At 39.2% G+C, this 72,089-nt stretch overlaps 1 protein-coding gene and 1 pseudogene across 1 annotated transcript; one reads left to right on the top strand and one right to left on the bottom strand.

Annotated features, from left to right (window-relative positions):
- Positions 1-36,192: 36,192 nt before the first annotated feature.
- On the bottom strand, positions 36,193-36,865 carry LOC133766531 (MICOS complex subunit MIC26-like). Its single transcript, XM_062200208.1, has one exon. It carries the CDS (start codon positions 36,854-36,856, stop codon positions 36,260-36,262), a length of 597 nt encoding a protein of 198 aa, XP_062056192.1. The 5' UTR covers positions 36,857-36,865; the 3' UTR covers positions 36,193-36,259.
- A 10,607-nt stretch (positions 36,866-47,472) lies between these two features.
- On the top strand, positions 47,473-47,820 carry LOC133766530 (transcription elongation factor A protein-like 8; annotated as a pseudogene).
- The last annotated feature ends 24,269 nt before the right edge of the window (positions 47,821-72,089 follow it).

The following is a 72,089-nucleotide window of genomic DNA, read 5'->3' as shown; positions in this document are numbered from 1 at the left end:
TCCATTTCTGATAGATTTCCCTGTTTGCTGGCATACAAGTCCTTGTAGTAATTTCTGATGATTCTTTTTATTTCTGTGGCGTCTGTTGTTACGTTTCCCATTTCATCTCTGATCCTATTGATTTGGGTCTTTTCTCTTCTTTTTTTAGTTAGTTGGGCCAATGGGGTGTCAATTTTGTTTATTTTTTCAAAAAACCAGCTCCTCGTTTGGCTGATTTTTTGTAATGTTTTTTTGGATTCAATCCTGTTGATTTCTTCTCTGATTTTAATTATTTCTCTTCTCCTACTGGGTTTGGGTTTGGTTTGCTGCAGATTTTCTAGATCCTTGAGATGACTTGAAAGCTCATCTATTTGGTGCCTTTCCAATTTCTTGATGTAGGCACCTATTGATATAAACTTTCCTCTTAACACTGCTTTTGTTGTATCCCATAGGTTTTGGTATGTTGTGCTGTTATCCTCATTTACTTCCAGAAAATTTTTGATTTCTCTTTTAATTTCTTCTATGACCCGTTGTTCATTCAGGAGCATGTTGCTCAATCTCCATGTGTTTGCACGTGCTCTAGGGATTCCTGAGTTGCCAATTTCCAATTTCATTCCTTTGTGGTCTGAGAAGCTGCATGGTATGATTCTAATTCTTTTGAATTTGCTGAGACTTGCTTTATGGCCTAGTATGTGGTCAATCCTAGAGAGGGTTCCATGTACTGCTGAGAAGAATGTAAAGTCCTTAGATGTAGGATGAAATGTTCTGTAGATGTCTGTTAGATCCATTTGGGCTATAGTGTCATTTAAATCTACTGTCTCCTTGTTGATCTTCTGTCCTGTTGATCTGTCTATCTCTGAGAGTGGAGTATTGAAGTCCCCCAGTACTATTGTATTGGGGTCTAAGTCTCCCTTTAAGTCCCTTAACAAGTCTTTTAAATAAGCTGGTGCCCTGTAATTAGGTGCATATACATTGATAATCGTTATATCTTCTTGTTGAATGGATCCCTTAATCATTATATAGTGCCCCTCTTTGTCTCTCCTAACAGTTTTTGTGGTAAAGTTTATGTTGTCCGATATTAAGATGGCTACGCCCGCTCTCTTTTCATTTCTGTTGGCGTGGTATATCTTTTTCCAGCCTTTCACTCTCAGCTTGTATGGATCATTGTTGGATAGATGGGTTTCTTGTAAGCAGCAAAAGGATGGGTTTTGTTCCTTAATCCAATCAGCCAATCGGTGTCTTTTAACTGGACAATTCAAGCCATTAACATTCAATGTGACTATTGAGAAGGAGTAACTTTGCCCTGCCATTAGCCAAAGATATTTTCTAATATCTGGTTTGAGATTCCTGTGATCTTTTGGTGTGAGGTTTCCTACCTTTACCTTCTTTCATATTGGTGACCGTGTTTCTGTGTTTCTGTATGTAACACGTCTTTAAGCATCTTTTGCAGGGCTGGACGAGTGGCGACAAATTCTTTCAATTTCTGTTTGCTGTGAAAGGTCTTAATTTCACCTTCATTCACAAATGAGAGCTTTGCAGGATATAATATTCTGGGCTGGCAGTTTTTCTCTCTTAGTACCTGGGCTATATCTCGCCATTCTCTCCTGGCTTGTAGGGTTTCTGATGAGAAATCAGCTGTAAGTCTAATTGGAGATCCTCTGAGAGTAATCTGTCGTTTCTCTCTTGCACATTTTAGGATCTTTTCTTTGTGTTTCACTGTGGTGAGTTTGATTACGACGTGTCGTGGTGAGGATCTCTTTTGATCATGTTTATTAGGGGTTCTCTGAGCTTCCTGTACTAGGATGTCTCTGTCCTTCTCCAAACTTGGGAAATTTTCTGCTAGTATCTCACTAAAAAGGCCTTCTAATCCTTTCTCCCTTTCCATGCCTTCAGGAACTTCTAGAACCCGAATGTTGGGTTTTTTAAGAGTATCCTGTAGATTCCTGACCATATTTTTTAGATTTCTGATTTCTTCTTCTTTTCTTTGATTTGACTGTTTCCTTTCCTGTTCTCTGTCTTCTAATTCTGATATTCTCTCCTCTGCTTCATCCATTCTGTTTTTAAGGCTCTCTAATGTGTTTGCCATTTGATCTATTGAGTTCTTCATTTCATTGAGGTTTTTTTTCACTATCGCAGTTTCCTGTTCCACTAGTTGTTTCATTTCATTTTGATTCCTCCTTAATATTTCATTTTCACGGGAGAGATTTTCTATCTTGTCCATTAAGGATTTCTGTAGTTCAAGAATTTGTTTTTGAGAACTTCTTAATGTTCTTGTGAATTTTTTGAAATCTGCTTCTTGCATTTGCTCTATCTCTTCATCTTCATAATCTTGCATTGGCATGTCTTGTTCACTTGGGGGCGTCATAGTGCCTTCCTTGTTCTTGGTACCTCCGCTTCTATGTTTCTTGCTTGGCATGTTAGAGATAATTTGTGGTGTTTTTGTTATTGTTTTTTTTTCTCTCGTTATACTATGCCTCTAAGTGAGCTGTCTGTTTTGTTGGAGCCTTAGGGGCTGTGATGGGTGTGGTCAGAGAGCTATGCTTGTTTCTTGAGGTTTAAGGCTGTGTAAAGAGTGACTCTCCCAGATTATTTGCTCCTTGCTGGGACGCTCTCTCTCTCTCTCTCTCTTTTTTTTTTTTTTTGTTTTGACTTAGTTGGGAGTGGGGTTGAGGGTAGTTGGAATCTAGCCTCTGTGAGTATTCGTTTGATCTACCCCTGGGACCATACACAGAGTTTATGCAGCCCTCAATGTGTTCTCCAGTTTCGCTAAAGATACTGAGTTTGGCTGAGCTTTACATATGTAAAATCGCGGTGCTCTTTGTTTTGCTTGGTGAGTGAAGGGAGAGGCCTCTGTTCCCCCTCCCCCCAATGTCTCGGACTTCTCAGGTCTTTGTCTTTCTTACCCTCCTCCGTTCCCGCTTGGCAAGTTAGAGATAATTTGTGGTGTTTTTGTTTTTGTTTTTGTTTTTTTTTCTCTCGTTATACTATGCCTCTAAGTGAGCTGTCTGTTTTGTTGGAGCCTTAGGGGCTGTGATGGGTGTGGCCAGAGAGCTATGCTTGTTTCTTGAGTTTTAAGGCTGTGTAAAGAGCGACTCTCCCAGATTATTTGCTCCTTGCTGGGACGCTCTCTCTCTCTCTCTCTCTCTCTCTTTTTTTTTTTTTTTTGACTCAGTTGGGAGTGGAGTTGAGGGTAGTTGAAATCTAGCCTCTGTGGGTATTTGTTTGATCTATGCCTGGGAACATACACAGCGTTTATGCAGCCCTCAATGTGTTCTCCAGTTTTGCTAAAGATACTGAGTTTGGCTGAGCTTTACATATGTAAAATCGCGGTGCTCTTTGTTTTGCTTGGTGAGTGAAGGGAGAGGCCTCTGTTCCCCCTCCCCCCAATGTCTCGGACTTCTCAGGTCTTTGTCTTTCTTACCCTCCTCCGTTCCCGCGCTGGCGAGATTCTGTGGCTCTGCCTCCTCTCCCGCCGCTGCCGCTCGGCTCGTCTCGGTTGGTTTTCCACGCGGTGGGTTCCCTGTAAGTCCTCTGTGTCTCCTCCACAAGATCCGGAAGCGATTCCTCTGCAGTTTTTTTCTTGAGTCTTTTCCTGAGGCTACAGTAATTCCGCTTTTATGAAAGTTTATTTCCCAAACTAAGGCACACGTCCTCACTATCCGCCATCTTGGCTCCGCCCCTAACTTATAATTATTTTATTTGCTGAACAATATTCTATTGTATGTATATACCACACTTTTTGTTTATTGATGAGTTGATACTATTTGATTTGTTTCTACTTTTTTTCTAATATATATTATCATATAAATAATCATAATCATACAAATAATCATTATCATATAAATAATCATAAACCAATCAGGTATAATTTTTGTGTGTAAAATATGGTTCTATTTTGTATTATATTTAATTATTACCACTGTTAATTGACATTTAGCAATTGCACAGGTATATAGGATACAGTGTGACATTTCAACACATATATACAATGTGCACTGATCAGATCAAGGTTAATTGGCATATATATCACCTCAGATATTTATCAGTCTTTTATTACGGGGAACATTCAAAATCATCTGTATCAGCTATTTTGAAGCATTCAATCCATTATCATCATCCATAGTTACCTACTGTGCTGTGGAACACTAGGAGTTTATTCCTTTTATCCAACTGCACTCTTGTATCCATTAATCATCCTCTGTAGCCCTTCCTTCTAAAGACTACTCCCATTGGTAACCACTACGCTACTTTCTACCTCATTGAAATTAATGTTTTGGCTCTCACATAAAATTGAAAATATGCAATACTTGTCTTTCTATGCCTGACTCATTTCACATAACTCCCATCCATGTTGCTTCAAATGACAGAATTTCATTCATTATTTATGACTGAATAATAATTATTCTTTACATACACCACATTTGCTTTATCCATTCAGCCATCAATAGATATCTAGGTGAAACCATATCCTGGCTGTTGTGAATAGTGCTACAATAGACTTGCAAGATATCTCTTGGATGTGCTAATATCAATTCCTTTGTATAAATACCCAAGAGTGGGGTTGCTGCATCACATCATAGTCCCACTTGTATCTTTTTGACAAAGCTCTTTATGTTTGTCTTATGACTATATTGCCACCAAGAGCATATGAAAGTTCCCATTTCTTCTCATCCTCATGGGCATTTGTTTTTTGTGTTTTTGATAATCACCCTTCTAAGTGGGTGAGATAACATCTCATTGTGGGTTTGATTTGCATTTTCCTGATGATTAGTGACATTGAGCATTTTTTCATATACTTGTTGGCCATTTTCATAGCCTCTTTTGCGAAATGCATATTTAGCGCATGTGTTCATTTTTTGTCAGATTTTTATATTGAGTTAAGTTCATTATGTATTCTGAATATTAACCCATTGTAGGATATTGTAGAATGTCATTTACAATGATTTTCTCTCCTTATGTAGGTTATCCCATCACATTATTGATTTTATTCTTTGCAGCACAGAGCTTTTTACTTTGATATAATCTCATTTGTCAGTTTTTATTTTTGTTGCCTATGTCTGTAAGGGTTTGTTTTCAATAGCCTTAGCCCAGTCCAATTTCCTGTAGCATTTTCACTGTTTTCTCAAATAATTTCATTAATTAAACCTCACAATTAAGTCTTCGGTACATTTTGATTTTATTTTTGTATATGGGGAGAGAGAGGATCTAGTTTCTTTCTTCTGCATATGGAGATATCATTTTCCCCAGCACCATTTATTGAAGAGACTTTCCTTTTTCAATGTATGTTCTTGTTACCTTTGTGAAGACTCAGTTGACTATAAATATGTGTTTACTTATCAGTTTTCTGTTCTGTTGTACTCGTCTTTGTATCTGTTTTTATGTTAATACTAGGCTTTGTTGTTGTTATTACTTGGTAGTATGTTTTGACTTGCTATTTTGGGGTTGTAATTCTGCCAGGTTTGTTACCTTTGCTTAGGATTATTCTGGCTATTGGGAGTCTTTTGTGGTTCCATATGAATTTTGCGACTTTTTCTCTAGTTCTTTAAAGAACGTCATTGCTATTTTGACAGAAATTTCCTTGAATCTGTAGATTGCCATGAGTAATAAGGTTGTTTTAGCAATATTATGTTTTGCAACCTGTGATCATGGGGATATTTTTTATTTGTGATGGGTTTCTTCTTCAACTTACTTCATTAGTGTTTCGTACTTTCTATTATAAAGAACATTCACTTCTTTGGTTAAATTTATTCCTGGATATTTTACTTGATTTGTTTGGAGCTATTGTGAATGGTCTGCTTTCGTGCTTTCTTTTTTATTGTTATTGGTGTACAAAACAGTTACTGGCTTCTATATGTGACATTGTGTTCTGCAATCTTGCAAAATTCATTTATAAGTTCTAACAGTTTTTCTTAGAGTCTTAGTAATTACATAGATAATTTGATATTCTCTTCTACTATTTGGATTCCCTTTATTTTCTTTCTCTTGCCTTATTTTTCTGGTTAAGACGTCTAACATAATATTGAGTGGTGAAAGTGGCTATCTATCCCCATCTTGATCTCAAAGGAAATGATTTCAGCTTTTCCCCAATTTACATGATGTCATATATGTCCTTTATTGAATCAAGGTCTTTTCCTTCTATATGTGGAATATTCAGAAATTTCATGGAATATGTATACTATATAAAAATCATGAATGGATTTCAAAGTTTTTTCCTTGAAAATTAGCTTTGCTTTTGATTTCATTTTCTATGAACTTGTTGAAATTCCTTTGCATCTAATTTTTCAGTGTTTTTATCGTGAAGAGTGCTGAATTTTGTCAAATGCTTTTTCTTCATATGATGAGATGATCATTTGTTTTCTGTCCATTTTGTTGATGTGATGTGTTGCCTTTATTGATTTGCATATGTTGAACCATTTTTGAATTTATGGGATAAATTATCCTTGACACTATATAATCTTTTTATTAATGTGTTGTTGGATTCAATTTGCTGGGGTGATATTGAAAATTTTTGCATCTACATTCATTAAGAATATTGATCTGTTGTTTTGCTTTTTGGTCATGTCTTTCTATGGTTTTGGTATCAAAGTAATGCTGGCCTGATAGAATGAGATTGAAAGGGTTCCTTCCTTCAATTTCTTTTTTCTTTCTTCCTTTTTTTTTTTTTTTGAATTGTTTGAGAACAATTGGTGTTCATTCTTCCTTAAAATTTTGGTAAACTTCAACAGTGAAATCATCTGTTCCTGTTGCTATGAGACTTTTCTTTACTGATTAAATTGCATTACTTGTTATCGCTGCTTTTGGCTTTATACATCCTCTTTTTTCAATTTTTGCAAGTGTTGTTTTCAGAAAATTATCCTTTTCTTCTAAGTTTTTTTTGAGTTTTTATTTAATAAATATAAATTTCCAAAATACAACTTTTGGATTACAGCGGCTTTTTCCACCATAACCTGCCTCCCTCCTCAAGCATCCCATCTCCTACTCCCTCACCCATCCCATTCTTCATCAAGATTCATTTTCAATTATCTTTATACACAAAAGATCAACTTAGTATATACTAAGTAAAGATTTCAACAGACTGCACCCACACAGACACACAACGCGTAGAGTACTGTTTGAGTAGTAGTTTTACCATTAATTTGCATAGTACAACACATTAAGGACAGAGATCCTACATGGGGAGCAGGTGCACAGTGACTCCCATTGTTGATTTAACAACTGACACTCCTATATATGACATCAGTAATCACCCGAGGCTCTTGTCATGAGCTGCCAAGGCTATGGAAGCCTCTTGAGTTCACCAACTCCGATCTTATTTAGACAAGGTGGATGTTGTATGGTTGTTCATAATCATCTCTAATGATCTTTTGATTTCCTTTAATACCTGTTGTCCTGCCTCAGATTTGATTTTAGTTGAGTTTTCTGCATTTTTCATAGTTAGTCTAGCTAAATATTTGTCAATTTTGTGTGTATTTTCAAAAACACTTACTCTTCATTTCATTGATCTTTTTTGTCTCTATTTCATTTATTTCTGTATTGGTTTTTCTACTTCTTTCCTCCTATTAATTCTGGATTTGGTTTGTTCTACCTTTTGTAGTTCCTTGAATTGCTTTGATAGGCTGTAAGAAATATTCTCCTTTTCATATATAGTCATTAACTGGTAAAGCTTTCCTCTTAGTATTGTGTTTTGCTGTATCCTATAGGTTTTGGTATGTTCTATTTTCATTTTCATTGATTTCAATGCAATTTTTAAATTTATCTCTTGATTTCCTTATAGATCCATTAACCAAAAGAATATCATTTAATTTTCATATATTTACGTAATATCTATAGTTCCTTTTGCTGATTTCTAGTTTTTCAATCTCTTGTAGTCAGAGTAGATACAATTTCTAAAGCTACTCTTGTTGATTTCTAGTTTTATTCCATTGTTGTCAGAGTGGGTACATGTTACGTTTGCAATTTTTAAAAAAAGCTGTTACAACTTGTCTGTGACCTAAGGTATGATCTGTGTTGGAGAATGTACCATGTGTCAATGAGATGGATTTGTATTCTTCACCTCTTGCATGAAATATTCCGTAAATGTGTTTTGGGTCCATTTTGTCTATAACACAGATTAATTCCAATGTGATCTTGTTGATTTTTTTGTCAGGATGATCTGTGCATTTATGAAAGTGGGATATTGAAGTCCCCAACTATTACTGCATTAGAATCAATCTCTCTTTCTATATCTAATAATGTTTGCTTTATACAGTTGTGTGCTGCAGCATTGGGATAATATATATTTATTGTTACTTTCTCTTGTTGAATTGATCCCATTATCATTATATAGTGACCTTCTTGGTTTTACAATTTTTAACTCCAAGTATGTTTTATCTGAAATGAGTGTAGTTATTCCTGTTCACTTTTAGTTTCTATTTGCATGATAAATCTTCTATCCCATGCACATTCATTCTATGCATGTTTCTGCTGATAAAATGAACTTCCTGTAGGAAGCATATCACTGGGTCTTCTTTAAAAAGTCTGTCTAACTACTTTATGTCCTTTAATTGGATAATTGCAATCTATTTACATTCAAGGGTATTATTGATCAGACTTACTCTTGTCATTCTGTTATTTTTTCTGGTTGTTTTGTATATCCTTTGCTCATTTATCCTCTCTTGGTGCTCATCTTTGTGGTCTGATGGTTTTCTATAATGGAAGGGTATGATTATCTTTTTGAATTTTTTAAAAGATTTATTTTTATTATTTATTTGAATGGCAGAGTTACAGAGAGAGAGGGAGAGACAGACAGAAATCATCCATATGCTCATTCACTCCTCAAATGGCTACAATGGCCTGATCCAAAGCCAGGAACTAAGAGTTTCTTTTGTATCTCTCACATGATGTGCAGGGGTCTCAGAACTTGGACCATCCTCTTCTGCTTTTCTTGGCACATTGGCAGGGAGCTATATCAGAAATGGAGCAACTGGAATTCGAACAAGCGCCCATATGGGATGTCAGCATTGCAGGTAGTGGTTTTACCTGCTATGCCACAAATGTCAGCTCCGTGATTATCTTTTCTGTTTCGCGTAGCTGTTCTACTAGTGATTTCTGTACTTCTGTGTGTGTTGATAACAGTAGATTTTTTTCCCTTTACTATTTTAAGACTCATTAAAGCATTCCTTGTAGGACTGGTCTGGTACTGATGAGTGTCTTCAGTTTTGCTTGTTTGGGAAGACTTCATTTCTCCTTCATTCCAGAAAAAAAGGTCAGCTTTGCTAAGTATAACACTCTTTGTTAAATGTTTTTTTTTCTTTGTTTTGTTACGTTGTATTTTTATTTTTATTTTCAATACAATTCTTAAATTTACCTCTTGATTTCCTTATTGACCCATTGATCATTTAAAAGGATGTTGTTTAATTTTCATATATTTATGCAATTCCTCTAGTTCCTTTTGTTGTTTTAATTATATCAGGTCCTTCCCTTCTGGACTGCAAGGTTCCTGCTGAGAAGTCTGCTACTAGTCTAATGGGGATTCCCTTACATGCACCTAGATGTTTTTCTCTTGCTATTTCTAGAATCTTCTCTTTCTTTTGCAATCTTGACAGCTTGATGATAATAAGCCTCAGAGAAAATTTTTGGTCAAATCTATTAGGGGTCTTTGGGCCTCCTTGGGTGACTTTACAGGGCCTCCTGGGTCTGTTCTGTGCAAGGCAGTCTGCCCAGTGCTCTCTGTTGCCAAATGCAGTGGGGGCTGAGGCTGTCTGTGTGCTTTGCAGGGTATCTCTGTGCTGAGCTTCTGAGAATAGGCTGCCTGGCTACTTGTCGAGGCTGTAGAAGAATGGGAGACTCTGTTTCCAACTGAGCTCAGAGAGCCTAGCCATTCTGCAAAGTGGCTGGCTCGGCTATCTTGGCTAGTGCCTTGTGATGTGGGTATGTGGGCGGGCAAGACAGGGTAATATAAAAATTAAACGACATCCTTTTGAATGATCAATGGGTCAATAAGAAAATTAAGAGGTAATCTTAAAAATCGTATTAAAATAAATGAAAATGAAAATACAACATATCAAGACAAAGCAAAAAAAGCTTTCAACCAAGAGTATTATACTGAGCAAAGCTCAGTAGCCCCAAAGTGCCAAACAGTCCAGGTCCAGGTACCTGGACACTTCCTGGGGTTGAGCATTTGAGGTGAGTGGGGGTACTTCTCTGATTCCCAGAACCTCAGTAGACCAGGCCACTCAGGATGGCTACTTAACAGCTTTCTGAGTTTGGAGATGGATTGGCAGGGCTTCCTGGCCGCTTCCCAGGCATCAGGAGGGTGCTGGGGCTGCCTATGTGCTTCCCAGTGGTGGGTGGGACTGGGTGAATTTTGATTTCTAGGGGCTTCTGAGTGTTAGCCACAAAGGGTGGTCTGCCCAAGTTGGTTTAAGGGCCATGAGAGGGTGGATGAAGTGATTTGCTTAATTTGCAGAAACAGATCAGCCACATTTTTCGGGGATGTTGTTCAGCTGCTTCAGAGAGCCCCAAGTGGGCATAATTTCAAAATGGTACCACACAGCAAGAATCTGGGTGAAGCAGGCACAGAGTGAGTTGAGCTCTTGCTGGGGCAATGCAGCAGTGAGTAACCTGGGAGCTCCTCACACAGGGCTCAGGGACTTTAAGGGCTACAGACTTTTCAAGCAACAAACACTTACATGTCCATGCATAAGTGGGAGCTGCCTGGGGACTCCTACTTGTCCTTTTCATGCCTGGGGAAATCTCTCTTGGTTCAGGATTGATCTTGAGAGAGAACTTGGCAGATGCTGTGTGCTTAATACTCTCTTTTATGAGGCCAGTGCCTGTCTTTGTTCAGCAAGGTCTCGGCTAACTGCCCAGTGCACTCTAGAACTATGCTTCAAGTACTCTGATAAAATAGATGTGGTTTTTCCCTTGTTATGAAGGGAAGTGTGCCAGGCACCTCTCATCACTATGCTGCTTAATCCACTCTCTGGATATATGAGCATTTTTTGCTTTTTGTTTTGTTTTGTTTTTTCTTTGAGAGAAAAGTAAGATTGCTTTAAGTCAGAGAAGTCCTGGTGGAATGGCCAGGAGGGGGGCTCCAAGAGAGGCAAAACCCGAAAGGACTGGTGATAGTGGGGTTTTTAAGCACCATTTTGGGGAAAAAATACCTAATAATCAGTGGTTACAAGACAGGGACAAAAGCCATCAAAAGACCTGATTTGTAATCTGATTTGTCCTGTCTGGCTTGCTCATAATAAAACAAAAAGCCATCTGAAGAGTGGAATAGATAATTTGCTTTCACAATACATTGTGAGCTCAGGAGGATGGAGTCACCATTCTCCCTTGCTCTTCTCGGAAGCTACCAAGGAGTAGGGCAGGGACTTTTGACCTTGCTAAAGATTAATTTTAACCTACCTATTAACCCATTGACTGCACATTCTTTCCCCCAGAAGAATGGACCCTAAATTCTGTTAGTGAGTATGGGGGTATGGGATGATGACCTCTCTGACTTCTGCAAGATGAGTAAGGGTGGAGTAGGGAATAGTAGTCAAGTCAGGGTTCCAGCAGGAGGTGGCCTCTTGAGGGAGACACAGTGCCAGCTTGCAGAAACTGCTTCCATCCGAGGTTGCATGTGTGTGGCCATCTAGAATTTCACTGTTTCAAGTCTGGAAAAACCAAATCTAACAAGTAGATTAAATATACAGTGTCTAAAACAAATAACAAAGCCATTATTGGAGGACCTAAATAAGTTTTCCTGTTGATAGAAAAATAGAAACTGATAAGAGGGACTTGATAATAAGCAGGTGGGCTTTAAGGCCTTGCCAGCTATGAGGCCCAGGCCTATATATTTCTTCATGTGGGGTGCTGGAAGAGGTGTCACAAGAGATGTGTGGACTTCCTTAGAGAAGGCACCCTATTGACTTCCACTACCTAGCTGGCCTGGAAAGAGAGCTGGCCTTAATAGAAGGAAGGTGGCAACTATAAAATAAAATTCACACTTCTGCCTGCCTGTTACTGATGCTACTTGGTGACCCCTCAACAGCAATGGTTCCTGTGGAAGCTGAGTAGAGTCAAGGGCTTTTTCAGTTTAGAACCAACAAGGTCTGTGGCTCTGTCCTGGGAGTCCTTAGACTCCAGGGCAGTTCCATTCCCAGTGACCAAGCTCTTGGCTGGCAGAGCTGCCAGGGCTCTTCAGAAGCTGAACTTCTATGTCCATTCAAAGGCCTGGCTTTCTACATCGAAAGCCAATGCCACTTGCAATGGACTGGCTTGTTGGATCTCCTTGAAGGCAGATCACTGTTAAGTTGTTAAAGCTGCAACCTATCCTTACATTACTCCTGCTGTCTAGTTTGCTCTTTTTTCTCCTGGTTTCTGGTAAAGTATACCATGGAGGCTGCCTTGAATGTCAGCCAAGGCAGGAGTTGAGTGGTCAGTCCCATCCCTAATCTTTGGTGGCCTGAGCTAGAAATCTGTAGTCAAAAGCATGTTCTGATAGTGTTTTTTCTGTGAGGTAGGCAGTGCCCACGAGAAAAGCTATGTCCTCACTTTAAGATCAGAGATGGTGAGAACTTTATGCAAACTGTCTATAAGTTTTGAAGTTATTAGTAAAACTTTTTTTTATCTCTCCCTCAGTTTGGTTTGAAAAAGGGGGTTTTGCTTTTTTACTGTGCCCATGGCAAGGTAATCTAGATGTGAAATAATAACTTAAGCTAAGCTATTTGGTCCTTTCTATATGGCTGGGCTATTATTACAGAAAAAAAAGTAAGCCATTCCTTTTATAAGGTCTAAAGATCACACTGTACATCCTGATGGAGAGCTCCTCAGAAAAGAATCAGTTTTCCACCTTGAAGGGAATAGAGGAGAAATGAGGAACAAGTCAGGCCTTAGTAACTTAATATTAAGTAGAAGCCTAGCAATTTTAACTGTTTAATAATAACACCTTATGGAAACATTTATCAAAAGTCCAATACCTTCTATAAATTTGAAGACAAGCGTACATGTATTTGGAAACTTCCCTTAAATATCTAACATAACTCGTTTGACCAGCAAAACCAAGCAAGCATGTCAATGAAACATTTTTAGTTTCTTTCTACCAACAAATTTAAAACATCTGATACAAAGATTTATTTAGGTCATGTGAACGAAAAAGGTATTTTTGGTTAATTTAGTAATTTAAATTTATGAGTAATCTTCTATCTATAAGCCAATTAAAATAGAGTTCTTATAGCACATAATATACATTACAGGATAGAACAACAAAACAGTTTCAGTAATAGCTTATTAAAATATTTAACTTTTAAAAAAATTACCATAAATTTTTAGAATTACTTCATGCTCTTAGTAACCTGAATTAACCATACTTTTTCTCAGCTGGAACCTGTAGTCCATTATTGGCTTTATGTGCTTACAGTCCCAAAGTCCTGAATAAAGTAGAAGTCAAGGAAAGAGAAGTCCATTGGAACCTAAAAGAAGACATATTTAAACACAGAACCAACAATGTTTTAATTTCCATAAGCAGTAAACCAGATTTTTAGTGTTTGGAGAACACAAAACTGTGGATAACAAAAGATTTTAAACATCCATGTTTAAAATTATAAACTCATTAACTAACAAGCAGAAGCACTTGCTTATTCCACAGTATTTTGAAAGCCCCATAGAACATCTATCTCTTTTAGGACTCTGGGCATTTCTCATTAAGATAACCACCATGTCTGATAACAACACAACAAGATTATTAGACTTTTGTAACTTTTGAACATCTGTATCAGTAGCACTTTAAATTATCAAAACTTAAAAGTTAGCTCTACTTTTAATATAATGCAAATAGCCTTATTAGTTGGTATCTCTACAAGATGAGAGATATATCCTTTGATATTTCCAGGGGCCCAAGTTAAAATATCAAAAGTCCAAAGAATTTGGAATTTTGACTCTTTGAAGGTTTAAAATATCTTTTATAAACAGGATCCCTTAACATCATAACATAATGATAGACCAGATCTGATATGTTACAAAGGGATCACCCAAATCTATAGAATAATTTATGTTTAACAAACTGTAACTTTTGTAAAACTCAGCTGTTCTTAAACAATCAGAACTTAACACACAATAGAAAACACAATAGATTCAATAGAACACAAAATCTGTGTCTCTTTGGTCATCCCCAAAATCAGAAATAAAACCTTAAATGTAGGAGTTAGCAAATGGAATCATCCCATAATTTGGAACAATTATAACAGAGTCAGAGTAGGGAAGATAGCTTAGACCAGAGCTAGCTAGAAAGCTGACAGAAAGTTACCAATTAAACATAAGCTATTAAAAGGATTTTCTGCAGTTTTTAAACAGATTTCAAATAAAATCTTGTTAAAAAATTTATGGCTGTTTCCAAATGTTTCTGCTGACCTCCTTGATCTATATTTTGAAATAATCCTTTAAAAATCTCAAATTATCAACAGTTTCTAAATAAGATATCACATCAAATTTTAACCATAGTTACTTTTTAAAAAAATTATTTATTTATTTATTTATTTATTTTTGACAGGCAGGGTGGACAGTGAGAGAGAGAGAGAGAGACAGAGAGAAAGGTCTTCCTTTTGCCGTTGGTTCACCCTCCAATGGCCGCCGCAGCCAGCGCGCCACAGCCGGTGCATCGCACTGATCCAAAGCCAGGAGCCAGGTGCTTCTCCCGGTCTCTCATGGGTTACAGGGCCCAAGGACTTGGGCCATCCTCCACTGCACTCCCGGGCCATTGCAGAGAGCTGGACTGAAGAGGGGTAGCCGGGACAGAATCCTGTGCCCCGACCAGGACTAGAATCCGGTGTGCCGCTGCCGCAGGCGGAGGATTAGCCTATTGAGCTGTGGCACCAGCCCATAGTTACTTTCAAGCAGTTTTGAATTATTTTTAATATATGGACTGTTTATGAAATCATGTATTAATAAACCTGAATGGTTTTTCCATAGACTATAAGGTGCTAAGAGTACCAAAGTTTACATTTATACATTTATCTCATTTGCCATTACCTAATTTACATTTGGCAATTACACCTAGATGACTCATGATGCTGATATGATTTCATACCTTTGTCTGAATTAAGGTCAAAAGTACATTTACATGGACTTCTGCTTCCTTTTATAGAACTCTAGCAAGAAATCAGTGACATAAACCAGAGATTGCAAAGTCCATCTTAGGGGCTATAACAACCACTGGCTACCCATTGCTATTTCATCCAGATCTGTTAAACCAAGTCATAAAACAAGGTTGGCAAGTTACAAGGCAATTTTTTTTAAAATTAAACTTTTATTTAATGAATATAAATTTCCAAAGTACAACATATGGATTACAATGGCTTCCCCCCTCCCATAACTTCCCTCCCACCTGCAACCCTCCCCTTTCCCGCTCCCTCTCCCCTTCCAATCACATCATGATTCATTTTCAATTCTCTTTATATACAGAAGATCAGTTTAGTATATATTAAGTAAAGATTTCAACAGTTTGCCCCCATATAGCAACACAAAGTGAAAAAAAATACTGTTGGAATACTAGTTATAGCATTAAATAAGAGTGTACAGCACATTAAAGACAGAGATCCTACATAATATTTTTTTAAAAAAATAATTAATTTTCTATGCCATTTCCAATTTAACACCAGGTTCTTTTTTTTCATTTCCAATTATCTTTATATACAGAAGATCGATTCAGTATATAATTAGTAAAGATCACATCAGTTTGTACCCACGCAGAAACACAAAGTGTAAATATACTGTTTCAGTACTAGTTATAGCATCACTGCACATTAGACAACACATTAAGGACAGATCCCACATGGGATGTAAGTACACAGTGACTCCTGTTGCTGACTTAACAATTTGACACTCCTGTTCATGGCGTCAGTAATCTCCCTAGGCTCTAGTCATGAGTTGCCAGGGCTATGGAAGCCTTTAGAGTTCACCAACTTCGATCTTATTCTGATAGGGTCATAGTCAAAGTGGAAGTTCTCTCCTCCCTTCAGAGAAAGGTACCTCCTTCTTTGATGGCCCCGTTCTTTCCACTGGGATCTCACTCGCAGAGATCTTTCATTTAGGTCATCTTCTTTTTTTTTTTTTTCTTTTCCATGGTATCTTGGCTTTCTATGCCTACTATACTCTCATGGGCTCTTCAGCCAGATCCGAATGCCTTAAGGTCTGATTCTGAGGCCAGAGTGTTGTTTAGGACATCTGCCATTCTATGAGTCTGCTGTGTATCCCACTTCCCATGTTGGATCTTTCTCTCCCTTTTTGATTCTCTCAGTTAGTATTAGCAGACACTTGTCTGGTTTGTGTGATCCCTTTGATTCTTAGACCTATCAGAGCCATCAATTGTGAACTGAAATTGATCACTTGGACTAGTGAGATGGCATTGGTACATGCCACCTTGATGGGATTGTATTGGGATCCCCTGGTACATTTCTAACTCCATCATTTGGGGCAAGTCTGATTGTGCATGTCCCAAATTGTACATCTCCTCCCTCTCTTTTTCCACTCTGAAATTTAACAGGGATCACTTTTCAGTTAAAATTTAAACACCTAAGAATAATTGTGTGTTAATTACAGAGTTCAACCACTAGTACTAGAACAACAACAACAACAACAACAACAAATACTAAAAAGGATAAAGTATTACATTGTACATCTAGAGTCAGGACAAGAACTGATCAGGTCATTGTTTCTTATAGTGTCCATTTCACTTCAACAGGTTTCCCCTTTGGTGCTCAGTTAGTTGTCACCGATCAGGGAAAACAAATGATATTTGTCTCTTTGGGACTGGCTTAATTCACTCAGCATGATGTTTTCCAGATTCCTCCATCTTGTTGCAAATGACCGGGTTTCGTTGTTTCTTACTGCTGTATAGTATTCTATGGAGTACATGTCCCTTAATTTCTTTATCCAGTCTACAGTTGATGGGCATTTGGGTTGGTTCCAGGTCTTAGCTATTGTGAATTGAGCTGCAATAAACATTAATGTGCAGATGGCTTTTTTGTTTTGCCAAATTAATTTCCTTTGGGTAAATTCCAAGGAGTGGGATGGCTGGGTTGTATGGTAGGGTTATGTTCAGGTTTCTGAGGAATCTCCAGACTGACTTCCATAGTGGCTTAACCAGTTTGCATTCCCACCAACAGTGGGTTAGTGTCCCTTTTTGCCCACATCCTCTCCAGCATCTATTGTTGGTAGATTTCTGAATGTGAGCCATTCTCACCGGGGTGAGGTGAAACCTCATTGTTGTTTTGATTTGCATTTCTCTGATTGCTAGTGATCTTGAACATTTTTTCATGTGTCTGTTGGCCATTTGGATTTCCTCTTTTGAAAAATGTCTATTGAGGTCACAAGGCAATTTTTAAAAGCAGTGATCTTCCTGGATTCAAAAGAGAAAACTTCCTTTAAAGCTAATATAAAGGACCTGACTGAGAAGACCCAAAAGAGGGAACTTGAGAAGGAAGGTGAGGAATACCAGAGACATGCTGAGACTTGTCTGCACACGTTCAGGCCACATGGGGACTGGACTTAATGGGAGTCTAGATCAAAAAACTGCCTGTCTGCAAAAGGGATAATTAAACTTTAATCCGGAACTAATAAACAAAGTATCTAGGAGATGCCCACTAGTGGGACCAGGAGTTCAAGTTAGTAGGACTTGAAGATACCTGGCGAGGTAAGGAGAGAATTTAGAGAAGCAGAGAGATGGAACATTTGTCAGGATCTGGGGTAAAGGAAGGAGTCATTGAGGCATGGAGCCCAGAGCCCATGGCCTCGCTCCAAACTGCTCACCAACAAATTGACCTCTGAGAAAGAAAAAACAGAATGCAGTTTTTGGCCTGATACCTAACTGGCTGTTAGAGACTGGTTTCCAGTCAAAGAGTCCTTGAAAAATGCCAAAGAGTGTATTTTTTTTCTTTTCTTTTTTTTTAAAGGTTTATTTTATTTATTTGAAAGATAGAATTACAGAGAGAGGTAGAGACAGAGAGAGAGGTCTTCCATCCACTAGATCACTCCCCAGATGGCCGCAAAGATCTAAAGCAAGGAGCCAGGAGCTTCCTCCGGGTCTCCCATAAAAGTGCAGTGGCCCAAGGACTTGGGCCATCTTCCACTGCTTTCCCAGGCCATAGCAGAGAGCTGGATGGGAGGCGGAGCAGCCGGGAACTAGAACTGGCACCCATATGGGATGCCAGCTATTCAGGCCAAGGCTTTAACCCACTGCACCACAGTGCTGGCCCCCATGGCCTGTATTTCAAAGGTATCCCAAGCCCTTCTTCCAGTCCTGCAAGACAGGCCCATCCTCCAGGAATGAAAACTCGGAAAGACCAGACCAACATTCCCAGAGCTGAATCAAGAAGTGTGAAGACTGGAGCCTCTGGCTTTACAGCTTGTGAGGACGGTAAAAGAGCAGGAGACTTGCTCCCTGCAGGAAAGCACATTTCCTGGTCTAACACCATCCCAGCTGTCCGTGTCTGGTGTCCAGCCAAGAGACCTTCTGGAAGCACCAGAGTGTAGCCCCAGCCAGGATCCCTCGGTCGTCTCAAAGCTTTCTCCCAGTCCCAATCAAAGGGCTGATCCATACAAGAGGGAGGGGAGGTGCTTCACAGCCCATTGCCCACAAGGGCTTGTCAGGGACTGAGGTCCAGCCAAGAGATATTCAGAACACACCGGGAAGTGCCCTGGCCAGACTTCTTCTCAGGGCCTTGTCCGGTCCCTTACGGAGGAGAGGCTAGAACACAGTGTCAGCTCCAGGAGATTGCAGTATCCCAATCAGTAAGCCTAGTCCCTGAGTCTTAAGGCCAGCAGCCATGCTAGCCATTCTTAACTGGATGACAGGGACCCAGTGTTCTTGAGAAAGAGAGTTCCCTTGGAGGAGAGTGAAGCTCTCTGAAAAACAGAATTGAGAGCAGTCCACATGCTCACCCATCTGGGAGGACGATCCAACACTGGCTGGAGTAGAGTTCAAACCAGATCCGTATCACAATGGAGTTGCAGTCCGAGTCACAGAACCAAAATGTTATGGGTGAAATGGTGGCGGAGAAAAGATTACCTTGGCTCTTTGTCTCATATAGAAGAATTTCCAAGTGGACAAGGCAGAGAGAAAAGCAAAAATTATTATCATTTTTTTTTTGGCAGTCAGAGTTAGACAGTGAGAGAGAGAGACAGAGAGAAAGGTCTTCCTTCCTTTGGTTCACCCCCAAATGGCCGCTACGGCCGGCGCGAAGCCAGGAGCCAGATGCTTCCTCCTGGTCTCCCATGCCAGTGCAGGGCCCAAGCACTTGGGCCATCCTCCACTGCCTTCCTGGGCTACAGCAGAGCTGGACTGGAAGAGGAGCGACAGGGACAGAAATGGCGCCCCAACTAGCACTAGAATCCCCGGTGCCAGCGCCGCAGGCAGAGGATTAGCCAAGTGAGCCGCAGTGCTGGCCGCAAAAGTTATTTAAGTCAGAGAACTCCTGACAGAGGAGTGGGGGCAGGGAGCTCCAAGAGAGGTAAAAGTCTGGACATATGGTTTTAATTCTTGTATGTATATACCTAGGAATGGAATTTCTGAATCATATACACAATCTGCTTTAACATAACACTTCTTGGCAATTCTAATCCTATGCAGAAATTTTTGTTTTATATATATATATATATATATATATATATAGTAAAAATTTTAATCTAGTGTTTTGATATCATTTCACTTAGTCATTGAAATGCAATCATTCTTATTTCAATAGGGTTAGAGTGGATAATTCAGAACCATTAGAAAAGCTTTTGTTTAAATAAGAATTATTATTCATCAATAAAATCTCAGTTTTCCCTAATACATGGAATTTTATTTTAAAATCCTACATATTTAAAAAGTCATAACTTAATTTGAAAATCTAAAGAAATGCATTCATTTCCATGTAAATCATATTGGATCTTAATTTATGCTGGCTTATGTTACAGCATGTTCTGATGGACAAATTGAATAACTTGCCATGGATAAATCCCATCTTCCAGTAATGCAGTGTCCTTGGCACCCCTGCCTGTTACCCTCTTGGTTGTGCGATAGCATCTCCATGATCTCCTCCTGTAGAGCTCATAGTAAAGATGGAGATTGAGAGAGGAATAAGTGTACCTGTGTTTTGTTTTTTCCCAGATTTTAACGAATTCTCAGGAATACACAATTTCCAGGCATAGCATGAGATAATATAGGAAATAGAAACCAAAACAGCTCTTCACAACCAGACGCTGTCTTCAGATTGCAGAGCTCACCTGAAAAACCGAACAAAGGTGAAAGATTTAAATGCAGCAGAATTATTTTATGTTTTTCTAACTATTCAGTGCAGGATAGCTTTGTTCCATTGCCTTCCAGAACTGTTATTTTTCATCTATTCTGCATTATACTGATTGCGTGTTGGGTATAGGAAAAATGATGGCCTTCTAGTGCTAACAGGCAGGTAGCAAGAGAGCCTGTTTGAAACCGTCCAGGTGATCAGTATCTTACGAGGGTGATATAACATAAGGTTATTTTAATGCACTTTTTAATATGAAGATTTACATATGGAATGGGCTATATAGTATCTATGCAACAATCATAATTGGGCTGGAGACAAGAGGCACAGCTCCAAGAAATAGATAAATGATATTGTCAGAAAGAGGAGAGTTAACTTTACATATCTATTTCTGTCATAGAGTAGACACGTGACACTTCCTTTCTGACTGAGAAAGGAGATTGTCATAAAAGGCTGAATGGAGGAGAAATCGCAGACAGAAACTAACTTCTGATTAATGTGAACAGCCAGCCTAAACAGGTGTAAGCAATTATATTTGACATATTCCCAGAAGAATTTACCAACTCAGAGGATCTGGGGCAGAGGCCCTAAGACTGAAGAACAATGCGCATTCAACCTGCAAAATGGAGATTAAATGAAGATAACTCAATTTTATAGTAAGAAATAGTAAGAGGAATATAGGGGAAGGTATACACATACTTCAACATCAGAGATTTAAATTTTTCCCCTTATAATCTTGCTTTGAGATGGGACCTCTTCTACGCTAACATTTTAAAGAAAATATAAATTTACTGTTCATTCTGGTGATTTTAAAGACATTTCTTAAAAACCATTTCCTGGTCAAAGGCTTAAAAATTTGTTGATTAGCAAGAGTTTAAAAAAAACAGGTAGTAATTATATGAGTTAAAAATTTTCCTATATTAGAAATGTATATTAGAAAATGTATATTTTCCTATATTAGAAATGTATGTTGGCAAAATTATTTAGAAGTTACTATTACTGTTTTATTATTTGAACTCCGATCACATTAGTGTTATGTTGAAGAAGACTTCTTCCTCTTCTTCTTTCTCTCTTCTCTTACTTCTCCTTCTCCTTCTAGATTGCTCCTATACTTATTGCAATGCATAGGTTCAATACTAAGGAGTTATTTGCTTATAATCTTAGATCATGCCAGAATAATGCACATCTGGCTAGCTCTGCTACTAGTGATATTGGTGAGTAGAAGTATTGTTTAGCTACCTTAATAATAGTAAATTATTAAGGTAGAGTCATCTTCGCATCATCTGCTGCACTTAGACACCACTGGGGAAGCGTTATTTTATTGAGGCAAGTTCTAAAGTTAAGTTTCATATATTTCCTCAAGAACATGCTTTCTGAAGTATGTTTAATATTTTTTCCTTCTGTTTTTAAAAAGCTTTCCAATATTTTGGTAATAACTTACTGCTTCACATAGCCACTTAAGGGAAAAACTAATACAATCTTTAACTTTTGGATCTTGACATCTGACTCTAGCTCAATGTTATTGGGTTTCAAGACAAGCAAGTTGTTTATAAATTTTTATTGCCATTTAAAATTTCACACATGTGTATGAATTTCAGCATCCTCTCAGGAGTCAAATGTTAGCAGTTTATTAACAATTACCACAAAAACAATACCTGTACTCAGCCGGCGCTGCGGCTCAATAGGCTAATCCTCCGCCTGCGGCGCCGACACACCGGGTTCTAGTCCCAGTCGGGGCGCCGGATTCTGTCCCGGTTGCCCCTCTTCCAGTCCAGCTCTCTGCTGTGGCCCGGGAAGGCAGTGGAGGATGGCCCAAGTGCTTGGGCCCTGCATTGGCATGGGAGACCAGGAGAAGCACCTGGCTCCTCCCTTCGGATCAGCGTGGTGCGCTGCTCACAGCCGCCATTGGGGGGTGAACCAACAGCAAAGGAAGACCTTTCTCTCCGTCTCTCTTTCACTGTCCACTCTGCCTGTCAAAAAACAAAACAAAAAAACACAATACCTGTACTCTCAAAGCTCCTTAGTTTGATCACTGTGAATATACTAATGTTTTTCTCCTAGCAACTTGGAATGCTAATAAGATTTTTCTCTTGCCCAAAGCCACATTTGGTCTGTGTCTGTTGTTTAAAATAGTCTGTTGACAATTAGTGCTAATATCTTTAAAACAATTGTCCTCAGATTTTTGTCAGGATTTGAGAAGTTTGTTTTTAATATAAAAAAAACTTAAAGATCTCATTTCATTGTATTTTGATTATTCAACGAGAAAGAAATCTATGCAGACCAAGCACCACTTTGGTCAGCTCAGACTCACTGCAAGACCCACAGTTTTCCGATCACTGCTATGTAAGACACACTGTACCCAATTCTAAATTCTTGAGATATTTATCTAAAAGTGTTACTTGAGCATATCTAAAAGACAAACACTGTTCAGGCCCTGAGAATACTGCAGGGAATGAAACAAAATACCTGCCCTCAGATGCTTGCGTTCTGGTTTGGAAGGAGCGACAAGCATTCTGTGTTAAGTGTTGTGGAGATCATGAAATGGCAAAGATGGAGAAGAGGTACTTTCGACATGCAAAGTTGTTTCCTATAATTCAAAATAATCTTCAGCATTGCTCTGTGTGTCTTGGAGACTTTCCTCAAGAAGATTCCTTTCTCAACTCTGATTATTTTTTAATTTCACTCAAAGTGCCAACGAAATCAATTTTGGTCATTTTCTTGCCATAAAAATTGTGCAGAACAGATTGAAGACTGTGTATCTGTAATGCTTGAGACAATATTTTCTTTTGAAAATATGAAAACCTGTAATATAGGGACTATTCATTTTAATACTAGACAATGTGCTCAGACTATTTGAGATGTAATTGTAGGAAATACCTTTGAGAACATCCACTCCAATCTGCCCTTCTACTGTGAATAAAAGTAATAAGATTTCCTATGAACATTAAGTTCTCCAAAAATACATTATATGTAATCTAAAGTTGGCAACATATTAATCTAGTAGAAATATTTTATGTCATGAAATTAGTTATAATATGTGACAACATATGCCTAAAATCAAGAATTAAGAACAAGAACATTTGGGGGCCAGCACAGTGGTGTAGCTAGTAAAGCCACTGCCTGCAATGCCAGCATCCATACGGGTGCCAGTCTGAGACCCTGTGGCTCCACTTCCAATCCAGCTCTCTGCTATGTCCTGGGAAAGCACTAGAAAATGGCCCAAGTTCTTGGGCTCCTGCACCTGTGTGGGAGACTCAGAGGAGGCTCCTGGCTTCTGACTGTGGACCAACTCAGCTGTAGCCATTGTGGCCATTTGGGGAGTGAACCAGCAGATGCAAGATTCTTTCTCTCCCTCTCTCTGCCTCTGCCTCTCTGTAACTCTGCCTTTCAAATAAATAAATGAATCTTAAAAAAATAGAACAAGAACATCTGGAATATTGTCACAGTACACATAACACATTTCTAAACAAACTAAGCCTTTGTGTAATTTGTAAACCAGTTTTTATCATGGTCAAACATCATCCTAATGTAAGTTAATATATGACTCTAAACTTTGCCAGAGTTCATTCTTCCCCTTTATTAAAAGTTACCATTTAACTCAATCTCAGCCGATAAAGACTTTCTTTTATTTAAATAAATGGCTGCTGTTTCTTTCAAGTCTATTTTAAATCTCTGACCAAAATATTTCACTTTTGGTTTGGATGGAGTTTCTTCTTCTGTTGAAATATTTTGTTCATTCAATTTTATGATTACTTACCCAGTTGAAAATATGGAAGTAATCATAATGATAATGCTTAGCTTTTAAGTATAATCTTGAGTCCTCTATTTTGAAATTAGAACTGTTATTTAAATTTTTCTTAGGACTCTTAGGAATGAATCGTGGAATGGCATGCTTTAAAATAATGGTACCTGAAAGGATATTCAAATGAAATTATCATTCTAAGAATTGTGTCTAATAGCAGATGGTCTGGAACATGACTTTCTTTTATCCAATCTCATCTTTTCTAAATTTTTCCAAAGCTTAAAAAAGGATCATCTTAATATATAATGAGAAACCTGAACAGTAGACAGACAGAAATCACTATCATTCAATGCACCCTCAGATCAAATTCACATCACATGCAATATGCAAGGCAGCATAAGTACTCCAGTTTCAACTACAGAAGCCTGTTCACACGTATCATTATAACTGCAAAATACCTTGCTCTTCTGCCCATACACTATGTGTCTGGGCTACAAATATAGGAAAGAAAACCTACTTATTACCTCTGGATATGCTCAGAGCATAATAATCTTTACAAAAAGAATTGGTGTTGTCATGAATGAGTTACTGTGCAAACCAGGGTCTAAATGATTGGCTTTATTATAAGGAGTGTAATGATAATTACCATAAAAATATCAGTTACTATTCACTGAGTACTCACTGTGGGTCAAGGACTTTACTGGGCAGTTCACGCACATTATCTCACAATTGAAAACTCAAATAATTAGGCAGCAGTTGGCAGTGGTTCAAGTACTTCTCACGATTTAATGAAGTAGGTCCTATTATCTCCATTGCACAGATGAAGAAGTTGAGGCTCAGAAATAAGTAACTTGTAGAAGCCATGAACTTTGGATTTATTAAGTGGCACGGCCAGAGACAGAATTCATTTTTTGGAAACTAATGTTTCATTCTCATCCTGTATGTACACTATTTCCAGGTATTAACTTTCTGCTGCACTGTTGAATAATTTCTGTCTGAAAGTTGATCACCTTAAGCCTTGATTTCCACCATACATCTGAAGCATGACTGTGGGCTACTGGCTGTGCTTGACATTGCCTTCCCCCCAGCTTTGATGGACCACAACCTAACAGTTTAATGCAATAGCTGAGCGTCCCTCCTGTTCAGTACATACTACCACCTTACTTTAGACATGAAACCAAGGTTTGAAACTGTATGAACACTTGCCTTTCAAGGCATGCATACCAGCTTCAACTCATAGTAATCTTTGGACACTTTATATATTTTAAGTAGTTGAATAAAAATTTAATCATCATAATCATATTTTTAAGATGAAAAATAGCATAAGTGCCATGAAAAGACCTTCATTTTTCATTTTTAACTTATCCAAATAGATTCTGAATTCTGAAGATTAATGATTTTATATATGGCTATATAAATCAATTAATATATATTGAGCTTCATGTTCTCCTTCAAGCTTAAAAGATCAAAAGCTATCTTCCATTTAGGAATTTCTTTTCCATGTAGAATTATACTACATGTCTACTTGGAAAGAAAAATCCACCTATTTTTCCAAGACAGTTTCCTGGCAAGACAAAGAAGTTGGATTCATTCCTTTGGTTTGTCATCATATTTCTTCCTCAGTAGCTGTGTGCCTTGGTCAGAACACTTATTTGTACATGACAAAAATCCAAATTAAATTGGCTTAAACACAATAGGAATCTTGATGCCTACTAAGGAAAAGTTCTAAATGTTATCATGTTCTTGGTTTAGGGAATCAAATGATGGAATCGTCCCTCGATTTCCTCCTTTTCTTTTCTTGATTTTGTCTTGTTTTCTCTCCTGGCTTAATCCTAACCTCTACATGGTAGTTGCTAGCGCACCCAAATGTCTTTTATTAATACTGCTAACAGATCAAAACAGCTTTTAAAAGCTTCTTCCCTCAGAAGTTTCCCCAAATTCTTTAGAATCTTGTTTATATGATTAGGATCATGAGTACCTCTAAACTAATTCAGTGTCCAATAGAAGATGTACCTCTGTAGCTCAAGCCTGGATTGGGTAGCCCAGTGAGAGACAGAGATTGGATTGGTGACTCTCAGAAATCAAGGGCTTTGGATGGAGAAGAACTGAATCTGTGGAAGACAACTTGGAGACAACTTCCCCCAAAGTAAAGTAATGGCTTAGTAGGTATGTGTACCAAGGTAGTTCTGACTAAGCCAGGGGCAGGGGACTCTGACTAGGCTCCTGATACAATAGAATTATGTGCAAAGTTTTGTCTTGTGTGCATATGCAAATAATTTAGGGGAGATGACCCATAGAACTGAAACAACAATCCTCAAAATTTTCTGGATCCATGTTTGGTAGGGCCTGTGGAAGCTCTGGTGTACCTAACACTGAGGGGAGGAATAGTAACAATGGACTCCAGAGACATAAGACAGAGCTGTTTTATATGATTCACTCTGTGGGGACAGAAGAATTAACTATAAGATTACAGCATAAACGGACAAGTGTACTGCTATTCTGTGAGTTATTTTCCCTTCACCTTCTACATCCTAGGGATGATTCCTATATTTTTAACATGATACTGTATTATTTAAAAATATTCAGCCACCTTAAAAAGCAGGTATAGAACAGTTCAAAGGAGAGTCTGTCCACAGGCTTGCATACTAAACAGGCATTCCTTTATCCACAACTGCTGCTACAGAAACAAAAAATTCAGGACTGCAAACTCATACATAAATGTGGTTGTCAAAATGGTTGCTTTGTAATGCTAGTGCTGGTTGGGAGACCTGGATGGGGTGATGTGGAAATGTTGCTTTTTCTCTAAATGTTTGTGGAAGTGTGAATAATCTTAATCTGTTCATATTAGCACCAAAGCCAAAAACAAAATGACAAAAGAAAAATAATTTTAGAATAACAAGCCCAGGGTTACATTGTTAGTTTGTGACCATATGCCTCACAAAATTAGCAAAGATTATTGAAGTTATGGAATTTGAAACATGCATAATGTATTTCAATATATAATTTCCAAACGTTCAAACATGTTAACTATGTCACTGTTTACCTAAATCAGATTTATCTAAAGTACAAGTGACACCTGAATGAGATGTGATTAAAAACTTAACAGTCTATGGATATTTTTAAGCAGAAAATGAAAACCTGCTTTTACTTTGACATCTAATTTGGCATCAAACCAACATCTCATTTCCATTAAAGAAAAGTAGAATTCTAACAAGTTTATTTCTTAGATAGTAATATTGCTAGAATACCACAGTCTCATATTCAAACTGAATTACAAAGATATGAAAATATAGAAAGTTTACAGCCTAAACTTTGGAATCCATGAAGACAATGGTACCCTTCACATAGGACGCAGGGTGGAACGCCTGCCAGAAACGCTCTGTTCCCAAAGAGGTAACCACAGGAAAATTCTCAATCTCCATTCAATCAAATTCACCAGCCTCAAATGCCTGCAAAATCTGTCAAAAGTGTCCTTCAGGGTTTTGTTTTTTATTCACTTTTCTTTAACATTTGCCACCAATTACAAATATTATGCATATAATTGAAGTAGCAGAAAGCCCTGGAGACCTATAAAACAGGACACCACTTCCTTTCCTGCAGTGCTTATGCTTGATAGCAGGAAAACTTCCTAGTTTGGAGGACTGGGGAGAGTTACTGAGCATAAGGCAAGATGTAAGGAGGAAGGTCACTGGCAGTAGAACTTGTGGTCTGGGTTAGGGTCTAAAGATAGAAATAGCACTTGATCCCAATAAATGATTGTTTAAAATTGAACTGTAGTAGAGCAAGAACTCAATAATAACTGTGAGTGGAGAATAAAACAGATTATACATCAATACCCAATGGCTATTTAGGGACCAAAACCAGAATAACTCCAAACCACTGAAGGCAGCTTCTTTCTTTATTGATTCTAACAAAGAAGCCTGCTTTAGTTATAAGTGTTCAGAAAACACATGATTTGTAATGATATAATATGAGTTATATGAGTTATAAATATGAATGTTCAGAAAATACAACACAGAAGAAAAATACATATGATCGATACCCTATCCCAATTATTATGAGTTCTGCTGTCTTTTTCCTTTTTTCTTTTTTTTTCCTTTTCTGATACAGATACTCCTCAATTTATGAAGGGATTATGTTCCAATAAACAATTTGTAAGTGGAAAAAAATCATTGAATTGAAAAGGCATTGAGTCCGCCTACACTGCTGAACACCATTGTTCTGCCCTCCTGACAGTGGGGTTGATGGAGAGCTAGATTTGCTGCCACTACCCAGTGCTATGAGATGGCTCCACAGGGCCATTCCTAGAATCGAGAAAAAACTCAAATTCAAAATTCTAAGTACAGTTTCTAGTGAATGAGTATCTCCTTGGCATTATCTTAATGTTGAAAAAAATCTTAAAAATCTGAGTCATTATGTCGAGAATTCTGTATACACTATTTTTTCTTTAGCTCTTATGATAACGTGGATACAATGTTATAAAAATTTCTTACTTATTATAAATAAGGATGTTTGTAACATTGCAAAAATACCTTAAATTCTTTTTCCATGAGAATGAAATAGACAACTATGCTTTAGAAATGACAGAGCTCCACCCAGTGAATTAAGCTTATAGGTAAAGATTAGATGAAGAATGAGAGAATGAGAGGAAGAGATCCCTAAAGTTGCTTTTTCATTTTCTTTTATGTTTTGAGAAATTGGATGCCATTCTTTTTTTTTTTTTTGACAGGCAGAGTGGACAGTGTGAGAGAGAGACAGAGAGAAAGGTCTTCCTTTGCCGTTGGTTCACCCTCCAATGGCCGCTGCAGCTGGCGCGCTGTGCTGATCCGAAGGCAGGAGCCAGGTGCTTCTCCTGGTCTCCCATGCAGGTGCAGGGCGCAAGCACTTGGGTCATCCTCCACTGCACTCCTGGGCCACAGCAGAGAGCTAGCCTGGAAGAGGGGCAACAGGGACAGAATCCGGCGCCCCAACCGGGACTAGAACCCGGTGTGCCGGCGCTGCAAGGCAGAGGATTAGCCTATTGAGCCGCGGCGCTGGCTCTCACTTCAATTTTTATTTCTGTCTCCATAGCTACCTCATCCTTTTACTTCAGTTTATATAAATTGTTCTCAATTAAAATCTATAACCTTACATGAGAAAAGATTTTGTATTTTCCTCCCCTCTTAGAGACTCACTTTCTTAGTCCACTTTGTTTCACTATCACTGAATACAACAGACTGGGTCATTTATAAAGAGGTTATTTAGCTTGTGCTTTTGGAAGTCCAAGAGCAGGGCACTGGTATCTGCTGGGCATCTGGAGAGGGTCTCAGGCTGTGTCAGGACAGGGCATGGCCAGACAGAGTGAGTAAGCCAGTACGAACTCATGCTGATAACAAAGCTACTCTAGCTGTGGCACATTACTGTGCCAAAAAACCAACCCATGAGAGTAGAGCCCCTACACCCAATCACCTCTTAACAGACCCACTTCCTAGTACCTTTCACTGGGGATTAAGGTTTCAAAGGATTTTTGTGGGTCACTTGACCTGTGACACCCACCAGCCCCACCAGTGAGCAGACACATGCATTATCAAATTCCCAGGTATAATGGGATTGTGGATCATAGTCTTTCATGTTTTCACACAATTCATGTTTAATTATATGAAAATACAGTTTGTAACATTTTCTATGACAATACAATCATGCCCTCCAACCACTCATGAAGTTTTAATTACACCTGCACTTGGTTAGGGTTAATATCTGTGTTCTCAGCCCTAGTATTTCCCCCCCTTTTTTTTTTCACAACAATTTGAGCACAAAATTTGGCATGCAACAGAGTCTCATTTAATATGTGCAGACTTTGATGACTTCAACAATACATATAAATATGATATTTACATGCTCCCAGGCAAGATGTAGAACATTCTCCTCACTACAGAGAGCTCCTTCCTGCCACTTTGTAGTCAGTCCTCATAAGCAAAACAGAAAGTTACATATTTATAAAATATTTACATTTCATTTTAATTTACATAAACAGAAAGACACTAAACACAATAGTGTTGAATTCTTTCAGCAGTATTTCTGCAAAAGTTATTTATGGGGGCTGGGATCATGGTGCAGCAAGTTAATCCAACAGCTGCAGTGCTAGCATCCCATATGGGCAATGGTTCATGTCCTGCTGCTCCACTTCCGATCCAGCTCCCTGCTAATGTACCTGGGAAAGCAGCAGAAGATGGCTCAAATGCTTGGGCCCCTGCACTCACATGGGAGACCTGGAAGAAGTTCCTGGCTCCTGGTTGTAGTCATTTACGGAGTGAACCAGCAGATGGAAGATCTCTCTTTCTGTTTCTCTCTCTCTCTCTCTCTCTCTCTCTCTCTCTGTAACTCTGCTCTTAAATAAATAATTTTTAAAAAGGTTATTTTTGAACATTCACTTTTTAAAATCCATCTTTTCAAGGAAAAAATATTATGGGGCATTGATATGTAATTGAATGATTTTTTGTAAGATTTAATAAAAACAAAATTGGCTTCAAAATTTTTTTCTGTTTTGTTGACAGTGAGAGTAGGTAAGAAGACAGTAGGAGTTCAGAAAACATTCATTATTGTTCAATATGTAGAGCAGCAGGGAAGAGGAATTAAAGCAAAGGTGTGCAGAAGAGCTCTGAATGTGGTTAAGTCAGCGACAGTCCTCTGTGGGAGTGGATAAACTGAGGGTTCCCATCATCTCCATCTTACTGCACTCTGTGAGGAAACATAAATTGCCAAGGCAAATATGCAGTGAGAAACTGTAGGGAAGAGAGTAAATAAGTGATGGAAATAGGGCCACCCTGCTGTACTGAAAAAGGGGGTTTTCCTAACATCACTGTGACTTTCAGCCTATTTTATGGAATAATTTCCTTGCATACCATGATAAATGTCTTTAGTCAGGAGACAGTGAGATTTCCCAAAGAGTGCCAAATAGTTTAATAAGCAAAAAGGGCTATAAATGGAATGAAAGTCTCAATTGTCAGTGATCCTAGGTAGGCATTGTGCAAAACTCATTTTTTCAGCAATGAATATTTAAAACTGGGAGCCACATCACAGGAAAGCAACAAAGCAATCTGACAATTTGGCAAGCTCACCCACCTAAAGATCTAAGAAAACAGAACAATAGGATATTTGGTGACTATGGCTTGTGAATTGAAATATTATTTCCAAAGCAATAATTTCTCAAAAGACAAAGCGAGCAAACAACAAAAACCTATTGCGATTAATATGTAAATATAAGATAGTTTTGAACTAAAATGTAGGAACCATTATAGAAGGCAAATTCATACTGAATAATACAGGATTCCAAACCAATCTGAAGCAATGGAAACTAAAACATTCATTCTCCATTTTTAAACAAACATGAAATTCTTAGTTCCTGAGGGAACCAGAAATTGCATAGCTAAATCGGAATACAAGAAGAAAGAAAGATTTTGTGATTTACACACCTCAACTGCAAGTCGGAATAGGACTATTTTATAGAAATATATTCAGCAAACATTTCAGTCTCTCCTTATCAGCTGTACTACATTTAAAACTGCCAATTAGAAAATGAAAAATGCTAACTGTTTTTATTAAACAAATCACACCCAGCATAAATTACAAGTTATTCCATACAAACATTGACACCAAGAAGTAACATCATTCTGTTCCCTAGAACTTGGTAGTTTCGTTGCATCATTGTATTCCCAAAGTCTAATCTGAGCCAATTACATAACAGGTGAGCAGTAAGCTCATACTGAATGAATTAATGCCATGTAAAGACATTTGACCATACTGTTTTGCCTTACGTTGTAGCCACATTTCAATAACTGAAAGTTCTCCTTAGCAAAAGCCTGCTGTGATAATAAAAGTAGAAAGGAAAAGCATGCTAAAAAGTGTCATACAATATACATGGCTTCTATTTATTCTAAAGTGGGGAGCACGTGTTCTGTCCTTGTTTTCACAAGAATTCATTGAGTAATTGACAGTGTGATAGTCACTTCATTAAATTTCACCAAACAAAAATGTTCAAGATAAGCCCCTTGTTCCTGAGAAAACGATAGTCAACCAAGAAAAACAAATGCATGATTATCACTCAGTGTGGAAACCACTGAGTTAGAACCACCCAAAATGTTATGACAGCAGCAAGGAAGGCGATCCGAGATAGGAAGGAGAACCCCTTAGACAGAAAATAGAATAAATCTCTACAGCAAATGTAGTCAGACTAGGAAATAAAAGACATATTTCATAAAATATCCTTTTTCCCACACATATTTGTGTGTGTGCATGTGTTGTGTCATAGAGAGTTTTTAGCTGAAATAGAATGAAAAAGAATAGAAAGCAAAAAAATATTTTGAATGTCAGAAGTAACAAACAAGTTCCTTATGTTGATTAGTAACGGTGAAATAGACTTTGCAGCCATCTTAGAGACACATCATATGTTTGAAAAGACATCTAGGGCACTGGCAGCTCTAATAACTCCAAAACATTTATAGAGTAGTTATAAACTAACAAAGTAGTGAAAATCACATTTTATATATAAAACTAATACTTGCAATGTTCAAAAGTATGAATATACCCCATAGACCAAGAATTGAGTTAATAATTTATTGCTCATTGATTTTCTGGAGAAGCCCCCAGCTTATATGCTCCTTGTTCCAAAACAAGCATTTTTTTTAAAAGATCTATTTATTCATTTGAAAGAGTTAGAGAAGGAGAGGCAGGGAGAGAGAGAGGTCTTCCTTCTGATGGTTCACTCCCCAGTTGGCCGAAACGTCTGGAACTGCACTGATCCAAAGCCAGGAGCCAGGAGCTTCCTCCAGGTCTCCCACGTGGGTGCAGGGACCCAAGGACTTGGACAATCTTCTGATACTTTCACAGGCCATAGCGGAGAGATGGATCGGAAGTGGAGCAGCCGGGACTTGAACCGGCACTCATGTGGGATGCAAGCACTGCAGGTGGCGGTTTTACCCGCTATGCCACAATGCTGGCCTCTGTGAAACAAGTATTCTTTTTTTTTAATTTTAATTTTTATTTTTTGACAGGCAGAGTGGACAGTGAGAGACAGGGAGAAAGGTCTTCCTTTTTGCCGTTGGTTCACCTTCCAATGGCCGCTGCAGCCGGCGCATCTCGCTGATCCGAAGCCAAGAGCCAGGTGCTTCTCCTGGTCTCCCATGCCAATGCAGGGCCCAAGCACTTGGGCCATCCTCCACTGCCTTCCCGGGCCATAGCAGAGAGCTGGCCTGGAAGAGGGGCAACCGGGACAGAATCCGGCACCCCGACTGGGACTAGAACCCGGTGTGCCGGCGCTGCAGGCAGAGGATTAGCCTATTGAGCAGCGGTGCCAGCCAAAAACAAGTATTCTTTTAAGTTTATTATTCCAATGTGGGAGTTCAGTGAAATTTATCCTATACATGCTTAATTTTGCTTTGAATATGTTAGCAAGTCATCCAAGTTAATTTTTTTTTTTTGACAGGCAGAGTGGACAGTGAGAGAGAGAGACAGAGAGAAAGGTCTTCCTTTTCCATTGGTTCACCCCCCAAATGGCCGGGGAAGATTTTTTTTTTCTTTTCATTTTAAAAACATATAACTGAGGGTCAGCGCTGTGGGGTAGTAGGTTAAATTTCCACTCTAGCGCTGGCATGCCATACTGTCCCAGCTACTCCACTTCCAATCCAGCTCCCTGCTATGGCCTGGGAAAGCAGTATAAGATGGCGCAAGTCCTTGGGCCCCTGCACCTGCATGGGAGACCCAGAAGAAGCTCCTGACTCCTGATTCGGATTGGCCCTGCTCCAGCAGTTGCGTTCATTTGGGGAAGGAACCAGAAGATGGAAGACCTTTCTCTCTGACTCAGCCTCTCACTGTCTATAACTCTACCTCTCAAATGAATAAAAATCTTAACAAACAAACAAATAAAAAAGCCACAACATAAGTGGTCTTTCTACTTTGTACTTGTAGAACTTTTTATTGAGAGGAGAATTGAGCCTGTGATAATAAAGTAAAATCAAAGTATATCATCACAAAAAATTAAAAGATAATAAAGAAATAAAAAAGAAAGAAAGGAAAGAGGGGAGAGGGAGAAGAATATCATACATTTTACAATTGTATCTATGAAATACATGAAATCTGTTCTGTTTATATTAATAAATGAATGAGCAAAAATAAATAAGAAAACATTGATGCATACAGTAATTCTTAGCTAACTGTACTTCTCAGATCAGAGCTTTATTTGCCAGTAGTCTATTGTTTCTGAATCAGTTTCTTTTTTATTGTTTTGTTTATTTATTTGAAAGTCAGAGTTACACAGAGAAGGAGAGGCAAAAAGAGAGAGAGAGTGCAACAGAGAGAGAGGTCTTCCATCTGCTGGTTCATTCCCCAGCTGGCAGCAAAGGCCAGAGCTGCCCCTATCTGAAGCCAGTAACCAGGAGCTTCTTCCAGGACTCCCACATGGGTGCAGGGGCCCAAGGACTTGCCATCTTTCACTGCTTTCCCAGGCCATAGCAGAGAGCTGGATCAGATGTGGAGCAGCCAGGGTTCAAACCGGCACCCATATGGGATGCTAGCACTGCAGGCAGTGGCTATACCTGCTACACCACAGCACAGGCCCCATCTGAATCAGTTTCTTTCCAATATTTTCAACTAAAGAGGGAAAACGTACTTTGACAGTGCTAACAAGCTTTATTAGGAAAATATATTTAACAAGTCCATAAAACTGTTAGGATTTGCTTCAGAAAATTTTTTTATAAACATTTTCTTTGAAATTTCTAATACACATCATCTAATTAGAGAGAGAAAAAAAGAGAGAGAAAGAGAGAGAGAGGGCTTTCATACAGTGGGTTACTCCCCAAATGCCTGCACCCTCCAATAGTTGGATTGGGTCAGGCCAAATCCAAGAGATAAAATCAATCTGGGTCTCCTAGGTGGCTGGAAGGGAGCTAATTCTTTGAACCATCATCACCTGTTGTCTCCTGGGACTGGCTTTAGCAGTAGGTTGGAGTCAGAATTGGAGCCAGGAGTCTAACCCAGGCACTCTAACCATGGGGTGTAGGTGTCCCAAGTGGTGTGTTAACCAACATGCAAAACACCTGCCTAAGAAGGCCAGCACTATGGCACAATCATCCAAGAGCTGGAGCTGTGGTGTAAAGGGTAAAGCTGCCACTGCAGTGCATGTGGGCACTGGTTCTTGTCCTGGCTGCTCCACTTCTGATCCAGCTCTCTGCTATGGCCTGCTAAAGCAGAAGATAGCCCAAGTCCTTGGGCCCCTGCACCCATGATCACTATTGTATTGCTTATAATAATAATAAATCCCCTAAAGTGACCTAAGTGAGGCAATGAACTAATAGATTTATGCTCATTATATGAGAGTTATGCTACAGTTAAAATAAATGGAATAAGTCAACATGTAATAGCATGACTAAATCTCAAAGCCCAATATTGAGCTTCAAAAGCTGCAAAACAATATACACTACTTGATCTTCATTATATCTAGCATTGAATCATAAAAGACTAACTTGTTTTACTGAATTCTAATATGCAGCCATTTGGGGAGTGAACCAGCAGATGGAAGCCCTCTCTCTCTCTCTCTCTCTCTCCCGGCCTCTGCCTCTCTGTAATTCTGCCTTTCAAAGAAATAAATAAATCTTTTTTTTTTAAACTTAGATTTTAATTATGTACATAAATAGCAACATGAGAACGAGACATTCTAAGGCCCATACAGTATCTTTAGGTAAAGGGGGTTTGGATCAGTCTGCTTGTAGTATGGCATCCCCAAGATAAAAGAGTCCTAGGATAGCTTTTCCTGAAGAAGAAAGTCAGTTGACTACATTCAGTATTGACTCTTCTGCATTTGACTGTAGAAATACCGATTTCCTGGGCCGGCGCCCTGGCTCAACAGGCTAATCCTCCGCCTAGTGGCGCCGGCACACCGGGTTCTAGTCCTGGTCGGGGCGCCAGATTCTGTCCCCGTTGTCCCTCTTCCAAGCCAGCTCTCTGCTGTGGCCCGGGAAGGCAGTGGAGGATGGCCCAAGTGCTTGGGCCCTGCACCCCATGGGAGACCAGGAGAAGCACCTGGCTCTTGCCTTCGGATCAGCGTGGTGCGCAGGCCGCAGCACGCCAGCCGCCCCACCCATTGGAAGGTGAACCAATGGCAAAGGAAGACCTTTCTCTCTGTCTCTCTCTCACTGTCCACTCTGCCTGTCAAAATAAATAAATAAATAAATACAAATAAAAAAAAGAAATACCAATTTCCCATGTGGTGCTTTTTGTTTACCTACAACTCATTAAAATGAGCACATCATGGAGTTTTCTACTTATTTCCAGGTGAATTCTTCACATTTCCTGGCTTTTGAAAGTTCTCCTTGCACAAATCTTCTACAACGATGTATCCTCGTAAACCCCAGTCATACAATTTCTCCGCACTGACCTGGGCAAATGCGATGGTTTGTTGTGGGTAATAGATAGAGGCAGCTAATCCCATGAAACCAGGAGGATGCACCAGCTTCTTTATTTTTGAACCTCTAGCCAAAAGAAGTCCAACAAGGCCAGCCAAACCAATAACACCAAGTCTTGGGAAAAAACCAGGAGGTGCATTTTGGAGATATTCATAGCTGTCTAATCCCCATTGAGCCAAACTCTGCATCTTGGGCTTAGTTTGAGAGTACATTTCCTGACACCAGCTTGTATATGGCTCGAAATGATGTCGAAGCTGTGAGATGCTTTCTTCCAGTTGGGTCTTTGGCTCCTCCACATACTTGGACTGACCCTCAGGAACCAAGCAGAGTGAAAGCTCATCAACCTTCATGGAGCTTTTGTGAGGCGAGTCCTTTTTTGGTGCTGCGTAGACTCTGAAAGTGAGCAGGCTCAGGCTGGCTGGGCCCAGGGACCTCTGAATTACCTTGAACATGTTGCTGGCAGCGGCCAAAATAAATAAATCTTAACAACAAAACAAACAAACAAACAAAAACCTGCCTAAGTGCCACAGTATGTAAATAATTTCAAGAGCATCCTTTTTTTTTTTTTCCCAAACAAAAGACACTGGAAGATGCAACAGGTATTTTTTGAATACATTTAAAAGAATCAGAAGAAATTTAATTTAATTTATAAAAGAAGTACAAAAAAAGATTATATTGAGATACTGTCATTAAGATGAATTCCAGGCCGGCACCGCAGCTCAATAGGCTAATCCTCTGCCTGCGGCGTTGGCACACTGGGTTCTAGTCCTGGTCGGGGGCCGGATTCTGTCCCAGCTGCCCCTCTTCCAGGCCAGCTCTCTGCTGTGGCCCAGAGTGCAGTTGAGGATGGCCCAAGTCCTTGGGTCCTGCACCCCATGGGAGACCAGGAGAAGCACCTGGCTCCTGGCTTTGGCTCAGCACGTTGCACCAGTCGCAGCGTGGCAGCCATTGGAGGGTGAACCAACGGCAAAGGAAGACCTTTCTCTCTGTCTCTCTCTCTCACTGTCCACTCTGTCAAAAAAAAAAAAAAAGATGAATTCCAAAAATGGAACCCTTATGGAATAATATTTATAATATTATAAATTTTAAAAAGTCTAACTCTCTGGGGCTGGCGCCATGGCTCATTTGGTTAATCCTCTGCCTGGGGTGCCGGCATCCCACATGGGCGCCGGGTTCTAGTCCTGGTTGCTCCTCTTCCAGTCCAGCTCTCTGCTGTGGCCCAGGAAGGCAGTGCAGGATGGCCCATGTCCTTGGGCCCTACACCCCATGGGAGACCAGCAGGAAGCACCTGGCTCCTGGCTTCAGATCAGTGCAGTGCTGGCTGTAGCGGCCATTTGTGGGGTGAACCAGCGGAAGGAAGCCCTTTCTCTCTGTCTCTCTCTCTCTCACTGTCTAACCCTATCTGTCAAATAAAAAAAAAAAAAAAGGCTAAAAGTCCTACTCCCAACCTTTGCAAGAAGTGAGTAGTCTATGGAATTGTGTCTATTTCTTCTTTCTTGTTTTTTTTTTCTAAATTCTATATGTCAAACATTTACTTTAAGAGAAACTTTACCATAGTACCCCCAGTTTTCTTCTTATGAAATTAAACATCAAATATTGCATAAATACCTGAAACCCAAGGCAGCCAACTCACCAAAAATGACCAGTGTTCTGAATCTAGTATGTATGCATCAGATTGCTTTTTACATTATGTTGCATATTAAATTCATTAAAACAAGTTACTCTTTTATGATCCAGTGCTAGAAATAATGAAGATCAAGTAGTATATGTTGTTTTGTAACTTTTAAAGCTCAATATTGGGCTTTGAGATTTATTCATGTTATTACATGTTGATTTAGTTCATTTATTTTAACTGTAGCATAACTCTCTCATATAATGAACATAAATATATTAGTTCATTGCCTTATTTAGGTCATTTTAGAGGATTGTTATTATCATAAGCAATACAATAGTGATCATATTTGTAAATAAGTTTGTACAAAGAGTAATACTGAAAATATTTAACATTCAGAATAATTTGGGTACTGTCCAATCAGAATACATTCCCTACAACTCAGAATTAGCTAACCCTGAAAAAAAATGGCATCACGGAGTATACTGACTATAGGCAAGTGCATTTTTCCAGAACAGACATCTAGACACTAAACTGCATAATCAAATTAAACTTTTTAAAAGTTTATACATACACACATACAAATATATGTACATACAAAGTTTATACATCACATCTTTAAACTTCTATTTTGACACTGCAAAACTTTTATTTGAATTTCAATGTCCATGATAGTGAGACTCATTCTTATTGTCTAATTAAAGTTCCCTTCCTTCCTTCCTTTGTCTCTCTCTCCCTCCTTCCCTCCCTCCTTTCCTCCGTCCTTCTCCCCTCCTCTCCTGTCCCTTCCCCTCCCCTCCCCTTGGCAGAGAGATAGAACGACAGACACACAGAGAGAGATCTTTCAACTGCTGGTTCACTCCCCAAATGGCCACAATGGCAAGGGCCGTGCCAGGCTGAAGGCAGAAACTAGGTGCCTCATCTGGGTCTCTCATGCAGGTACAGGGGCACAAGCACTTGGGTCACCCTCTGCTGCTTTTCCAGGTGCATTATTAGCAGGGAGCTGAATCAGAAGAGGAGCAGCAGAACACTCGCTATCTCACACACACACACACACACACCAAAAAAAAAAAAAAAAAAAAAAGGAAAAGAAAATGGACTCAGAAGCAGCGCTAGGACTCAAACCTTGGCATTCCAATATAGGATGGCTGGTGTCCCAAGCAGTGCCAACCACTGCACCAGATGCAGGCCCTTACATATCTTTTTTCCTTTTAATGTTTATTTTATTTTGTTTGAAAGGCAGACTGACAGATAGACAGAGGGAGACAGAGAGAGAGAGAGAGAGAGAATGAGAATCTTCCATCCATTGATTCATTCTTCTAATGGCTGGAACAGCCAGATCTGCGCCAGGTCAAAGCCAGGAGTCAAGAACTCTCTCTGCTTCTCACATGAATGTTAGGGGCCCAAGTACCTGGGCCACCTTCTATGGCCTTGGCACACACATTAGCAGGAAGCTGGATTAGAAGCAGAGAAGCTGGAATTGAAACAGTGCTCCAAAACGGGCTGCTAATATAGAAAGCAGCAGCTATGCCACAATGCCAGCCCCTACATTTAATTCATAAGTTCTATCCATTTTTCTCTTTATTTGTATTTTTATATTGGTTTGTAGATCTCTTTTTGCCTTCTCAATATTAATATTTTACAGATATATTCTCAGATCATTAATTTTCTTTAAACTTTGTTGTGATGTCTTTTGTTATACAGATTTTCTTATATCTTCTTGTACCTTTTATTAAAATGAAATATTGATGTTTCTGATTTTATTATTCATTAATATTCTTAAAATGTTACTTTTAATATAGGATACACAGTGAAATTTAACATACATATAAACAATATTCTTATTTTTCAAAAGACTATTTATTTGAACGACACAGTTATAGAGAGGCAAAGGCAGAAAGATGGGCCGGCGCCGCAGCTCACTAGGCTAATTCTCTGCCTTGCGGCGCCGGCACACCGGGTTCTAGTCCTGGTTGGGGCACCGATCCTGTCCCGGTTGCCCCTCTTCCGGGCCAGCTCTCTGCTGTGGCCCGGAGTGCAGTGGAGGATGGCCCAAGTGCTTGGGCCCTGCACCCCATGGGAGACCAGGAGAAGCACCTGGCTCCGGCCATCGGATCAGCGCGGTGCGCCAGCCGCAGCGTGCCTATCGCGGCGGCCATTGGAGGGTGAACCAACGGCAAAAGGAAGACCTCTCTGTCTCTCTCTCACTGTCCACTCTGCCTGTCAAAAATTAAAAAAAAGCCGGCGCCGTGGCTCAACAGGCTAATCCTCCGCCTTGCAGCGCCGGCACACCGGGTTCTAGTCCCGGTCAGGGCACCGATCCTGTCCCAGTTGCCCCTCTTCCAGGCCAGCTCTCTGCTGTGGCCAGGGAGTGCAGTGGAGGATGGCCCAGGTCCTTGGGCCCTGCACCCCATGGGAGACCAGGATAAGCACCTGGCTCCTGCCATCAGAACAGCGCGGTGCGCCGGCCGCAGCGCGCTACCGCGGCGGCCATTGGAGGATGAACCAACAGCAAAAGGAAGACCTTTCTCTCTGTCTCTCTCTCACTGTCCACTCTGCCTGTCAAAAATTAAAAAAATAAATAAATAAATAAATAAAAATTTTAAAAAAAGGCAGAAAGAGACATCTTTCATCTGCTGGTTCACTTCTCAGATGACCACAATGGCTGGAGCTGGGTCAAAAGGAAGCCGGGAGCCAGAAGCTTCTTCTGGGTCTCCCACACAGGTGCAGGGGCCTAAGGACTTGGGCCATCATCTACTGCTTTCCCAGGCCATAGCAGAGAGCTGGATCAGAAGTGAAGTAGCTGGGACTTGAACCGGTGCCCATATGGGATGCCGGCACTGCAGGCAGTGACCTTACCTGCTACCCTACAGCACTAGTGCCTACAATATTCTTTTATTTTAAAAAGTATTATTCATTCCAACATTCTGTTAAATCTTTTGAGGCTATCAAATATAATTCCCACTCATAACTTTGCACAAACTTTTCTTAGATTGTGTCAGTTTGGTCTTTCCTAATTTAATTTCTCTCATTAACAAATTCCTCAGAATTTCCCAACTTTTTTTTCCCCACCAAAACTGTTACATACTTGTTTTATTTCCTTGGAATTTCAAAAATTGGGGTTGGGTTAGAAAATTGTGTGCTCAGTTGGGCATCTTACTCTACCAGGGGTGGAGAATCATTTTTCTGCCAAGGATTATTTGGATATTTATAACATCATTAAAGAGCCATAGAAAATTATCAACTTAAAATGTACCCTGCTATAAATCTATTGATTTTCGAGTCCTGTCTGCCTTTGCTACAGGCTTTATATGGCCCATGGGCCAGATGTTCCCCATCCCTGCTAAATTTTTCAAAAGCACTTTTAGGTCCAAGCATTTGGAGTAACAATTAAATTGCCGCTTGGGACACTCGCCTCCTGTATTGAAGCACCTGGTTCTAGTCCTGGGTCTTCCAGTTCCTATCTAATTGTTTGCTATTGCCAACTCTGAAGGCTGCAGATGATGGCTCAAATACTTGAGTCCCTGCCACACTCATGGCAAACTCCAGGTTCAGTTCCGGGTTCCTGGCTTCAACCTGGCCAAACCCAACTCTAGTTTCCAGGCTTATTATGAGCCTTTGGAGAGTGAACCAGCAGGTGGGAGATCTCTCTGTGTCTTTCTCTTTTAAAAAAAAATAAAATCAAAATAAATCAATAAAATTGTAAAAAGTCTTTTTGAAGGCTAATTACCAGAAATATTTTGTTGTTGTTGTTGTTTTGGCAAGCAGAGTTAGACAGTGAGAGAGAGAGAGACAGAGAGAAAGGTCTTCCTTTTTCCATTGGTTCACCCCCCAAGTGGCCACTACTGCCAGCACGTTGGGCCGGCGCACTGCACAGGCGTAGGATTAGCCTAGTGAGCCGTGGCGCAGGCCTAATTACCAGAAATATTCACTATACAACTGAGTGTTAGTTTAACTAACTTTAAGAATTACAAAGAAAAAATGGAATTTTACTAGTACAGGTTCTTCAAGAGACAGATACAAAGAGGGGATTGCATTTGCAAGGAATAAAGAAAACACTTAAAATGGAAATTATGGACAACACAAGGATAGCCTGGGAAAGCTGACAAACTGGAGGCAAGTCTTATCTTAAATAAAGGAAAGAAGGAGGTTGGCAGGACTCTTGAGTCCTTGAGACAAAGTCAGCCATACAAGACTCTTGTATCTCCTAAGAATGAGTCTGTCTTAGCAACCCAGAAATGCTGAGTCATTAGCTGGCAACCACTCATGTGACCTGAGGCTGATGGCTTTCTGAGGCACTCAAGCCCTCAGTCAATTGCAATCTCTGCAGCTGGAGATCTGAGAGGCTCATTCTTATAGCCGCCAGGGTGATGTATACATTGTCCCTGTGTCATTGAGACTTATGAGATTTGAACTTCATCAAGTTGTATTAAGTATGTTTTCGTTTATTATGTAACCTTCAGAGTGGCAGGCATTGCATCTCAGTATATCATCAACAGTACCTGCAGGATGGTGGTCACTGATTTTATTGCAAAGTATTTAAAATAACAATACTGTTATAATAACACCCATTCAATTCCTAGTATGATATTCAATGGGACTACTGATCATAGAAGAGTGCCAATTTTATTTGGTGTTTATAAATACTACAAGAACTAAAGGGTATTTTTAATCCCTTAATGTGCTGAACAGATTCATAATCTTTTCACTCAATTTAGTTCAATATATTAAAAATCAGTAAACAAATTATGATAGAAATATCATATTGAGCAATAGAACTCATGACCAGCAGGTTTTCCAAAATTTCTAAACACTAGATCATTATTGACATGAATTGTTCTGTTAAACATTTTGATCAGATTTTCTGTATTCTATAATTTTATCTTTCTTTGCTTCATCATTTGTGGTTCTTTTTCCTTCCTCAGTAGCTGAATTACTCTTTATTGCACGTGCCTAATTCACTTAATTTTTCATTCTCAACAAGGTTGCTTTTCTTCTTACATTTTTGTGTTCTTTTCTAAAACTTCTGTAATTCCAGGTTTTTAGTAGCTACTGAAATAAATGTGATATTCCAGGTACAGTCTGCTCAACTGTGGAGAGAAGCAGACAATTATCTCTCCTCTTGGTTCATGACAGGATGCCTTTTCAACCCCAAATAGCACAGCAATTCTTGACTGGCAGCATAGACTGCAAATCCACATCTAATTTGCCATCCAAAATCACTTTCCCTGTCACTCTTACTCCTTCAGATGTCTAGACAATGCAGAAAAATCTTACATACTTTTGTTATTTTTCACTGAGCATATCCCACTTAACAAATGCCACTCTTCATGCTGTTAACTACATGTGTCATGAATCTGTATTTATTTTCAACTGTTAACTCTTGTTTATAATTTAAAGTAATGTTAAAATATTTGTGAAAATATCATGGCTGGGTACATGGTAGATTCTGTTACTATTGAATAAATGTATGTTAAATTAAAAACATCAATGAGTGGATTTCTTTAATTTTTCATAAAAATGCTAAGGGGCATTTTACATGGCATAGACTATTCTGATTCCTTATTAAAATTTATTATATCTTAAATAGCATTTGTTCATGTAAAAAGTAATGTTCACTCATTAAACAAATGAGAAAATATGAGCACACTAATATATATATACAAGAGAAATGAAAAGAGCTATACTATAGATGTATATATTATGTGCATATACATAATGTATATATATTTATAACCGCAGTCATAAATTTGAACACATACACTACATATCAATTATGTAAATGCAGAATCATTCTTGTAAGTATTACACATTTTATATACTTTCATGTATGTATTTCAGCATTTTATATGTAGGTACCCACAAAGAGATAAACATAATAGCATTTCTAGTTGGATCATTTCCCATAGATTTAAGCCTATGGTGGGATTGCAGCTATAAACTAATGTAACCTGTCGATGCATGTTTACCTCCTCAGTAGGCATTTTAGACAACAAATTTTCCTTCCATTGTCCTTTTCTTTCATATGGCCAGTCTCAAGAATTCCAACCCAGAAGATTTCAAGGTATACACATTTTGCCCATGAACCTGCATATTTCTGCTTGATGTCCAGAAACAGTAAATAAGTACAAGATGCTTTTAAAATGACACCATCTTACTTTTGTTCTGGAAGTGTTCAGAGAGCAGTCTTTCCAACAAGCTGAAGGAATACTGAAAAGAGATCTCCTAAAATATTACTTACAACACAGAACAAAAACTTGAGAGGGGAGGCTGGCACGGTGCTGAAGTCGCTGCCTGCAGTGCTGGCATCCCTTATGGGTACTAGTTTGAGTCCCGCTGATCCACTTCCAATTCAGCTCCCTGATGGTGCACCTAGGGAAGCCTGGAGAATGGCTCAAGTGCTTGGGCTCCTGTACCCATGTGGGAAAGCTAAAATAAACTTCTGGCTCCTGGCTTCAGATCAGCCCAGGTCTGGCTGTCATGGCCATTTTGGGAAGTGAACCAATAGATGGAAGTTCTCTATCTATTGCTCTCTCTCTCTCTCGCTCGCTCGCTCTGTAACTCTGCCTTTCAAATGCATAAATAAATCTAAAAAAAAAAACAACAACAAACAAACAAGAGGGGCTGGGTTTGTGATGCATTACACAGCCACTTATATCCCTGACATCTGAGTGCTGTTTAGAGGCCTGGCTTGCTTGCTTCTGATCCACTTCTTGTTTTCGTTTGTTTGTTTGTTTGTTTGTTTTGACAGGCAGAGTGGACAGTGAGACAGAGAGAGACAGAGAGAAAGGTCTTCCTTTTGCCATTGGTTCACCCTCCAATGGCCGCTGCGGCCGGCACACCTCGCTGATCCAAAGCCAGGAGCCAGGTGCTTCTCCTGGTCTCCCATGCGGGTGCAGGGCCCAAGGACCTGGGCCATCCTCCACTGCACTCACGGGCCATAGCAGAGAGCTGGACAGGAAGAGGAGCGACCAGGACAGAATCCAGCACCCCGACTGGGACTAGAACCCTGTGTGCCGGTGCCGCAGGCGGAGGATTAGCCTATTGAGCCGCGGCACCAGCCCCACTTCTTAGTAATGCAGCTGGGAGGGCAGAAGAAGGACCAAGTACTTGGGCCCCTACCACTCATGTGGGAGACCAGGATGCAGTTCCTGGCTCCTGGAATCAGCCTGGCCCAGACCTGACTGTTGTGGATCTTTGGGGAGTGAACCATGAATGGAAGACTCTCTGTCTTGCCCTGTCTCTCTGTTGTTCTGCCTTTCAAACAACAGTGATGTACACACACACACACACAAAACAACTTGAGAAAAATCAGTATGTTTCCAGAAAGCCTCAGCCTAGAATATCAGGTATCTCAGAGTCATCATACTCAGGCACCTTGAAGGATGTCAGGTGATTAAAACATCTGTTTGATCATGAAGGAAACCAGGGATGGATTTCAATGTGTTAAAAGCCTGCATCAAAATCATGTAGATTTGAGGCTGGCGCCGTGGCTTAACAGGCTAATCCTCCACCTGCGGCGCCGGCACACCGGGTTCTAGTCCCGGTCAGGGCGCCGGATTCTGTCCCGGTTGCCCCTCTTCCAGGCCAGCTCTCTGCTATGGCCCGGGAAGGCAGTGGAGGATGGCCCAAGTGCTTGGGCCCTGCACCTCATGGGAGACCAGGAGAAGCTCCTGGCTCCTGGCTTTGGATCAGTGTGATGCGCCTGCCGCAGCGGCCATTGGAGGGTGAACCAACGGCAAAAAGGAAGACCTTTCTCTCTGTCTCTCTCTCTCACTATCCACTCTGCCTGTCAAAAAAAAAAAAAAATCATGTAGATTTGAGAGTGTAACCCCAAACCCTTACTTGAGACTCTGTCATCTTTCATGTTTGCTTACAAACCAGAGACCCTACCCCACATGCAGACAGGCTTATTTGGCCATCATTGTTGTCACTCTTGTTGTCATGTATTATTAATTGTATTATTTGATAAGATTTATATATTTAAAGGTAAAAGTATGGGGAATATGAGACAAACACATATGGAACCACAATTCTAAAACTTGCTTTGAACTGAGTGGTAGCTATGAAGATATAATCTTCGAGTGCATGACAATCTCCTCTGGACCCCTTGAATCAGTGTGTCACCTACACAGTCATTGCACACATTTGAATTTGTGACCATGTACTACTCCAAGTAGCTTCCCTATCATTAAAGTATATTAAAGTGAAGACAAACATCAGAAAGAAAATAATCTTCCTATAACATTACTCATAGCTTTCCCAAGATCTTAGATTATGAACTCTTTCATCAATTGCAAAACTATTACAGTGTATTTTGGCTTTGTGCCCCTTTACTATGATAATATTTCAGTGGTTACAATCTAAATTCTTGTTTTAAAAAAAGGAATATTTATTTGAAGGTCAGAGTTGCACAGAGAAAGGGAGATATCTTCCATTCGCTGGTATACTCCCATAATAGCTGAGGCCAGGCCAGGCCATGCCGAAGTCAGGAGCCAGGAGTTTCTTTCAGGTCTCCCACACAGGTAGCAGGGTCCTAAATACTTTTGTTGATTTTTCAAGGCCATTAGCAGGGAGCTGGATCAAAAGTGGAGCAACCAGGACTTGAACCAGTGACCATGTGGGATGCCAGCACCACAAGCAAGCAGTGGCTTAACCTGCTTAGCCACAATGCCAGCCCTCTAAATTTCTCTTAATACAGGGCCTTTCATGCTATGCTAAATCATGATTAAAATCATGATTCTTCCAGTACAGTGACTGAGGAACTTTCCTGCTGTGGCCCTATGGAGAGTCTATCTCTTTACTCTGACTCAGGAGTCTTTTTTTTACTTTTAATTTGATTACAAGATTGTAGCATTTTCATATATGATTATTTGTCCTTTCAAGAACCTTGTGCTTAAACTTTTTGATTCTCAATGTTTCTGTTAGGCAGCAAAGGTCCACTCTCTGACCAAGAGTGAGCAAGGGGAAACAAAGTCAGTACTTAGTGTTTCCATTGTTTAATGCTCCAACAATGATTCTGTGCTCCATTTCTCAGACACTTCTCCCTTGAGCAGCTCTGTGGATTGGCTAAAAGAAGTCATTCACATTCTTCTCAGCACTCTCTCATCACGGAGACAAAAATCTCAATGTCTCGCGTCACTGTAAGTCAGATTTTCCAGATGAGGTTTCCAAGAGATGGATTTCACAACTGTCCCATCTGAATGAAAAAGACTATTCATGGAAAATGTTGGAGAAGACATGAGCATTCTCAATCACTGTTAGTGGACATTTAAATTAGTAAAAAAAAATAAATAAAAAATAAAAAAACCTTCAAGCTCCCCATCGCAGAAGGAGGCAAGTGCTCCTTCAGGACTGTGGGTCTTTTGGGTGTGACAGAAATCCAGGAGAGGGAAACAAGAGGAAAACCTGCAGGATCAACTTATTCAAAAAGGAAATAATGCAAAAATACTCAACATGCAAAAGTCTTGTGAATAAAATGAAGGAAAACCACAGAGCATGCCAAAGGCCCAGAAAGACCGCTATACATGAGAAGTACCACTGGAGGCAGAAGGAAATCTTGAACCTTCCCAAGAAGCAAGCCAGGAGGCAGAAGGAACCCTTGGACAAGAATCAACTCACCTCCATCTAGGATTTAAAGAGGACACTCCCACTAGGCATTTGGAGCCTGAAAAAATGAGAAGAGGAGTAGATGAGTTGGAAAAGTTTAGGGAAGAGATAAGAGTAAGAAATAAGTTTGAGATGATGCACTGGAAGCAAAGACATTCATGCAGCCAACTTTATCCTGTGTGTTTTAGGCCTTGAATTCTTTTTTGTCTGATACTAAAATCTGGTCCTGCTTTCATTCTGTTAGCACTATCTGATGTGTCTTTGACCTTCATTTGACTTTTAGTCATCTGGGGGTATTTTATTTTAGGTAATTTCCCTGTTACCAGCATCTCATTGGATTTTGATCCATCTTCTAGTCTGTTTTCCAATTAGGAAGTTTCACACATATACATGGAAACACATTGCAAAGTAAAACATATCAGGTTACAAAGCAACATATTAAGTATCAGCCTACACATGTAGAATGAAATTCCAAACTGTGCATGTGTGTGTGTGTGTGTTTGTATGTGTATACATACAATCATATATCAAAAGCCTAACTGTTTCTGTGTAGTATTGTGAGGAGTCAGATGGGTGAATAGGCAGGTTGATCCTGGTGGAAAACGAGAAAAGGGGAGTCCCTCTAAGAGAGTACAAAATACTTGCCCTGCCTAAAGTTATCTTTAGCAAGATCAAAATTGCCTGTCCCACTCTTCGGGAGCTTCCAATCTCATCATGAAAACAGTAAAGGAGTGGTGATGGTTTTTTAGTCTTTTTTTTCTTTTTTTTTTTTTATTTGACAGGTAGAGATAGACATTGAGAGAGAGAGAAACAGAGAGAAAGGTCATCTTCTGTTGGTTCACCCCCAAAATGGCCACTATGGCCAGAGCTATGCAGATCCAAAACCAGGAGCCAAGTGCTTCTTCCTGGTCTCCCATGCGGGTGCAGGAGCCCAAGCACTTGGGCCATCCTCCACTGCCTTCCCGGGCCACAGCAGAGAGCTGGACTGGAGAGCAACCGGTACTAGAACTCGGTGCCCATATAGGATGCTGGCGCTGCAGGCGGATGATTAACCAATTGAGCCACAGCACCAGCCCTTTTTTTTCTTTTTTCTTTTTCTTTTCTTTTTTCCTTTGTTTTTTGTTTTTTTTAGTCTTATAATGCAAGCTTGAAAGGACAGACGAGATTCCCAACGTGGACCCTTGATGGGTTTTGTCCCACCTTGTGACTGACTGTTAGCTGATTTTTCCCAAAAATTGTGCTTCAAAAACCGCACTACCACCAGCCCCTCAGGTTTGCCTCTCTTGGAACATCCCTCTAGGCAGCTTCAGCAGGAGGTCTCTGATTTAAATAAATCTCGTTTTTCTCTCTGCCTCGTCCATGTGGAAATTCTTCTTCCATGTGAGACAAAGAACTGAGGTAACCTTCCTCCACCACCATGTCACCTGTAACAGTGTGAAGTGTTGTTTGCTTTGCTTTTTGCTTATGTGTATTTTTTTATGAAATTCTGTGTCTCTCACACACAAAAAGTGATAGAAATTTTTTTAATGCATAAGTTAAACAATTTTGTAACCAGCTTATGTGGGCAATGGGTGCAAACTAAACTCTTGAAAGAGCTATACCAAAAAAAAAAAAAATGTAAACCTCAAATTAATTCTAGAATAAAAGTGGCAGGTATTGTAGATTAAAGAAAAGCTTTTTTGGGAAACTTTTTGGTAACATCTTCTACTCAATGAATTAAGCATTTTACTTCAAGTGATGTTCTCAAAAGAAATGAATACATGTTATTTACCAAAAAATAAACTAAAAAACACAAAAAGACTTAAAGAACAATTCTTAGTCCAATAAAAACAGCCCAAATATCAATGAATGGTGAAATAAATTATTGATAATTATAAAATAAAATATATATACAGAAAGAACAAACATAACTATATTCAACCAAAATCTAGAAAAGTATAATTGTAATATTTAATAAAACAAGTCAAACACAAGAGTGCCTACTCCATAATTCCACTTCACTAAGGTTAAAAACTAGAAAAAAACTAACCTTTGGTGTTAGAAGTCAAGATCTGGTTTCCAGAATCTGGAGCGGCAGGGGAGGATCCTTAGGTGCTGCTCTTGTTTCAGCTCCTAATCTGGATATTGGTTCCACATGTGTTCAATCCATGGGCATTCAATTATGGTGCACTTGTGACTGGAAATTATGCCATAGTTTAAATAAAAGTTTACTGAGAGAGAGAGAGAGATGGAGAGACATGTCTGGCAAAGCCCCTTTGGCTCTTGTTTCTGGCAGAAACACAGGTGTGAGTTGTTTCTGGGCAAAAGGCTTATTGAGATCTTGAGGATGAACCTATAAATGAAGATAGCAGTGTGAAAAGACAGCAAGTGCCTGGGTAGCAGATGATGTCCTTGAACAACAACTGTGCTTACTTTGGGTGCTTATTTCCAGACTTCTGGTCTGAGACAAATTCACTCTTTAACTATTTTAAATACTATTTGTTGATTGTATCCTGCTCCCTATCAAGTTCAATTTCCCTTCATGTAAATTCAATCCAAACCCATAAACTTGGCAGTTTTTGGTAGTCCAAGAGAACATAATGGTGGAAAATCTTTACACTAAAGTTAAAAATAAGGTATAGATTTTCTTTCTTTTTTAAAAAATTTTTATAACACAGGCTATATTAACTGTCAAAGTGTCTGGTGTGTTTGGTATAAACACAAATGTTCTTGTTTGCTGAAAGAATATGTTCAGTTTTACATTCTCCTGACATCTTCCATGTGCCCTTTGAGCCTTCTCTGCTAACCTTAATAGCATTAATTACGATCAGTTGTCTTTATCTATTCCACACGGCAGTATGTAAGTTGTTCAGTGAAAAGATCTGACTATACCCTCAGCATTTACTACAAACTTTTGTAAAGAAAGGACTTGTTCAATACAGACTTGATAAGTGTTGGGTGAATGCATTAAAACCAGTTTCAGAGCCATGGCGCAGCAGGGGGTGCAGGAGATACATGCTCTTTCTGGCTACCATGTAGTAATCATTCTTTTCTTTTTCAGAGGCTGCAAAGATTCTCTCTAAAAAATATTAAGTTATAAATATTTTCAGATTTTCAGGCCAAATGGTCTTAGCATAGAAAATTGCTAACTTTTGTGTTTGTGAGCTTAAAGTAAGGTGAAATTCCAATTGCCCACTCCTACTAATGAATATAGAGGAATTCGAAGTTTCCATTCTTTATGGTAAATCAAAAGGATAAAAGTTAGAGAATGTTGCCAAATTCAGTCTGGTTGGTCCCTTCTCTCCCTTCTCTCTAGAACTTTGAATTCAGGGCAAATAACACAAAGAATAAAAGACAGCAGGAAGCCATTAATTGAGGCCATGGGAAACTGTTGATGACACTTTTCCTGTTCTAACACTATCCTGGTACTTTTGGCTTCTCACATTTCAATAGCTCTGATTTTATTATTTTAATGATTTGTCAACTTTAAAATGCAGGTTTTACTTAAAATATAAATTTGCATACATTTTTGAAAAATTGGGAAAATCATACAGACCATAGCACTGGTTAATCTATTTAAACTAAACATGTTTGTCACATTCCCATCACTTCCAATCACTTTCCCTCCTGTGAGGCTAAGTATCAGTTGTCATTTTCTATCACACAGGTGTTGTTTTTCTTAGCTTAGCTTCACTCAGTTATGGTCCCTAACCAGTATGTGTAGAGATCTGAAGATTTCAGCTATTGATATAAGTCATCATAATATGCTTTTATTTGGGGCAGCCATTTGGCATGGTGGTTAATAAGATGCCATTTGGGACATCAGAGTACTTGAGTTTCAGTCCCAGCTTTGTTCCTAATCTGGCTTCCTGCTAATACACACTCTGGGAGATAGTAAGTGATGGCTCAAATGATTGGATCCTTACCATCTATGTGGGAGTTGCAGATTGAGTTCCTGGCTCCTGGCTTTGGTCTGGCACAACCTGGCCCTTTGAAAGCATTTGGCAGTGAATCAATAAATGGGGAGTTCTGTCTGCCTGTCTCCCTCTCTTTCTCTCTCTCTCACTCTCTTAAAAATATAAATAAATTTTAAATATGTATATATATATAGTTTATCTTTAGTATGACCCTTAAATGTAAACCATTCTTCTTTAGAATGTTCTAAAAGTATTATTTTAAACCCAGATTAGACAATAATCCAGAAATGAAGGTGAATCATTATTCCATAGACTCTGAGATAAACAATGACTTTTCTTTTAACCATAAATGAATGGGCTCTCCCCTTTCCATTTCACCTTCTCCCAAACTGTCTCAAAAATCTGGGTACACAATCACATTCCCTAATTTTTATTTGCATCTGTGATTTCTGGACTCAGGTTCAGCAATTGTACCTGTTTCCCTGTCTGGAATATCCCAATAGTGTTAGGCAAGCCCGTCACCAAGGGGACTGCTGCTTTCCTACACTCTGTGTTTCTTTGAGGAGGGAACTCCATTTATGGAAGGCAGAGAGCCCTTCTCTTCCTTTTCACACACTAATCCTAAAGAATTCATTTAGTTTCCTGTGGGAAGGTGCACACAGTCCCATTTGTGTGTGTGTGTGGGGGGGGGGGGGAAGCAGGACTTCCTTTATAAAGAAGGACCAAGCTATCTCTTCTGCTGTGCTCTGCTGTGCTAGAACTTGACAAGCAAAAGCAGAGGGTGGTCCAACTTCTGTTCTTGCACAAGTGAAGTAGTTTAATGAAAATTCTGTTAGAAATCTCATTTTCCCTCAAATTTAATATAAAGTTTCTATTATAAACTTCTAAACAAAGGAGATATTTTGAACCCCATCTGCCCAGCACCTTTACCATATCTTACAACATATCTGGGAGAAGGCTGAGGGATGCCAGCAGGCTCCGTCAGGAACTTCAGCATACATAACAAATTATTACCTAAACGGTTACTTGGAAGCAATAGTGCTCAAAAGTTTAGTCAGTCTGTTTGTTTGTTTTATTTTGTTCTTTGTTTCATTCTAACATTAATCAATTTAGTCAATACAACATCTGATTCTAATTCTGACCCAACTGATCAATACAAATATCTCTCCTCGTGGGGAAGATGCTGCCATGCAAAACCGAGTCCCAGATCCATTTCAGCTCCCTGATGATTGCTATTTGTTTAGGAGACTTTGGGTTCTGATTGAAGAACCATTAATATTCTCAGAAAACAAAAATTGAGCCATGTTTTGATTCGTGTCTAATCCCATTGCATTTAGCATGTAAGGAGCTACATGTGATTTCTAGTCATTTGAGAGGTGTTTTAAAAGCACTTCTTTCATTAAATACGGATGGGGGCAATCCAGTTAAACACATCCTCAAAACTGACTTTCTATTCGACATATTTCAAAGCATTCTGGGAGCCCCAATCAGAAATTCGTTTCTGCCCAGCTAATAGGCTTTGATACTGCTTTTCTTGCTGGTAGAAGTGCTCTCGTCTCTTTCTCAGATTACACTTCTTTCAATTGGTTTTCTAAACATTGCCCTCTGGAACTAGATTTTAGTGATTTAATATGAGTACACCAAGAACCAGCAGTCAATATATATTTTATTCACAATCACTAAAATTCATAATTATGTGATACATGACATAGAATACATTTCAGTGAGCCAGGCTATTATTAAGATTGCTTGGTTGTCACAGATTTCAATATAATTATATTTTAGTTCTAGAAGCATACATTTGTGTTTTAAATATTATTTAAGGAAAAATAGGACTGAGATATGGTGTTACTTAACAGAAAAGTAGAATGCACTTTTTACTTTATTACTGTTTAAGTGATTATTGAGGAAGTCATCAAGTTGCTTGCACATCAAGAAAATGCACACAGTAAGACAAACTGCCGTGGAAGGGAGGAGAAATGCATACCTCAATGTGATACTCCAAAATAGTAACCCTGGGACAGGTGTTTGATTTAGTGGTTAAGATGCTGGTTAAAGTGCCCATGCCTGCATCCCATATCAGAATACCTGGGTTTGGTTCCCATCTCCAGCTCCTTGTTCCCGATTCCAGAAAGGAAGACCCTGGGAAGTAACAGGTAATGTCTCAAGTGGTTTGGTTCCTGCTACTCACATGGGATATCTAGATTGAGTTCTTGCTCCTATTTCTGGCCCTGGCCAATGTGAGCATTTGGGGAGTGGACCAGTGAATGACAGCCCCCCCGCCCCGTTTCCCCACCTCTCAAATAAAGAAATAATAAAAAAATTTAAATAGTAACCTGTTTAGTGTTTCTCACTTTATATTCATGTGAAAAATAATATAAGTGATTTCAAGACACTCCATATGTACTAGCAATTAAAAATCCAATTCAGAATAATGTTCTTAAATTTTATATTTTCCAGCATTCCTTAAAACATGTAATTAGTTAACATTACTAAACTAGGTGTTTGGGCAAAAAAGTAGTGTCCAGTCAATCCCATTGAATCTTGTCCTTGTAAATTATTAAAATAGCTCATAAAGAGCTAATTCTCAAAATTGTATCTTCCACTCTTCATAGAAAATCTATCGTGCATATCTTATTCCAGAGTTAAGTGCAAAACTCTAATGATACATGAAAATTGTTTGAAAGCATAAACTGAAAGCCTGACACTTGAGTAGGGTTTTAAAGACTATTAGAAGACTGATCGAAATAATTGTTAGAGCTCTCTTGACACAAATTATCTTGATTCATGAACTTTTGTTCAGAATTCTTTGCATGAAGATTTTTGTTAGTAGCTTGATAGAGAACATTTTGCAAAGAAAACAAAAATGGCTGCCCTGGAACTGCTACCCACAGTAAATATTTACAAACCTGCCATCCTGGCATTGATTTTTATAGAGTGAATGCAAACAAGAAACTCATAGCCTATCTTCTTACTCTGCACAAAAATATTTGCAATAAGGGCTTTCAGCAGGGAAGTTGGCTGGTATATCCAAGTAAAATGAAATGTGTGCACAGTGTTTTACTGCACTATGAGGTAATCCCTCCACAAAAATAATAAAAAAAAATCTACAATAGAAGAAATCAGTTTTTGAAAGTTTTTTTAATTATATGCCTTATGTCATTTTTATGTATACCAAATTATAAACCAGTCCATATATTAGAGAAAATGTATACTTCAAACCTATGAATAAATACAGTCAGTTCTACAAATTCCATTTTACATTAGTAATAAATGCCTACATGATTTATAGCATATATATACAAAGTAAGTAAACCCCAAAGAAGTCACTTAAAATCTTCTACTCAAACCTATATTTTTAAAAGACTGCAGCTATGTATTAACATTCTTATCTTAATTTGATTTTTGCTTTAGGAAATTGAATGAAAGAGTAGATGGTTATGAGCTTTTTCTTCTTGGCCACAACTACCATCATACACAACACATATACAAAAATCAACTCCCAGTACCATCTGTAAGAAAATAGCTTAGGGAGAGCTAAAAAGTTTTAATTTCCCAATGCCACTATCAAGCTACAGCTGCAGGAGCAACCCCGAGCCTCTCTAAAGCTACTCAGCTTGCTTTTGTTTCCAGGCGTTGGCAGAGCTCTCTCTTCAAGGGAAGTGAACTTTGGATCATAAATGTGAAGTTGTGTTTTATGACTCTTCCCTGCCTTTAAGCAAGATTAAGAAATAAGGAACTTCTCCGTATGCTAAGAGATATAATAGACTGGTATAACCACATGGTGCTTCATCACAGACTTTTCATACTTACTCTAAAAATTATCAGCCCAACAATATGGGACAGTTTGTTTTGTAATTTAATTTTAAAGTATATTAAACAGAGGGTTGTTCGTACTCTCCCTTATGCCTAGCACCCAATCTGCTACCATGACTGATAGATTTAACCTCTAAAATAACTTCTCCCTTCTTCCTGTACAATAATACCAGAAATTTTGAAAGTATTCCCTCTATTAGTTTGCTCAGGCTGCCAATGGCTTGGTGGTTTAAACATTAGTTATTTATTCTCTGTAGTTCTGGAAGCTGCAAATCTAAGATCAAAGTGTCCATTTGTTTTTGTTTTGTTTTGTTTTGTTTTTCCCACTCTCAGAAGACAGCTGCCTTCCTGTTGTGTCCTCACATCATCTTTCCTCTATGCACTTTGTATACATTTTCTAAAAAGCTCTATTTCATTTATTTGAAAGAGTGACACTGAGAGAGAGAGAGAGAGAGAGAGAGAGAGAGAGAGAGCTTCCATCCACTTGTTCATTTCCTAAATGACTAAATGACTGCAATAGGTGGGGTGGAGCTAGGCTGGAACTAGGAGCCGGGAGCCCCATGTGGTCCCCACACACGGGTGACAGGGGCCCAATTACCTGAGCCATACTCCGCTGCTTTTCCAGGTGTGTTAGCAGAAAGATGAGTCAGAAGCTGAGCCCCTGGGACTCGAGCCAATGCTTGGATAAGGTATGCTGGCATAATAAACAGCAGCTTAACACACTGTGCCACAATGCTGGCTTCACTTTATGTGCATTTTTATGTGTCTAAATTTCCTCTTTTTATGAGGACATCAGTTGCAGTGTACTGGGGTTCACTCTAACAATTAGCTCATTTAACTTAATCACCTGTTTAAAGGGCTTATCGTCAAATAAATCAGATTTTGAGATACTTGGGATTAGAACTTCAATATATGAATTTTTGGAGGACACAATTCAGCCCATAACACTCTCTAATCTTCTCTTTATTTCAAATCATTTTCAACTGACTTTTCTACTTCTGTCAAGTATGCCACTTACTGTATCATTCTTTCACTGAATATCTTGCCATGACTCCATTATCTCCAAAGAGAAATCTAAATTTAGGGCCTAGAACCCATGCTCTTTTCATTCCAACCCACCTCGTTTACTTTATGTTCTGCCAAACAACTACAAGTATGAGTTTCCCCTCTCTCCAGGCAGATGCATTCACAAACCATCATTTGCTATCAGTCGCCCATACCGTGATTCCATTCCAAATCCCACGAGGGGAGCAAACGTTTAGCCTCCCAGTTAAAATGTCTGCGTTCCACATTGCAGTACCTGCGTTCAATGCCTGCTTCCAGTTCCTGCCTCTAGCTTCTTGTAGATCCAGGTATGTAGGAGTGATGGCTCAAGTAATTGTATATCCGTCCTCCATGTGGGAGATCTGGATTGAATACCTGCCTCCTGACTTTGGGCTGGCACAGACCTGACAGGCGTTTGGAGAGTGAATCAGTGGATAAGTTCTCCCCCTCTCGCTCCCTCCCTCTCTCTCTCTCTCTCTCTCTGCATGTCAAATAAATGATTTCCTTAATTCTAAGAGGGTCTGTGGAATTTCTCTGCCCTAGGCGGATTGCTTATTCCAACTCCCAGGTTGTAGGTATTATTTAAAGAACAAACGTTAATAATTTCTGGGATTTCTGCTAGGATGCTAGAAAAAAATAAGCCTTTTTAGATAATGTGGTTAAATTAATAACAATAAACCTGAGACTACCCACACTTTGTCACTCAGAGCAGAATAAATAAAAACAAATCAAATCCTGGGAATCATTTTTTTAAACTACCAAAGAACAGTGATTCAGGATAATTTTCAGTGCTACTAACACAAATATATGATTTATAAAGCTATGCCTAACAGCGGATTTCTTAGCAGAACAACTGAGACAATGGAGATATGACTTTAATGTATTAAGAAATTGAGGTAGGCATTGTAGTGCAGGGGCTTAAGACACTGTTTGTGATGCCAGTATCACATATCAGAGTGCCAGTTCAGTTCTGGGCTACTCTGCCTCTGATTCAGCTTCTCGCTAATTCACCTGGAAAGACAACAGAAGATGGCCCATTTTCTTAGGCCCCTGCTACCCACATGGGAGACCCAGGTAGAGTTCCTGAGTCCTGGATTTTTCCTGACCCAGCCCTGACCATTTCAACCACTCAGGGAGTGAACCAGCAGATGAAAGATTCTCTCTCTCTCTCTCTCTCTCTCTCTCTCTTTTTCTTGGGCACTGTTGCTGTTGGTTGACAGGTAGAAACATCAAAGGTACACGAAGTAGCCTCTGGAGTCCTGGTAATTTTCAGTTTCTTCATTTGGATACTGGCTATGTAGATATGTTCACTTTATGAAATTCAGCTGATTTTTCAATTATGCTAGATGCATGTTATACATGGATGTGTTTTATATTAAGACTATCAAAAATATAGAAATAATCATTGAAAATATAATCAAATATGAAACCCCAAGTTAGGTAAGGAATATATCAGATAAATAAACAAATAAGATGTTTTGCTAAAAATGATGATAATTTATTCATTTAGACAGAATATGTTTGCAGAGCACTCCTTAGGTTCCTGGCACTCCTCTAAATGCTGAGGACATAGAATGGAACACAGAACTCCCCACCTCTGAGTAGCACATGTCTAGGGCAGGGAGGACAAAGTCAATATCGGCTACAGAAGCTACATCAGATAATGAAATTGCTGTGGGAAATTTATAAATTTCAAGTTAACTATCAGCAAATGTTAGACAATGGTATTGCTTTTATTATTTGTAGGTATAGTAGTTGAATATTCTCACACATGTCAAAATGGCAAGGTCTTGCCTTTCTATTGCACTGAAACCTAGTATTATATTTCAAATAACCATGCCCAGATGCTTTGTATACCAACAGCAGATCCAGTCACATCAGATTTGCCAAGGTGAACAGAATACAGAAAGGGGTTTTGAAACAATGGAACTAAAAGCTTTAGGTTTTTTTTTTTTTTTTTCCTTTTTGGGGACACCAGAGAAGATATTTTTAATGTTTTCCATTCTGCTTTAGAATTAACTACTTTAATCTATACAAGAATTTCCTTGATTATGTTTTCCAGTTCATGGCACAATATCAAGTATCCTTGAAAAACCTTCTATTTTACATTTTCTACTCTCATGCACATTCCTTCTCCTTAGGTAACCACTTTGTAATTTATGTCTCACTTTTGTCTGTTTTCTTGTGAAGCTTGTATTATTTTGGGGTTTTGTTTTGTTTCTGCATATATTTTTATTTTACCTAAATGAGATTTTCCATGGATTTCATTCTGTTTGGTATATTCTCATTCATAGCTCTTTTTTGAAAATAAAATTTGTTTGTTTGAAAGGCAGAATGTCAGAGAGAGCTAGGAGAGAGAGCGAGAGAGAGAGCGATATCAATCTTCTATCCACTGACTCACTTCATATTGGTCTCAACAGCCAGGAGCCAGGAACTCTATTCTAGTCTCCCTCATGGGTGGCAGGAATCAAAGTACTTGGGCCATCTTCTGCTGCCTTCCAGGGACATTAGCAAGAGGTTGAATTGGAAGGGGCGTAGTTGGACGCCAACCGGCATTCCAGTATCAGACACTGGCATTGCCAATGGCAGTTTAACATGCTTTGCCCCCATGCCAGCCCCAGTTCATAATTCTTTTTAAGATCTTCCCATGTCTGTGTGTCTGTGTACATCACTGCCTTTAACTTCTGCATGGAATGTACTGTTGAGACAGGGTACCAAACTTGTTCTCTGTCCTTCCTATATCAATGCACATCCATTAACTTCCTCAGCTTTAGATCCTTATTTAATTATCTGAGGACACTCCCTGACCTCCAGACACAATAGTGGTACCTACAACATGACCAAAGAGTTAAGGTCTGTGTGCATCTTCATGGAGATTTTCAGTCAATGACTGACCAGTGTTGGTGCAGAAATTCTCCTCATCCGTGTCCTCTTGTTTGTATTTGACTCTAGGTCTGCTCCAGATTTTCCCTACACAGTTCAGCTCTAGCACCTGTTGTTGAATGAACAATACATTCTCTAGAGGCCTTCTCTTTCCCTTGACACTTCCCAAACTTCTACATGTTTCCTGCGCATGCCAAATAAAGTATCTTTGTCACATGGTCTATTTATAGGTGACCTCAAACTAAGAAAGTATTCTATCCACCTGGTTAAGCTGACTTAATATTGTGTTATGATTTCCAGTGGTGGACTGCAGATTACCTCCTACACACTATATGGTAATAAATACCCTCATCTGTGTCCTTTTATAAACTGATGAGACAATTTCTCTAGGTGAGGTACACAGTGCCAAGATGGTTAGGCCACAGGGCTCATATGTAATTTGATTAAGTGTTGCTAGATTCCTCTCTAAAACAATGCACATTATTTTCTATGTCATCGTATCTTGGTTATCCCTATGTTATCCATTTAAAAAGTGTTGGAGGCATAACAATGATTTAGTTTGAATTTCTCTAACTAGTAATGAATTTAGGTTCTGTTCATAAGCTTTGAGCCTCCTGTTACGTGAATTTCCTGTACATACCCTTTGCCTATTTTCAAATTATATTCCAAATGATTTTTCTTATTAGATGGTTATCAAATTTAGATGTGGCAAATATCATCTTCTTCTTCTTCTTTTTTTTTTTTTTTTGACAGGCAGAGTGGATAGTGAGAGAGAGAGAGACAGAGAGAAAGGTCTTCCTTTTTGCCATTGGTTCACCCTCCAATGGCTGCTGTGGCAGGCGCACTGCAGCCGGCGCACCGCGCTGATCCGAAGCCAGGAGCCAGGTGCTTCTCCTGGTCTCCCATGCAGGTGCAGGGCCCAGGGACTTGGGCCATCCTCCACTGCACTTCCAGGCCATAGCAGAGAGCTGGCCTGGAAGAGGGGCAACCGGGACAGAATCCGGCTCCCAAAACGGGACTAGAACTCGGTGTGTCGGCGCCGCAGGCCAAATATCATCTTCTAATCTGTTACCTGTTCACTTTGTGGATGGTGTCATGCTTTGAATAGATATCCTTAACGTGTGCCAATTATTCAATTACTCTAAATTAGAGAGTATATGTTTTGAAGTGTGTTGTTTAAGCAGTACCTTGCCACTCCTACGATGTAAAGATACTCTATGAAATTATTCTCTGTTACTTTTAGAGTTTTACCCTTCGCATTTATCTCTTCAGCTTTTTTTTCTGGAAAATCACCGTTGGTAGTAACTAATAGATTCATGAATATTTGTTAATTTTATCTGCACAGATGAGTCAACAGCACATTGTTAAAAGATAAATGCAAAAGAAGGAAACTAACAGTAGCAGTAGCAGCATTATTTGCTCTCAATATTTCCATGAATTCAATCTTAAATTACTCTGCTTCTCTGAAGGTCATAGTTCTGAGCTTAAATTATGTTACAACTACTAGATGACAGTCTGATTTTACTGATTTTTATTTCTGTTGCTGGATCAATTACTCCCATGAGAAGAACAATTTTCATTTGAAAATAGTGTGTATATTTGAAAGGCAGAGAGAGAGAGAGAGGGAGAGAGAGAGAGAGAGAAAGAGAATCTTCCATCCATTGATTCACTCCACAAAGGCCTGCAACAAATAACTAGGACTGGAAGAAGCCAGAAGCCAAAAGCTACATTTTGGTCTCCTACCTGGGTAGCAGAGATCAAAGTTCTTGAGTCGTCATCTGCTGCCTCCCACCACCTTTATTTTTTCTTTTTTGTTAAATGTTGGCATCCTGGACTCTATGTTTTAGCTATTGTCATATGAAGGAACCAGTTATCTTTCTGCTATTCCTCTGAACTGAAGGAGAAAAAATGTCCAAAAATAGAAAATGAGCTTTGTTTGCTATTGCTGAAATTCAGTTATTCCAGCAGACCAGCTGGACTCTGGAGATATATCAGAGAGCGCAGGACTCCCACTGTGCTTATGCTGCTACATCTCACTGGGATCCTTAAGTCCCCTCCACTTTCAAACCCTAGATCCAAAAGCATGAAAAATACACCCAGCTTCCTGAGCTATCTGTTCAGCTGGATGTCATGAAGCTTGCCTGAATCTGTTACTCTTTTTAGGAGAGATAAAATACTTTTCTGACATTGGTTGTAAAGAGTTAGAATTTTCTTGTAGAGGCCAACATTGTGGCACAGTGGGTTAAGCTGTCTCATGCAATTGCCAGCATCTTATACAGGAGCTTCTGTTCCATTCCAGCAGATTCACTTTCAACCAGCTCCTTGCTAATGTGCCTGGGAAAGCAGCAGAGGGTGCCCCAAGTCCTTGGCCCCCTGCCATCTACGTGGAGGGCCGAGATGGAGTTTCTGGCTCCTGGATTTGGCCTTTCAGAGCCCTGGCCATTGTGGCCCTATGGAGAATAAACCAGGGGGTGAAAAATCTTTCCCTATGTCTATCTCACCATCTCTGCCTGTCACTTTTCCCTTCAAATAAATAAAATAAATCTTTTATAAAAAAGGAATTTCCTTTTAAATATCACTAGATTTAAAGATAGATCAGCCAAGGTATAGCCACTATTATTATACAGAGGAGTGATAAAACCTCGGAATTGTGGAAGAGTTTGCACGATTTTATTCTTTTCATAACATAAATATCTATAAAACATGACAATAACAAGCCATAAAGTTAAAATTTCAGTATTTACTATTTAGTTCTTGATGGATACTTAGAACTCATCCACTCCAATCCATTAAATTGGGGTTATCAGTGAGAATTACCTTTAAAGCTTACTGGTGGCCGGCGCTGTGGCTCAATAGGCTAATCCTCCGCCTTGCAGTGCCGGCACACTGGGTTCTAGTCCCAGTCGGGACACTGAATTCAGTCCCGGTTACCCCTCTTCCAGGCCAGCTCTCTGCTGTGGCCCAGGAGGGCAGTGGAGGATGGCCCAAGTCCTTGGGCCCTGTACCCCATAGGAGACCAGGAGAAGCACCTGGCTCCTGGCTGCGCTCCGGCTGCGGTGGCCATTGGAGGGTGAACCAATGGCAAAAAGGAAGACCTTTCTCTCTGTCTCTCTCTCTTACTGTCCACTCTGCCTGTCAAAAAAAAGGGGGGGGGGGGAGGGAGAGCAGCAAGATGGCGGAATAGGAAGGGAGCACACTATAAGTCTGGGGGAGAGACAGGTTAATAAAAGTGGAGATACTGCAGGGTCAAGGAAGAGTAGGGGAAGAAACAGCAGAGGAAACTCTTCCGGAACTAGTGATTCACAGTGGACCTGCGTGGAGAGCATGGGAGCCCAAGTTCGGGACACCAGCGGCAGACTCAACACACCAGCGCTGGAACGCAAGGTGAGCCGAACCTCAATAGCCCAAGACACCCGCGGGCAAGCGGAAAGAGGAGACTAGAGGGAACGAGGCTTGAAACTCCATGGGGAAAAGTTCACCAGGCTAACTAGAAGAGAGAGAGGAAAAAAAAAAAAAGTGACCGATACGGACATGTGTTTCTCTCTCTCCACTCACCCCTCAAAGGCGAGCAAGACAAAGAGCAGGCGCCATTTTGGACATATGTCATAAGCAGGGCGACCTCAGGTCTGCACCGGCCCTGAGCCTAGCAGAAAAACCTGACTCTGGGGGGAGGGGTGAAATAACAGGAGATTAGCATCTAACTTGGCAACCCAGTGGGAGACTGCAGGAGAATTGGAGCCCACACCGAGGGCAGCACAGATTCCCTGTGTGGTCCTTGGGAAAGAGCTTCCAATCTCTGGCTCCTGTGGGTATATCATTTGCCTGCTACCTACCTCCAATTACGTTCAGCTGTGTGGAATTACTTCCCTTTTGAATCAAAAAAAAAAAAAGAAAGAAAGAAAGAAAGAAAGAAAGAAAAGAAAGAGAGATTTACCACGCCTAACCTGGGAGTTTCATCTTTGACACACCTTCAACCCTGAGGAACCAAACACAGCTCTCAGTCCACACTCATCTCAAGCCTCTAAGGCTCCACCGAAAGCAGACAGTCCACTTAATATAGAGCCATAGTGTAACAAGAAAAAACACCACAGTGAAGAAACCAAATATCTCCAACATGCCATACAACAAACGCAAAAACCGAGGTAACAAGAGCAAGGAAGACACTATGACGTCCCCAAATGAAAAAGACACCCCAATTCAAGATTATGAAGATGATGAGATAGAAGAAATGCAAGAAGCTGATCTCAAAAAATTGATAAGAACATTAAGAAGTTCTCAAAAACAAATTTTTGAACTACAGAAATCCTTACTGCACAAGATAGAAAATCTCTCTCGTGAAAATGAAATATTAAGGAGGAATCAAAATGAAATGAAACAACTACTAGAACATGAAACTGTGATAGTGACAAAAAACCACAATGAAATGAAGAAGTCAATAGATCAAATGACAAACACATTAGAGAGCCTTAAAAACAGAATGGGCAAAGCAGAAGAGAGAATATCAGCCTTAGAAGACAGAGAACAAGAAAGGAAACAGGCAAATCAAAGAAAAGAAGAAGAAATTAGAAATCTAAAAAATATTGTCGGGAATCTACAGGATACTATTAAAAAACCTAATATTCGGATTCTAGGAGTTCCTGAAGGCATTTTCAGTGAGATACTAGCAGAAAATTTCCCAGGTTTGGAGAAGGACAGAGGCATCTTAGTACAGGAAGCTTATAGAACCCCTAATAAACATGACCAAAAGAGATCCTCACCACGACACGTCGTAATTAAACTCACCACAGTGAAACATAAAGAAAAGATTCTAAAAGGTGCAAGAGAGAAACGTCAGATTACTCTCAGAGGATATCCAGTTAGACTCACAGCAGGCTTCTCATCAGAAACCCTACAAGCTAGAAGGGAATGGCAAGATATAGCCCAGGTACTAAAGAGAAAAACTGCCAGCCCAGAATATTATATCCTGCAAAGCTCTCATTTGTGAATGAAGGTGAAATTAAGACTTTTCATAGCAAACAGAAACTGAAAGAATTTGTTGCCACTCATCCTGCCATGCAAAAGATGCTTAAAGATGTGTTACACACAGAAACACAGAAACATGGTCACCAATATGAAAGAAGGTAAAGGAAGGAAACCTCACAGCAAAGGATCACAGGAAGCTCAATTTCTCTTTGACATAGAATTAAACTCTGATGCTCTGTTAAAGCAATGTGTTAAAGTAATCTAAAAACAAAAAGCAATGCAAATCAATTGGCAATCTACAAAAGAGTTAAAGATTTTAAAAGCTATTATTAAAATTGCTATGTTGGTCTATTATGCTATGTTATATGTGTGTACATATTGTATGTCCACATAGGAAATTTTATTAAGAGTTTTATTTTAAATGGCTTATAGATAAGATTGTCCATAAATTTAAGCTGCTAAAATCAATCAAAGATACATTTTAATTTGTGTAACCTCAATCAGTGTATCATATGTTTTAAACTTGTTGGTAGAAAGAAACTAAAAACATTTTATATGGTTGTGCTTAAGTTTACTATTTAAACAAACTACACCATGTTAGATATTTAAGAGGTGTTTTCAAATACATGACTCTTAAAATTTATAGAAGGCATTGGACCTTCTGGTAAATGTTTTCTTAAGTTGTTATCTAATGGTTGAAACGGTTTGCTAAGTATTCATGTGATATTGCTAATGTCAGCAAGCGATCTAGGACTTGCTCCCTCATTTCTCTATTCTCTTCAAGGTAGGAAACTAATTCTATTATGAAGGAATCTGTAGGACGCACAATTTAATCTTTAGACCTTATAAAACAGATGGCTAGCATTTTTCTGTAATAGCACAGCCAAAATAAGAACTTAAATAATAATCTCATAGCTAGATTCTCTTCGCCATCAGCGAAGTATACAGTAAGTAGAAGAAACCTCCCTTTCAGACCAAAGGGAAAGAAAGTTTTAAAGTGAGAATATAATTTTCCTCATGGGCATTGTCTACCTTAGAAAAACTACTACAGAACATGCCTGTGACTATAGACTTGTAGTTCAGGCCACTGAAGATTAGAGATGGGACACGGGCACTCCCTTGACTTGCATCCTCTGGTCTGTTTTAACACAAACCAGGAGGAAAAGAAAGCTAGGCATCAGAAGCAATGGGTGGCAGGCCTATTAATGGCTGATCTGGACAGTGATCTGCCCTCAAGGAGACCCAACAGGCCAGTCCACTGCAGTGGCTTTCAATGTGGTAAGCCTGGGCTTCAGCAGAAGTCAACTTGTGAAGAGCCCTGGCAGCTCTGCCAAGAGTTGGATCACTGGAAATGGACCTGCCCTGGAGTCGAAGGATGCCCATGTCAGAGCCACAGATCTTATTGGCTCTAAGCTGAAAAGCCCTTCACTCAGCCCAGCTACCAAAGTGACCACTGCAGCTGAGGGGATGATCAAGTATGGTCAGCAACGTTGCAGGCAGAACTGTAAATTTCTTGTTAGAGATGCCACCTGCCTTTACATGGCCAGCTCTCCTCCCAGGCTAGCCAAGTAATGAAAGTCAACAGAGTACCTTCCCCTAGGAGGTTCACACCTCCCTTAGGATGTACCCCATGTGAAGAGATAGATAGGTCCGGGCCTCTTAACTTACAAGGCCTAAAGCCCACCAGATTATTATCAAGCCCCTTCTATCAGGTTCTATTTGCCTCTCAATCAGAAAACTTAATTGTAACGGAGACAGCACCTTTCTTAGTTCCTCTAATAATGACTCTGTCCTTTGTTCTAGACCCTGTCTAGCGCACTTGGGCCTCATTCCTTCGTAATCATAACCTCTACTCTACCACCAATGGCTCTGCTCCCAACCTGTGTGTACTGATGGTCCTCTTCCCCACTTAATGCTGTATAATTGTTCAAACCTGGTAAATGCCACTCTTAGGATCATTGGTTACTATCCTCACTCTGTCTTTTATGACCTTGTCTAAATATGATCAGAGTCGGCAAACTTGGAAGGCTTCCATAGCCTTGGCAACTCATGACGACAGCCTAGGGTGGTTACTGGCGCCATAAACTAGAGTGTCAATTTGTTGGGTCAACAACAGGAGCCACTGTGCACTTGCTCCTCATGTGGGATCTCTGTCCTTAATGTGCTGTACATTGTGATTTAATGCTATAACTAGTACTCAAACAGTATGTTTCACTTTGTGTGTCTATGTGGGTGCAAACTGTTGAATCTTTATACTAAATTGATCTTCTGTATATAAAGAGAGTTGAAAATGAATCTTGATGCAAATGGAAGGGGAGAGGGAGCGGGAGGGGGGAGGGTTGTGGGTGGGAGGGAAGTTATGGGAGGGGGAAACCATTGTAATCCATAAGCTGTACACTGGAAATTTATATTTATTAAATAAAAGTTTAAAAAAAAGAAAAAAGAAACTTTGCTGGGGAATATATCTGTAAGCCATGCCGGTTTATTCATCTATTTAGCACAAACCCCCTTTTGTAAAAATCATAAAATGCTAGTATTAAAATGGAATCTATGGCAAGACTGAACAGTGGTGCCTCAATACCCATTTCCTCTTTTATCTACACATACATAAAACATTTTTTATCTCAGCCGTTCGCATGTAAGGGCATCATGTGACAATTCTAGACAATGGGATGAAAAGGAGAATGGGTGGATTGGAAGTTACTGATAAGCTTTCTGGGGAAAAACATTATAGAAACATGAAAAATTGCTCTTTTAAAGATAATTCATTTTGCCCCCCTATGTTTTTGTTTTCTTTTCCCTTATTTCTTTCCTGCTTTTCCTGGTTGCAACACAAATATGATGGCAGTTAATCTAAAAGCCATTAAACAAACATAAGACCAGTCTTCCAGAAGATCTTGTTCTGTGAGAACAATAAGCAATTATAAATTTTGATAAGGATACATAAAATTTCCTTTGTGCAATTATACGTAAATCTATATGGGCATTTGTGTATATGTGATACCTTTATATATGAACAATGAATCAGTACACTACTAGTAGACCACAGCAAGTATAAAAGGCACCACCAAACACAACACATACTGAAAGTGTGTAAGGGGGCCGGTGCTGTGGTGTAGTGAGTAAAGCCGCCACCTGCAGTGCCCGCATCCCATATGGGTGCTGATTCAAGTCCCAGCTATTCCACTTCTGATCCAGCTCTCTGCTGTGGCTTGTGAAAGCAGTAGAAGATGGCCCAAATGCTTGGGCTCCTGCACCCATGTGGGAGACTCAGAAGAAGCTCCTGGCTCCTGGCTTCTGATCGGCACAGCTCTGGCCATTGTGGCCAACCGGTGAGTGAACCAGCAGATGGAAGACCTCTCTCTCTTTCTCTGCCTCTCCTTCTCTCTCTGTATAACTCTGACTTTCAAGTAAATAAATAAATCTTAAAAAAAAAAGAAAGTGTGTATGGAGTTATCTCACAAACAAATATACAAGATTGTTATTATTTAGGGGGTACAGTGTGGTGTGTTGACATTAGGAAGATTAAAAAAAGAAGTCTACCACATCATTATGATGTTTTCATAATCTCAAAATTAATAAAATGAGAAGACCACAGGCAATTCTGTTCATCAAAATTCTATCTAGATTCTCTTCTCACAGCATACAAGCTCTTAGAATTCTTTCACCCTAGGTCTAGTTTACTGCAGGAATGGTAGACCATACATTCCAGAAGGGAGCTCTGATTTATTTTCCTTAAGGTACATTTCAAGGTGGTGATTGTATATACTTCCAAGATGACTTAAGGTAAAAGGGCAGTGTAAGACTCTAAAATATTGTGTGAAAAGTACATATGCATGTGCACATGAGTGTGTATCCAAATGTAATAAAATTTCATGCCAACTGACATACACATGTATGGATGTGTATAAATTCTTTGATAATATAATGTAATATATGTGTATGAGAAAACTTCTAAAAGTTCATGGATAAATGGAAGTTTAAAGTAAGTTTGCTTTGTGCAAAAATTTTAAAGTCCATGCATATTTTTTGCTTATACTCATTTTCCATGATCTTTCTGAATTCTCTTCAGGAGTCTTCCACAAGTTGAATGGAAAGGCATATTATCTTTTAATTCCGTATTTCTGTAAACTTTTAGAAGTACCCTCTTATATACCACTCTATTCTTAGCACCTGACACAAAGCCTGAAAAATGATAGCAAATAAATATTTCAGGAATCTGTGAATGAAAGAATGCGAGAAACTGAGAGTGAATGTCTTTGAATGATATTTCCAGGTCATGTAGGTACTGCAAGTAGTAGGAAGACAAACTGTGAAGTTTACTGTGGCAGTTTACTGAGCTCTTCGTATTCCTAACTCAAACTCTGATTTAGCTGACATGATATTGTAAATAAATCAACATAAAGCTTTTCTCTTTTTTTCCACTTAGGGAACACAGCAGTAAACAAAAACATTTATCAAACACAGAGTCATAAATATCTAGGTAGCTATATTCTGCACTAATAACTAAATCCAACCTTATCATTATAATGCTTGAATAAGTTCAATGGGAGCATAGAATTCACGAAAAGTCAAAAAAGAAATAGCAAAGCAAGGCATTATAAATATAGATGAATAGAGTGTTCTTTTATAATTATGTTTCTTACCAGGGCCACATGACAGATAATCACACACAGGAAAACATGTATCTGTCTGTTTTCCAAAGGATGATGGGGTACCATGTCTTCCAGTTCATCATTCCAACCAAGAATTATAGAGGCACGCCTGGCTTTGTTCTGTTTCCTTCTAAGGTGTTAATTGCTTAACTTAATATTTATTTTTCTGTAATAAGTTACTTATGAATTATTTTCCTTATTTCTTTGAAGGTTAGCTTCAATTAGCCATAAAATAAAAACTAAGACTATTAGGCCGGTGCCGCAGCTCACTTTTCTAATCCTCCACCTGCGGCACTGGCACCCGGGTTCTAGTCCTGGTTGGGGCACTGGATTCTGTCCTGGTTGCTCCTCTTCCAGCCCAGCTCTCTGCTATGGCCCAGAAAGGCAGTGGAGGATGGCCCAAGTGCTTGGGCCCTCTACCTGCATGGGAGACCAGGAGGAAACACCTGGCTCCTGGCTTCGAATCTGCACAGCGTTGGGGGTGAACCAACTGAAAAGGAAGACCTTTCTCTCTGTCTCTCTCTCTCTCACTAACTTTGCCTGTCAAAAAAAAAAAAAAAGATTATTAGGCATAGGCATTAATGTGACATTCAAGTAATACAAAGAACAATATCTTTTTTTAAAATTTGAGTCTTGGGAATTTAATCACTAACTCAGTTTATTTCCATTCATGCCATTTATTAATACTATTGGCTTAGTTAAATTGGTTTTATCATGAAGCTTTAGATGATTAAATACAAAAATTAGGAATATTCAAAACTAAAGTATTAAAGCACAATAAGGTAGAATTCCAAATTTATAAAAATAAGTAGGTGTATATGTAAATAAACAAACAAAAAGGAAACAGTCCAACTATACTTTTTGAGAGTAGATAAAGAAAAGTGATCATATTTAGGTAATGAAACTGTATGTAAAACATGAAAAAGCATATGCTCTCTTCTGGATACTTCTGTATAAAATTGTACCAAGAAATTAAGAGAACAATGTTTTTAAGATGATTTTTGGACTATTTATCCCTAAATTCTTCTGAGCCTCTTAACTGCCTCATTGAAAAGAAAATATGCTTTGTTGATTTTATTTTTTATCCTGTAGTTGAAAAGATATATTAAAGTGAAATGACTGAAGTATACAACATGATGCAGAACCCAAGGGAAAATAAAATAAACTGAAAGAAAGCACTCTATAGCACAATAGAAAAAGGTCCAATATTCAAATAATTGGACGACCAGAGGAGTAGAGGAAGATCTTGGGACTGACAGAGTATTTAAAGAAGTAATGGCTGAAAACTTCCCAAATTTGCTGAAAGAACAAACTACAAACCCAAGACATTGAGTGAACTTAAATTGGGATAAGTTTGAAGAAATCTACTCTAGCCATTACTATTCATTATGGTTCTGGAAGTTTTAGCCAGAGCAATTAGACAAGGAAAAGAAATAAAAGGGATGCAATATGGAAAGAAGGAGTCAGGTTATTCCATTTTGCAAATGACATGATCCTGATTCTATATAAAAAGGAACCAGAAGTCTCCAACAAAAGACTATTGGAAAAAAGGTTATTGGACCTCATAAGAGCTCAGCAAAATTACAAGATATAAAATCAACACACAAACATTAATAGCTTCCATATACACTAATAATGATATAGCTGAGAAAGCACTTGTAAGATCATTCCCAATAGTTCCAAAAAATAATTACTTTGGGACAAACTTAACCAAGAATGTGAAAGGTCTCTACAATGCAAATTTTAAAACATTAAGAAAATAAATAGAAAAAAACACCAAAAAATGGAAAAATCTTCCATTTTCATGGATTATAAGAATGAATATCATCAAAATGTTCATACTATCCAAAGCATTTTACAGATTCAATGTGATTACAAACAAAATAACAACATTCTTCTCAGGTGTAGAAAAAGTGATCCTAAAATTCATATGTAAACACAAGAGACCTGGAATAGCTAAAGCAATCTCTCTCTTTTTAAAGATTTATTTATTTATTTGAAAGTCAGAGTTACAGAGAGAGAGAAGGAGAGGGAGAGCGAGGGGGAGAGGGAGAGAGACAGAGAGAGAAAAAGAGAGAGAGAGAGAGAGATCTTCTGTTAGTTCACTCCTCAATTAGCTGCAATGGCCAGAGCTGTGCCGACAGAAGCCAGGAGCCAGAAGCTTCTTCCAGGTCTCCCATGTGGGTCCAAGTGTCCAAGGACTTGGGGCATCTTCTACCGCTTTCCCAGGCCATAGCAGAGAGCTGGATCAGAAGTGAAGTAGCCTGGACTCAAACTGGCACCCATATGGGATGCTCGCAGCACTGGCCCCAAAAAGCAATCTTAAACAACAAAAACAAAGCTGGAGGCATCATAATACCAGATTTCAAGACATACTATAGGACATTTATAATCTAAACAGCCTAGTACTGGCACAAAAATAGGCATGTAGATCAATGGAACGGAATAGAAACCAGAAATCAATCAATGTGTCTAAAGCCAACCAAAATTTGACAAATGAGCTACAATCACTCCCTGAAGAAAGGATGGTTGGTTCAACAAATGGTGTCAGGAAACCAGATCTCCACATACAGAAGAATGAAACAAGACCCCTAACTTACACCATATACCTAATACACTGTTGGTGGGAAAGTAAACTGGTACAACCATTATGTAAGACAGTATGGAGGGTCTCAGAAGTCTAAAAGTAGATCTACAACATAACTCACTCATCTTACTCCTGGGAATTTGCCCAAATGAAATGAAATCAAGCACATGAAAGCCTTTTTTGTATCCCTTTGTTTACAGCCAGCTTACTTCACAATAGTTAAGATATGAAATCAACCATATGTCCATCAACTGATGACTGGATAAAGAAAATGTGGTACATATTCATGATAGAATACTACTCAGCCATAAAAAAAGAATGAAATCCTATCTCCTGCAACAATATGGATTCAACTGGAGACCATTACACTTAGTGCAATAAGCCAGACCCCCCAAAAACTAAATATAGCATTTTCTCTGGGTTGTGGTACCTAATATAGAGAGCATGAAAAAAATGTAATGTGTGTGAGTGAAATTGATATCTTGCGACCTGCTTATTGTTTATTGTCTTTATCTATATTCCTGAAGAACAGTTGTTTTTCTACTTTTTACTTGTTGAACTCTACTCTGTGTAGCATGACTTCTGTGATTATAAGGTAAATTAAAACTATATTATCACAAA

Source organism: Lepus europaeus, chromosome 9, assembly GCF_033115175.1.
Source record: "Lepus europaeus isolate LE1 chromosome 9, mLepTim1.pri, whole genome shotgun sequence".
Lineage (NCBI taxonomy): Eukaryota > Metazoa > Chordata > Mammalia > Lagomorpha > Leporidae > Lepus > Lepus europaeus.
Note: the sequence above shows the minus strand (reverse complement) of the source record. Positions and strands in the feature narration are given on the sequence as shown.

Coding starts and splice junctions, on each gene's coding strand:
- LOC133766531 (XM_062200208.1), bottom strand. CDS start 36,856: ATGTTCAAGGTAATTCAGAGGTCCCTGGGCCCAGCCAGCCTGAGCCTG.